This window comes from Capra hircus, chromosome 22 (assembly GCF_001704415.2).
Source record: "Capra hircus breed San Clemente chromosome 22, ASM170441v1, whole genome shotgun sequence".
NCBI lineage: Eukaryota > Metazoa > Chordata > Mammalia > Artiodactyla > Bovidae > Capra > Capra hircus.
In genome coordinates, this window is record NC_030829.1 from 52,629,486 (window position 1) to 52,697,890 (window position 68,405).

Genomic DNA, 68,405 nt, shown 5'->3' on the forward strand with positions numbered 1-68,405 from the left:
CCTGCACCCTCTGTCTTGTGGCCAGAGGGGTGTCAGGTCCAGGGTCAGGGCTGGGGGTCACATTTGGAGGGTTCCCTGCATGCTTCAGCCTCCAAAGGGCATAGTGTGGCCACTAGACTGGCAGAAGGGGGCCCTGAAGCAAGGTCCAAGGCTTGGGGACGTGGCCAGGGACCCAAGGGGTCTTCTGTCGTGCTGCATGACAGAGACTGGGGGCCAGAGCTTCTCTAGGCTTAGACAGTGGCCTCTCCTGGGCCCCTTCTGCCCCCTGCTCCCTGACACACCAGGGACTGACCCAAGGTTCCCAAACCCTGCCCCTGAGATGAGACCAAGAACTCCCCCATGGCTCCCAGCCCCTCCCCTCCTGCAATGAGAACCCAGTTCAGACCTCAGGAAGCCAGACACTGTTTCCTTTTCCCTTTTCTTCTTTTTTCTTTTTTTTTTTTCCTTTTTGTCCTCCCAGCCCCAGCCCTGAGTGGGCAACTGTCCAACAACCCGTCTCTTGGTCCGCCTGTCCACCCTCACGTCCACAGGTCCAACCCTCGGGTCCCTGATCACATAACTGTCTCCCACTCCTCCTGCAGCAGGACAGGTGGCCTCTCTGGCGCACAGGCCTCCTCATCCAGCGCTGAGCAGGAGCCGTTGAGGAATCCATCTTCCTTAGGAGCAGCCACAGCAGGTGGTGTGGCCTGGAGAGCTGGGGACCCTGACTTGGTGTGGCCGGGCAGCGGGGGGTGGCCATTGGTGGTAGCCGCAGGCAGCAGGCGGGGGCTGAGGGGCAGGCCAAGTCCCGTGCGGGGCCCTACGTTGGTCACACTCGTGTGAGACACCATCGGACCGTAGCTGTAGCTGCTGCTCCCGCTGCGTGCCTTGCGCTTGAAGTCCAGTGCCAGTGTCCAGCGGCTCCAGGATTTCTTGATCTCAGCCTGTACCTGGGGTGGCAGTAGGAGGGCAGGCAGTCAGGTGTGCCCCAAGCCCTTCTGCCACATGTCCCCAACCCCAGCAGAGCCCGTATCCCTGCCCCTAACAACGCTCAGCACTATTACTGGAAAATTTCAAGGCCAAGAAAAATCCCGTCATTCTCAGAACATGGTGCCTGGCTGCAGGCAATTGACACACCCAGAATGTAGAAGGCTCAAATGACCCCAAGGGTGGCTGAGTGTTCAAACTGGATGACAGACACTTCAACCGTGGGGTTGAGAAAACGCTTGGCTGTGCCCACACATCCTGAGCCTGAATCATCTGGAAAGACTTTTCTCTGCCTTCAGAACGTCCTCTGGGATGTTCTGGGAGGAACAAAGTGAGAACCAGGCAGGAGAATGAAGGGACAGCACTTGGGTAGCCCCTGGCACTCCTTTTTTTATTCTTTAACTTTTTTTTAGTTTTTAGATTTTTGGGCACACCACACGCCTTAGTTCCCCAACCAGTGATCAAACCCAAGCCCCCTGCAGTGGAAGCGCAGAATCCTAACCCCTGGACCACCAGGGAGTTCCCCCCACCCCACCCCACCCCCGGCCCCTGGAACTCCTGCGGCCTCCCCGTCTTGCCCCAGTCTGGCCCACCGCTTACCTCACCATTGCAGAAACAGTATATGATGGCAACAAAAAATCCCTGTGGAGAGAGAGTCTTGGGTCAGGGCCCAGAGAGGCATCCGGAGAGGGTGGGAGCAGTTTCCCCCGCCCCACCCGTCCCTCCCGCCCTCAGACAGGGCTGCCCACCTGGAAGGAGTTGAAGAGCATCTCGTAATGCATCTGGACTTGCCAGAGCGTCCCTGAGACCTCGGTGTACGGCGTGGCCATGAAGACGATGTAGTGGACGCCAAAGAGCGGCATGAGCACCAGTGTGGATTTGAGCAGCTTCCTGGGCCAGTGGGGCAGGCAGGTCAGGGTGGAGTCACTTCGGCCTCAGCAGGCACTGTGCACCTCGACCTGCCAGACCCAGGCTCCAGAAGCCACTAAAAGGCCCGGAGCTCTGGCAGTTCACCTAAGCCAGTGACACTTTGCTGTCTCAGCAAAGTGTGAATAGGGCCCCTTGATTCTGAGGTGTCCCAGAGTGGACCATAAGTTCTGTTGTCCTGTCCCTGCACCTGCTGGTCCCTCTGCTGGCGCTCCCCTCACTTATCCCATTGACCCTCCTCAGGTTTCAGCCAAACTTCCACCTTCTCAAGCCCACCCATTGCCCATCTGTCTCTCAGACTCCCTGTGACTGGCTCTCTGAGGAGAGGTCTGGGTTTGTCCTGCCTTCACGGACCCCAGCTCTAGTGCAGGGGCCTGGCACCAAGTGGCCCAGGCTGGCTTAGGGGGTGCCCCCAGAAGCCAGGCAAGATCCCACCACGGCCGGGAGGGCCAGCCAGGGAGTCAGGAGCTGAGCCCTTCCTTGAGACAGGCTCATCCCTGGGGCCTCTGCCTGCTTTTGAATGTGGTTCTGGGCTCCAGTGACCCCTGGGGTCTGAGGCATCTAGGCACGGCGGACATGGCTCACCGGTACTGCTGCCGCGTATCACACCGGCCAGCGTTGGTCTCCCGCAGCTTGGTGGCGAGAACCCGCACGATGTTGATGAAGAGGATGAAGTTGAGCTGTGGGAGTGAGGCAGGGCTGCATGCGTCTTGAGGCTGCAGCCCCAGCAGGGAGGGCGGGGACTCTGGGACCCACGGCCCCGCCCAGGCTCTGCTCTGCCTAAGTGTGTCTCCAGTGGCTCCTGAGGTCCCTGGTTCCCCATGTGGACTGGGGTGGGGGTCAGCTGCCTCTCTAGCCCTGTGGCTCTAACCTTGGGATCCAGGGGAGCCTGTGTAGGTTCCCATCAGGGGCTGATCACCAGGACCCAGGGTCCACACTCCTGCCCGGCCCTGTGGCTCTAACCTTGGGGTCCAGGGGAGCCTGTGTAGGTTCCCATCAGGGGCTGATCACCAGGACCCAGGGTCCACACTCCCACCCGGCCCTGAGGCCCCCTGCTCACCACAATGGAGGCCAGGATGGGCACCTGGATGATCCACTTCTTGTTCCCAGAGCTGAGATCCCAGCACCTAAGAAGGCCGAGGCCGTCAGCCCCCACACTCCCCACAAGGAGGCTCCAGGGGGAGTCAGTTCTGACAGATGCACTCCCCCACCCCAGAGCACAGGACGGGGAGTGGGGATGTGGGCGGGCCCGAGGCCACCCACAGAGCCCCTTCTGCAGTGGCCTCTGGTGACCCTGAGTGGGCACCCAGCTTGAAGCTGGGCTAAAAACTCCTGAAACCGGGGCCGCTCAGGGCCAGGGGACAAGAGGTGCCCCCTCATATGTTCTACGGAGAAAGAGGGTACCAGGGGTGCCTCTGGCCTGTGGCCCAGCCTCCTGCTCCCTTCTCCACCTGGACCTACCCGGTGTTGGCCAGGGTAGCTCTCACACCGACCCACACAGCCACGAAGATGGCAGGCAGACCTGTGGGCAGAGCGGGACAGAGTGTGAGGGGCTCTAGCTGCTGCCCACTTCTGTGCCACTCCCCTCACCCCTGGTGACCCTGGCTTAGCCCCCCACTGTCCCTGACCTCCCCCCCTCACCCTGGGCAAATGGGCTGCTTGGTGACACAGCCCTGCTTTTACATGTGCTGCCCTGCGGTCCCCACAGCCTCCCCTCAGGGCTCCAGCCCCCAGGACCCAGTTCAGCCTTCTGCCCTCATCTTGGTTCTGTATCTTGTACCACATACACACACTCCTGTTGGGCACTCGGTGAAATAAGAGATCACTAATTTATCCACACCCAGTCCATTCTGCCCTAAAGGGTGCTGTTCTGGGCTGGGGGCTCCCTATGGAGGGGAGCTTACAATCAGGGGTTTTCTGTTCCAGAATCCCCCCTGCTTTGAAAAGTCCCCATGGATGAGGCTGGATAATGTGAGGGTTGTTGAGCCAGGGGCTACAGAGGAGTCTTAGTGTGCCTAAGCCTGAGCCAGTTCAAATGGTACGTGGTACCTCTGAGTGAGTTTTGCCCTAGGAAAGAGCCTCATTCCCCACTCTCCACCCTCTCCCACTTCATTCTAGGTCTGGCATACCCTTGGGAGGGGCAGGGCATGACCTGGGTTTGTGCAAGGAAAAGGGCTGTGATTCCCTGTGCCACAAAGTTCTGTCTGTTCCCTTATCTGTGTGCGGACACCCTCTACCCCAGAGCCTGCATCAGCCTACAACTCTGGGCTTGCCACGGGTGAGGTCAAGGTCAGAGTGTCCACCAAGGAGCAAGGAGGCTAGGATTATCGATCTGAGGGCCTTGAGGTGCTGAACACGGAGAGGGCTCCACCCACCCAGCCTGCCCCTCTGCAGTCTGGCCAGTTGCCCCGGAGCCCGGCCAAGCTCTGGAGCTGCCAACAATAATGGACAATTATCGGTAACTCAATCCTGGAGCCCGTCAGGGAGGAGGGCAGAGCCCCAGCAACCCATTCTGCAGAGGGGCTGTCCAAGCCTAGAGGATGCTACAGAGCCAGGGCCTCCAGTTCTGGGCCACGGACCGTGTGTACGGGGGTGGCAGAGGCCTGCATAGCTCCACGCGGCATGGGGAGTGGTGGAGAAACAGGACTCGGGGTGGAGGGGGGTGTTCCGGATCCCAGCTCCAGTACAGGTGATACAGTGATAAGCATAGCTGCCTTCCAACTCCAGCCCCACGCTGACCTCTGACCCAAGGTCCACTCTGATCCTGAGTGGAGTCTTGACCTGAGAATTGCCTGCCCTTCCCTCTTCTGGCCTGAGCCTCAACTCCAGGTGAACCTGCCTCCAGGACAGCCCCAACTTCAGGCTGAGCCAACCCCAAGTGAACCTCTGGCCAAGCCCTGTTCCCTGAGCCTGGGGGGTCAGCCTGTGGGGCATCTACTGCCCCACATCCAGCACAGGATGTGCCGTGTGGGTGCCTTCCCCTCAGTGTCCCCTCAGGGTCCTCTCTGACCCTTGCCGTCCATGGTCCCACCCTGCCCGCGTGCCTGCGTACCCCAGCCGAAGACTGTGAAGCCCCAGAGGTACTTCTTCTCTGAGAAGAAGGCCATGAAGATGAGGCTATGCAGATACAGCCCCTCCACCAGAATCCAGTAGTAGTTGGTGGCCAGGAAGTAAAGGAAGAAGGTCACAGCCACCCGGCAGCCCACCTAGGAGACCAGCTGGTGTTAGCCAGAGCGCAGGGCCTGCATCTGGGGAGAGCTGGGAGGGACTGAGGGCAGACAGTGGTAGGGGATGCTGGTAAGATCGGACAAGCTCTACTAAGGGCAGGGGCTGAGGAGTGTGTGCTGCAAAGATAGGAGGACACTCAGGACAGTGGTGGGGACGCGGGGATCATGGAGAAGAGGTGGGGTGGTTGGGGGCCTGGGCTGAGGCAGGAGAGTCGATGAAAGTGCACGCCGGGCGGGGAGGGGATTCGCAAAGCCCTAGGCAACAGGGGTTGGAAGGATGCAAAGGGTGGACGTGAGCGGCCTGGAGCGCGCGCGTGGTCGCAGGAGACAGGTGAGGGTGCGTGGGGCTCCCGCGAAGCGGGCGGTGGCGAGGGGCCCAGGGCGGGCAGGCGCGGGCCGCCGGAGCGGGGCACTCACGTAGCCGGCGGCGGCGGCGGGTGGCGGCGGTGCCTGGGCGATGGCGCGCAGCTCTTCCTCGGTGAGGCGCTCGGCCTCGTCGAGGGCGGTGCCCGAGTAGAGAACCGCGTCCTTGACGAAGATGCTCACGGCGCGAAGCATGAAGGACAGGAACAGGTGCATGTGGATGTAGTTGCGTGTGCAGTGCAGCCTCCTGCAGGGCACGCGACGGCACGGTGGGCGGGGGGCACGCGGCGCGCGCTGGGCGGGCGCGGGGCGCAGGGAGGCCGAGGGAGGCCCCGTTCTTCGGCCCCACCCAGCCATGCCCTTGACCACGCCCACTGCCTCCTCGGCCCCGCCCACGTCCCCCTCCCCACTGGCCCCCGCCCCACTCCTCGCCCCGCCCACCTAAAGTAGGCCAGGATGAGGACCGCCACGGTGAGAGATGCGAGCGAGACGGAGTAGCCCACGGTGTAGATCATCCCCAGGCGGTCAAACACCTCCTGCGCAGGTGGGGAGTTACCGTCAGAGCCCTGGGACTCGGGTGAACACCAGGTTAAGGGTCGGAGAGCGCAGGTACGTTTGCTGGAGGAGTCAGGACTAGGTCAGAGGTCACGGGGGGGGGGGGTAGCCTGATCCGGGTCAGGTGAGGGGGCCGGGGGGGGGGGGCGGGGGGAGCGGGGTGGGGAAGGCTCGCACCCGTTCGCGCGTCTCATTGGTCAGGAACTTGAGGCACTCGCTGTAGTTGGCCCACGTGCGGTTGTGCCCAGGCACCAGCTCCCAGCTGCCATTGCGGTCACAGCGGCGGTAGGCATGGCCTGCAGGTCCGCAGGGGGAGGTCAGGGCAGTGAGGTCTGGAACCCCTGAGCTTCAAGTCCTGACGGTGACCGCGGTCCCCCACCCTACTCCAGACTGCCTTACCTTTGTGATTGAAGTCATAAATGTAGTCGGGACAGGGCATGGCCACCACCTCCCCTGGAGCCCCCAGCGGCCAGCACAGGATGTGGTCCCACTCCGGCAGGCAGGGGCGCCCTGTGCCCACAGAGACAGACAGAAAAAGGTGGAGGACACCTGTCCAGATCCACAGTTAGTGACCCAGAGGAATAAACACACCTGTGCTGGCTCCTACAGGGTGCACCCCAAGACTGGAGAAATCAGGCTTGGAGCATTCTGGAGAGAATGTATTGAGCCCTTACTCCCGACTGCGCCCTGCACCCCCTGGCCTCGTAGATTCACTACAGCCCCTCCTTGTGGGTGTTGGCAATGGCCCCATTTTCTAGATTGGCTAGCAGAGGCCAAGAGAGGCGAGTGATTTGCCAAGGTCATACAGCCCAGGGCCCTGCCCTCCTCAAGTTCTCAGCCCCTGGCCAGGCCTCCCTCTTTTCTCTCTGTTCTTGGTACCACCTTCCAGGTGTCCCTGGAGAAGGGCAAGTTCCCAGAGTAACTCTCCTTCAGCTGAGAATGCTTTCAGCGTGATCCATGCCCAAGGACCATGGACTGGAGGCAGGAACTCTCGTCTCCAGTGCCAGCTGGACTCCTGAAGAACTGCCCACCTCATGCAGGTGTCCGCCTTCTTTGCACTTCAGTTCCTTCACTGGGGAATCAGGATTGATACGCACTTCCGCCACTACCCGAGACCCACCCTGAGCACCTGCTCTCAGACTCTGGTGTCCACTCATGGAGGGACATATTATCCCCCAAATCTATAAGTGCTAATTGTGGGATTCAAGGCAGGGCGACACATCCCACTTTGGGGCTCCAGCCTCACAGCAGAGACGCTAAGTGACCTTGGAAAGACTCCAGCCTCCGAATTTTCCACTTCCCACCCCGAGCTCCCTTCTCTCCCCCTGCAGGGCTCCAACCACAGGACTCTCCAGCCACCCTGGAAGGTTGCCTTGATGGCTAGACCCACCCTGGCTTGGTGAAAGGCTCTCTGTCCTGGGCACCATATTCCCAGCCCCGCCTGGCCAGGCCTACAATTCCCTCTGATCCCTGGGGAGCCACAGGGTGACCACAGCCTCCCAGATGTGGCCCATCTGGAATCTGCTGCCCACCCAGCCGGTTCAAACCGGCCCTGTGGCTGCAGCCTGGGTTCCACGTTTGTCTCTCCTTACCTCCCCCAGGGACAATGCAGCCCGCATATCCCTCCCTCTCTTCTCTTCTGCCCTCCTCCTCCTCCCCCTGTCTGGCCCCACCCCTTCACAGCCACCTTCCTGTCCTGCCCCTCCTCTCCTTACCACCCCACTATGTGTCTTGATGCACCTCCTCTGACATATTGAGTCCCCGTCCCGGTGCCTCTTGGCCCCCTATGTCTCCCTCTGCCTCTCTATTTCTGTCTCCATGTCTCTCCCAGCCTCTCCCTGCTCCTCTCTTTCCCAGATTCTCTGTCATTTCTCTCCATGGGAGGGGCCATAACCCAGGGTCTACCCCTGAGGTGTGTGGGTCAAGTTCTTTGCCCACCTCTGGGGGTCCAAGTCCATCCAGCTTGCCTGCCCCCTCCACTCCATCTCCTCCCAGCACCTCCCTTCCTCCAAGAGCCGAGGAGCGTGACGTCACATGGAAGTGGCAGAGCCATGGGGCAAGTGGGTCCGAGTTGGTCTCAGATGGTTGCATCGAAGCACAGATGTACCTTGGGGCCTGCTGCCAGTAGGCACCTCCTTGTCCTCCTCAGACTCAGGGTCGAGCTTCCCAGATGCCTTCTCTTTTTTGGGCTTCCCTGATGTGGACGCAGATGCCCATCCTTTGTCTGATTCCATTATGTCGGCTGGAGAAATCAGGGCAGTTATGGCTGTCAACAGTGCTATGCAGGAGACCCAGGGTCCCCTCCTGCCCCGGAGACTCCCCCTCCACACAGTGAGGGTTGTCCCCTGCCCTGCTGACACCCAGCCTGACGACAGGTAGAGATGTGCTTTACAAACAGCAAAGTGCTTGCCAGGTACAGAAGAAATCAGGAGGCATGCAGACTGTCAACAAGGGGCTCAAAGAGGAGCGAACGCCATTCAGGTGTGGGATCAACTAGCGGTTTGAGCAGTAAATGCGGGCAGAAGTGTCTGATTCAGCAGTTGTAGCCAAAGCCCACCAGGGGGCGTATGGCAAAAGCAGACCGTGGTGGTTATGTCAGCAGAGAGGTTAGAGAGCAAAAATGAAGTCTGGCCAGAGCACCCCTGTAGGTCTAGAAGTTGGTGGTATGAAAGACAGGAGCAAGAGTGTGCAGTTGTCAGGAGAGGGCCAATGAGCCCACCTACCCCATCCCCTGCCCTGGGATGCCTGAATAAGGGGTTCCCAGCTTCCACAAGGGACCCTGGAGCCTCTCCATCTCAGATGGAACCCGGCCTTTCCCTCTCTTAGAAGTCTGAGGTCTCTCTTCCTCGCTGAAAAGTCTTCCTCATGTGACCTTCACTGCAGCCTCCTGGCCCTCCCATGTTGGGTTTTGTGACAACAATGGGATGCTAATTGCAGACACCCTGGGCTGAAACAGAATGGCTGTGCCCATTTTCCCACCTGAACCTGAGGGCATTAGTAGGGTGGGGGTAGCAAGATGTGATGGAGTGAGAAGGGAAGGCCTCCATGGTTGAACAGAGACAGCAGAGGGAGATGCCTCCAGGCTTCCACAACCAGAAAGAGGGCTGGGTTCAGACCCTCCCAGCCCCTGCTGTGACTGGGGCGGGGGACCAGGGAGCCACTTGTGGGGCCAGTGTGGGCAGGGCTCTGACAGCAGAGACCATGTGAGTCCCTGTGAGTGGGAGCAGGGGCTGTGGGCTCCAGGGGATGTCACTGTGCGCTTGCGTCTGGGGTGTACATCACCACCCTCTCCCAGGGGTCTGAGGGCCAGCGCAGGGAGGCCAGTGCCCACCACTCAGGTGGGGTCTGGATCTCTTCCAGGTCGAGGGGATTAATCAAATAGAAGTCAGAGGCTGCGCTGGTTGCTCATCAAGCCCCATTTCCGCTTCCAGGAAATGGACTCAAGGAAGAGACCAGCTTGAGACTGGGGTGGGAGCTGTGAGGTCAGGTGACTGCCCCTCCCAGCTTGACCGTGGCCAGGGTTCCCTGGAGATGCTGTGTTGGTAGGAGGGAGCGTTCTTATCCCTTCAGGAGCCTTCTACTGGGCAATGACCATGACCGACATGGATACCCATCCGTATTCCTCTATTCTCCTTCCCTTCCAGCCCCATTCTGAGCCTGGACACCCTGCCTTGCCCTGTGCCCAGGGGCCTCTTTCAAAGACGTATTCACGCTTCTGGATGGCACTGGGTACTGCTTCCTCCTCTAGGAGGCAGTCCCGGCCCACTCTGGTGCTCCTGCTCCTGGCGGGCCTCACCACATCTACGCATCAGAGATGACTCGGACTGAAGCTGCCTTCATGCCCTCCTATCCCAGCCCTGGGAGGGGAGGCTCAGGGCATCTCTGAACCTGCTAACTTTCAACTCACCTGACTCACCCCACTTTTGGTCCTCACTGTGGCCTGGCCCCCTTTACCTGGGCCCGCCCTCCCTTGGTGCCACCTGCCTTTGCCTCCTGGGCTCCCACCTTCTTCTGGCCCCTCTGTGTCTCCTGCCCTTGCCCCCCTAGACCCTCCTTCGGCCCCGCCCCCACCTGGCCTCTGCAGGACTTCTTTGAGCCGCTTCTCACATTGGGCCTGGGCGCGGTGCAGCAGGAAGATCTGCTCCTCTTTGGTCATGACGTCATCTGCATCCACCTACCGAGCAGAAGGTCAGATTGCAGGCAATACTTCCCCACCGAGTGCTGGACGCCACAACTATCCCAGCCTCTTTGAGGGATGCCCCCCAACACACACACACACACACACACACACACACACACGAATGTGGGAAATCCACCTGATGTAGCTCCATTTTACAGACAGGCAGCCTTGGCTTCGAGGGGAACGGCCTGACCTGCCTGACCTACCAGAGGGAAAAAAGGGGAAGGAAGGGGGGCTGTCCCTGACTTGGCCGATAGTAACCCCACAGAAAGCAGCTTCTGATAGTCGCTGTCCAGTCTGTTCCCCAAGGGGGCGTGGGAAAGGGATGGAATGTCCTAGGATGGATGCTCACCGGAACCCTGGGTAGGGAGGGGGTGGGTAAGGGTGGCGAACTCTGGGGAAACAAATGGGGGGCCTGGATTCCTGCAAGTCCTAGTGCCCCTGGGAGTCACCGATTTCCATCCTGGCCCTCTCCCCAGTCAGTGCTTTCCCCGTGAATGGGTGAATGGCATGAATGGCGAGTGCCTCGGCCCCTCCCACCCTTGAGGTCCCAGGAGGGAGGGGATGGAGAAACTGCTGGCAAGTGGTCTGGGTTGGGCGGGGCACTCGCGTGCAGGCTGTGGGTGGGAGTCACCCACATCCATCGCTTATCTGGAAGCTTTCCTCCATCCCTGTAGGCCCTGTGTTCTGGTGATGTGGACAGACCTTGGTTCCTGCTCTCCCCTCTGCCCGGGATGTCCTTCCTTCCTTTCCTTCCAACACTGCACACCCTCGGTACTGGCTGCCACCCGCTAGGTTCACTGGCAGTATTTTAAGGACGGAAACAGGAACATCATGGCAGGGGAGAGTGGGGGCGGGACTCACTCTGAGCCTCTGTTTCCCTGACTTAGGGTTGGGAGTCAGAGGTTAAAGGCAGCATCCTGCCCCGGGAACAACTCAGTGTGCCCCAGCCCCGCCACTGCCATGAGGGACCACAAGAGGTTAATACATCCCCTCAGGTCCCACCCACCTTCACCTTCCAAGACAGGGCCGCGTCCCTGCAGAGCCCCAGAACTGGGGGAAGTGTCCCATGAGACTACTCAGACCCAGAGCTGGGCTGTGACCCCTCAGACTCCACAGGGCAGAGCCTGGTTCTCTTAGACCTTCAGCGGGCGGAGCTACATCCATTCAGACATCCCCCGGCAGGGCCGGGTCCCTCCAGTCTGCGCGGAGCTTTGCAGGGCGGGAGAGCCCAGAGGAGGCAGGGGAGGGAGGCGGCGGCCGGGGAAGGGGCGGGTACCCGCGCTAGGGGGCGGGCCGGCCGGCCGGGCGGGTCAGGGAGCCCGCTGCAGGGAGAAGTTAATTGACCGAGTCTCTTGGTGGCAGCAGCAAGGGCTTCTAGAGCCAAGGAGTCTCCAATTGGCTCGGTTGGACGTGGGTTCTGCTGGTTTCAGTTAGCGGAGGCGCGTGCGCGTCTTCGCGCGTGCGCGTGCGTGGCTGCACATCCTCAAGTGGCCGCGCACACGCCGTCTGGCGATGTGTGCACTTGTGTGTGCCCCTGTCTCTCTGAATTCTCACGTGGGGATCTCCAGCGTGCACATTTGGGACGTGAGCCTGAGGTGTCTGTGAAGGTGTTCCTGGGCAAAGGTCCGCGTGTGCGTGTCTGCGAGTGTGTGATAACGGTTGCTCATTAGCCTGCACGCCTGTGGGTATCCGTGCTTTTGCGCGCATATCCCTGGCATCTGAATTGGACCCCGAGATCTCAGCTGGACCCAGTGCCCAGGAAGGGCTGGAGAGATTCTCATGTGTCTGCTGCTGGCCCCTGCAGCTTCTCTCATTTCCCACCTCCAGCTATGACTGAGCAGACTGGGGCAGAACTGAGAACTGGGGTTTGAGGGAGGCAACTCCGGGCTGCCTTAATCCAGGAAGCTCCCAGACTAACCTGAGGCTCTCTCTGTGCCTCTGGCACTGGGGACCCAGGCTGCTAAGGAGTCTGAGCCCATCTCCACGACAGCACCCTTTCACCACCATTTCCGTTATTGCGACTGGCACTCTGTCAGCTAGCACCATCATCACCTTGACCACCAACACCAACTCAGCCACCCCCCACCAGCACCAACACCACCACCAGCAGCAGCACCATCACCACCAGCAGCACTAACCACTATTAACACTGGCATAGCCACCATCAGCACCGTGACAACTGGTGGAACATCATGACCATCCCCACCACCAGTGCCTTCTCCCCCAGCACAGTGACCACCACGACCGTCACCACCACCTCCAGCACCATAGCCACCAAAGGCAACATGAGCACCATCCTTGCCACCAGCCCCATAGCCACTGTCAGCACCATCTTTCCTGTATCTTAGTCTTACTCCCTCAGCCCCCTTCCCCACCACCCCTTCTCCTGTCCACCTTTATCTCTTTCAAGACGAACAGATACTCACCATACTTTTTTTTTTTTTTTCCCAGCTGACAGAAACCTCCCGAGTGGCTGACAGACTTCCACCAGTCCCCAAAGCCTGGCACACCGGCCCTCTCCACAGACAGACTAGCCCACTGATGTGACTGAGTGTCACAGCTGGTGCCCTGGACTAAAGACAGGCAGGCAGTTGTGGGTTGAAAACTGCCCATTTGGCAGACTGACAGACAGACAGGTGTGCAGCTGGGCGAGGACCAGGAGCTCACTCCTTACCCTCTCACAGGCCCAACGCATCTGCTCAGCCTCTAACTACTGCACTCTCTCTGTGGCCAAGAGGAGGCACATTCTCTGCCCAGAACTCTCATTTCCCGGTGGGTCTGGGAATGCCCAGGAATGGGGAGGGAATATGCTTCAGGCATCAGATAGCCCCCAGATTCCTCCACCCACAGGGTCAGGGGCATCATCTCTAGCCTCCCTAAACTGTATGACCCATTTGTCTGTCACCCAATCACAGCAGAACTGCCACTGCAGCAAGAAGAATTCACATCAGTCAAGAAAGCACTTTCAGGACTTCCCAGGGGGTCCAGTGGCTAAGACTGCTCCCAATGCAGAGGATCTGGGTTCGACCCCCGGTTGGGGAACTAGATCCCAAAGGGCACAACTAAAAGATCCTGCATGCCACTACTAAGACCTCATGCAGCCATATATATATATACACATATAAGCGCACACACACATATAAGCACTTTCCCAAGGAACAGAGGGCAGCCCTATACAAAGTGGATCCCCACTCGCTTTAGAGCACAGCACCCCTGCCTGGGATGCCACCACGTCTCCCTGCACCTGCACCCTCTCATCTAAGGAGATTCTGCCACCAGCACTGGAGCGTGAATCCCGCCTCCACCACCAACTGGCTTTGTATCTTTGGTACAGTTGTTTAACCCCTGTGCCTTAGCTTTCCACCTGTAAAATCAGGACAATAAGAGGGCTGTTTGGGGGACTTCCGTGGTGGTCCACTGGTTAAGACTCTGCACTCCTGCTGCAGGGGGCATGGATGCGATCCCTGGTTGGGGGACTAAGGTTCCACATGCTGTGCAGCACTGCCAAGGATAAAAATAAATAACAGGGCTGCTGTGAGAGTTAAACGAGGCACTGCATGAAAAGCGCTCCACCTTCATGGAACTTCATGGAGGTGGAGCCCATGGAAAGCTGTAGGCTACCACTGCTACCAGGTCAGGTGCACCACCAAGTCGTGGCTTTCCGAGTGCGCTTATGGACCCCTGTGCTGCAGGACACCATGGGTACCCCCAGGCTGGGGACCCAGAGAGACACGGGAGATTGAGTAGATGACCGAGTCCAGGGGGCCACAGTGAGGGGCACGGGCCGGGGATGGATGGGGTTCCAGGGAGGATTGGGAAGGGGGGAGTACAGGACAGCCTGCAGGGTGAGGTGTGCCTGGCAAGCTTTGGGGGTGAAAGGCATTCCAACAACTCCAGATGTGGATTTCTTGATCCACCCTGGACTCACTGCCAGACCCCCCCCACTTGGGCTTAAGGGGCAGGAGGGCTGCCTCCTCTGCTTCTGCCCTGAGTGAGGAGGTCGTATCTCCTGGGACAGATGCAGAAAATGCTGATAGCTCTGATTCTCCTCCTGGCCTGGCCACGCCCTCCGCTGCGCCGTCCTCAACCAGCCCCTTTCCCCCTGCAGAGTTCAGGTCTCCTCGGCCTGGCTCCTGTTAAGGAGGACTCAGACTTACATCATTTTAGATCCAGAGAGTCTGTGCATCTTGGGTCTCACTGGTGAGGACTGAGCGGCCGGGGACTGCATCATGGCCAAGGGTCAGTTAATCCATACGCACCACTGACAGGGTCACTGAGCCCTGGTGACAGGTGTCCCGAATCCGGCTTCCTCCCACCCCCCTCCTAGGGTCTTAGGTTAGGGCTGACTTCCCCTGACCTGACCACTGTAGAGCTTGGCTGCAGCACTCTCCTCATGTTCAACGCTCCCACATGGACCCTTCCTGGGTGCACACATGTGCATGATCTGCAGTTTGTGAATAGGCAGGGAGAGAGGTGGCCTGGGAGCCCAGAGTTGGTATCTATGGGGCTCCAGGCAGGGTGCAGAGCGGGGCTGAAAGCCAGTATGTTATTTACAAACATAGAAGCTGCTGTCTCAGGGAGAGAGTAATGTGTGGTCAAGAAGCCCGGATGTGTTTCTCATTTCCTGAGTTCAGAAGCTCACAGGGAGAGAAAAGCCATCTGCTCAGTACCCCTCCCGCCGAGGGGTGGGGGCAAACAGCTCCTTCTAACTCGGCTCCCAGGGTGACCTCACGGAGGATGGTACTGGAGCTGGGGAAGCAGGGATGGTGGCAATAGGGCTGGACAGACAGACGGTGGCAGACAGTGAGTGGGGCGATGTGGAGGCCGGTGATGGCAATGGTGTGATGGTGCAGAGTGGTGGAGAGCCAGCTCCATGCCCCTGACCAAATGAGGGCTGCTCCTCTCGGTCCGTCTCTTAACTGCCAAATTCCACACATTTGCTGTCTGTGATCCCAGACATGCCTACAATCCTCCTCCTCCGGGCAAAATGAAGGAGGAAATACAAGGGATCCTTCTTCAGCTGCTGACACCCCTGTCTCTGGGAGAGAGGCTCCTGATACTGATGGTATCTGCCTCAGGATGACCTTTTGGGTTATCTCATCCATCTCTCTGCCTAGGGTCAGCCTGGTCCCCTGGGGGGTCAGGCAGCTGCTGGCTTCTTGATCACCTCCAGAGAAAGCAGAGCTACCTGCCATTCATCACTGGGTGTGGCCAGTGTCTCCCACGCCATGACAGCCCCTCTGCAGGCTGGCACCCACCACTGCCCCTGGACCTTTAACCACCTCTCCTCCACCTTCCATCACATCTCCTTCTTACAAACGCCACCACTGAGGCTGAGAGCACAGTTAGAAAGAAGAGGGCCAGGAACGGAGCCAAGGTCTGCTTGAACCAAAGCAGCAGCAACTCCAGAGGATGGGAAAGAAAGGAGGGGATGCCCCACCACATGGATCCGCTAGAGTCAGCCTCAATACCAGTTTTCCTCAGAGCCTTTCTGGATTGTATCTTTCACTGTGTCAAGCAAGAGCCTCTTTGCAGAGCATCTAGAGCAGCTTCCACAGAGGTAATTTGGGGATGCAGATAGATGTGGAGGTGGTCAGATAGTGATAGTGTTTATTGGTGATGGCAGCTTCCGCTCAACTCTGCCTGGGCAGAGGACAGCTGCTCACTCACACATTAGGAGGAAGGGGAGTTCGCACCTCCAGAAAAGCCACAAGGAGAAAACCTTGGCTAACAGGAGACCCCCTGGTGACCTCCTGGCCTTCCTGCACCTCTTCTCCAGGTTCCACTCCTGGGACCTGTGCTGGCACCCCTCGATGTCTCCCATGCCAGCTGGCTGGGGATTGCTCCCTGCCCCTTGCTGCCCTCCGTCTGTCTGGCTGGCCGGAGCAGGCTGGGACGGGTTCCCTGCCGGGGACACTCCTGCCCCGCCACGCCACCGCTGACAAGTGCTGACTTTTCCTCCCCCTCGCCTGGCCTTCCTGAACAGGCTGCCTGTGTTCGGGGCTGGGAGGGGCTGGGGGGAGGCACTGTGACGCCTCTCATCCTGGCCAACGTGGACGCCTTCAGGGCAGGCAGCGGGATGGAGCCTGGGGTGGCAGAGTTGGCTGCTAGGACCCGGTGGATCTTCACAAGCAGCCTCTACCTGGCCTGGGGGAGCGAGGCCCAAAAGGATGGTATGAACTAGCCTAACCATAAGGTGGTCAGCAAGACAGAATCCTTCCAAGTCTTACCTCTGCACAAGGCAGGTTCCAGAGCTGGGGGTTCCGAAAGGTTTGAGGGTTTCTGATGTCTCTGAGAATCCGAGCAAAACTGCACCCTCTCCCAGCTGCACTGTATTTTGCAGACAATTTCTGGCGTCTGCAAACCCCCCACCCCACCCTTTCTTTTTCCTGGGGACTTTCTGAAAGAGCTGCCTTCCTGATGTGGTGGCCGGACAAGGGAGTGTCCCCAGAAGGCCCACAACAGGAATCTGGGGGAGGCCTCTTGACGCCTCATTAAAACATTCCGAAGAAAACCCAAATTCCCGGGAAGGTTCAGCCCCCTCCTCCTTCTCTGTCCACAGGCGCTCCCAGAGCTGCGGGTGGAGGGGTGGCGGTGTTTAAGGGCAGGTGATATAAAAAGCTTCAACAAATCAATACCAAAAAAAAAGACAAATAACCCATAGAAAGAGGGGTAATGGCTCTGAGCAAACTCTTAGAAGATGGGCCATAAACCAACGTACAAGTCCAGAGGCTCACTGGTCATTAGCAAATTAACGTGACAAGAGACACTATTTCTAGTGTCATTCTCATTAAAATGACAAGAGACACCAGGCAAACGTGAGGAAAAGAATCTTCAGACCATCCCTTGAAACGGAGAGTATGGAGAGCATGCGTTAGGGCCTGCTGGTCACTCCTAGGGCCGGAGTATAAACCCGCAGGGGCGTTTTAGAGGGCCGTTTGGTCATGTCTCTTGAAGTAAAAAAAAAAAATACGCATGTTCTCAGACCCAGCAATGACAGGATCTAGAAATATCCTACAGGGAAATGGTTACACAAGGACACAGGAGGGCATTTCAAGGGGCTTCCCTGCCGCCATCTGAAATCCTCTCTCTCTCTCACACACACACACTTGAAAATTATGCAGAAACGATCTAAATGTACATTTCAAGGGACTGCTAATGAATCTCAGGCTTTGGAAATACTACACGGCATTAAAAGAGACAGGTTTATATTTACTGACATGAAGGTCTCCAAGATACACCTTTAAGTAGAAAATGCATATGGCAGAGCCCTTATCTACAAACTGCCATCATTTATTAAAAAACAAACAGAAAATGACAGACTAAAACTATCTACTTTGTATGGACACCAAAGGGACCTTTTTGGAGAAAAAGCTCTAGGAGAACATCTCCCACCCAGACTGCTTTTTCAAAAAAGCTTTTTCTCTAGAACGGAGAATGGGGTTTGGGAGGAATCAAGGTTAACGTCTCTTTAATCTCTATTACTTGAATCTTCTATAAGAAAGAACATATTCAAGTATAGTTCTGAAATTAAAATAAGAAAATAAAAGTAAAATAGCCAAAGGATTCTACTAGAAAGAAAGAAGAAAGAAAAGGAGGAAAAAGGAAACCAGAGGGAGATATAGGGGTCTCCTGCCAGCAGAAGCCCTCACCCTACTTTGGAGGAAGAAGCTCAGTGCAGGTGTCTGAAGACCTGAGTTGAAATCCAACCTTGGGAACAGACTCACCGTGTGACCCTCAGGGCCCTTTCCCATAAAATGGGTGGATGAACAGATGGAATGAGAAAAGACTTGTGATGGTTTCTAGCTCAGAATCCGGGGACAGCCACTGTTCAATACACAGTCAGTTCCTCCCCGTCTGTAAAAGTGAGCCCCTTTGGCTAGCTGACCTTGGAGCATGCTGGGAGTGCTTCCATGGAGTCCCACCCACTGTGGCCTCTCCTGAGTCTGACCCTGAGGTCATATCTCTACACTCTAAGCCTGCCCCTCCCAACCCCACAATGCCGACCTTCGGCCACTCCCACTGCAGTTTCTCCTTCACAATGTGCATGCCCAGGGTGTCCTCAGGATGAGGCATCCCCGAGGACAAGACCACCCCTTTCCCTGCTCCCCCACTCAAAATCTGCTGGCCCATCTCTTCCTCCAAACGTCACCCCACCTGACCCTCAACCTTACAGCTACTCTTCTCTGGCACAGAAAAGATGGAAGACACAAGAGGGACCAGCTGAGTCTGGCCACAGCCAGTGTCCTTCCACTTGGAGACCTCTTGGTCCTGCAACTGTGAGGTCCCTGGACTGGGGCCAATTGGGTGGTCAGTATGTCGGTTTGGTGATGGGACGCTATCTGCTGAGGATGAAGCGATATCCACTGGGTGTAGGAGAGGATGTAGGCAGACTGAGTTTCTTGCTGGCTCCAGCTGAGCCCAGGGGGCCCACAGGCTGTTGGGGGAACCCTCAGGCCATATCCTCTATCCCCAGAGCCAGGGGAGGTTCAATGTACTCATGTCCTGTGTGTCAGCCACAGATGTTCCAATAAGGTCCCAGGGCAGACCCAGCCCTGGCATCCTTTCTCTTTCCCTACCCTCAGCCATGGGCCAGGGCTAAGCCAGGCAAATTCTTTGCATGTGCCTCAGCTTCCCTGGAAAACAGTGTGGGTCCCCATGGGTCCCTGATAGAGGCACAGGGCTTGACCATGGTGGACACGCAACAGATAATGGTCGTTATTGGTTGTGTGAAGGTCAGCTAAAGGAGACAAAAACAGAACCCTTTCTCAGAGGGTTGTTGCAAAGATTGAACTAGCTAATATTGTAAACTGCTTAGAACAGTGTTTGGTAAGTAGACAGCAGTACAGAAGCATTTATTAAATAAAAACAAGAAAAAAAAACAGACTTGGGTGCAAGTGTGATCACAAATATACAACACATACGTATGCACAACCATGCTCCTGCAAGTCACGTGCAGACCCACAGCCTCAGACACACGTGAACTCACACAAGGAATCGGACACTCACACTCACACAGACCCAGAGAATACCAAACTCCGAGTCCCACTGTGCCCCTCTTGGAGACACAGATATACTCTTAGGTCATCCACGCCCATGACTCCGTCTATTCCTCAACAGTCGCTTGCACACATGCACGTCCACAGACCACGCTGGCTGGCTCTGCACGGTGGCTATGCTCACCACCTTGGAAGGGGCCCTGGGAAAGGTGACCCTGGCCCGAGGGGAGGCTGGGAAATAGCTCTGGACCCTGGCGTTCACCAGGGTTTTGCAGCACGCCTGCACAGGGTGCTGATCACCTCTGAACCTCAAGTTTCCTCATCGACAAATCCTTGTATGCAGCGATGTCTTTGGCTGTGGGGTGCCAGGCATTGTGGGCATGGACAACAGTGAATGGGATGTGCCAGAGCCAACAGAGAAGAGGAGAGCTGCGGATCAGGGAATTCATAGGCAAATGTTTCTTTCTTGGTGTCTTTTTACAGATAGGGAAACTGAGGTGGGGACAAGGACAGCACAAGGTTACACAGGCTCTGGCAGAACTGGAGAAATCTAAGAGCTCCTGCCTTCCCACCTGGGGCTCCCTCTGGACAGGGAGCTGGGCAGGAGGGGGCCGCCTGCCTGTCTCTCTAGAAGGCAAATACCTGCACCTGGGAGGTGAGGGGGAGCAACTGGGGCCTTGAAGTCAGACGCACAGGCGGACAGTCTCCTCAGCAATGGCTGGTCCCCTGAGACAGGGCTGCTGCGGGATCCGACTGACGCCCTAGGAAATGATCCCAGACCTAGCCCAGAATGAGGAGGGTACTCACGCTTCGTGCCTCCAGCCCTCAGCCCCTGCCAGTCTTTTCCTATTTTTATTTGCTATTCTTGGTCTGTCTACTCCTCCTGCCCTGGGGAGCTCTCACTCCCATCCTCTTTGTCTCTGTCTCTTTCTTCTCTCTGTCTAACCTCATCTCCTATTCTGTCGCTTCTTCTCCCCCTGGTCCCCTGTTGGCCTCTGCTCTCAGGAGGGTATAACGTGGGTCCCCTCACACACCGGATCAAGTTTCTCTTGTGGGAGTGTTTTGGAAGGTCAGTCTCCTTCAGGGGACCTCCATCCCTCCTCCATATACCACACCATACCCGCCTCCCTGGGCAGACATCTTCCAATCTGGGTGAAGCTGGACATGAGTGCAAGCATGGGTGTGTGTGTGTGCAATGGTGCAAACTGGAGGGGGTCCCTGAACCCTACCCCCTGACCTCAGACCAACAGCCCTGTGTCCCAGATTGCAAACAAAACTTGCAGAAAACACAGGCCCCCAGAGCAAAGTCTGTGGGATCCTACCTCAGGGCCAAAGCCCAGTCTTCTGCTAGATCACACTGTCATTTTCAAGGGAGACACAGAGCAGAGATGCTCTCAGAAGCAGAAGACAGGAGAATCCCAAACACAGATTTCCAGAACTGGGACCCCAACCCCAGGCTTCAGAAATAAGGAAACCTTATAGGCATCTGCACCCCAGAGTCCACACATCCCAGAGACAGCAGGCACCAAGGATCCCGGGCTGGAGGGGACCCCCACCCAAAGTTCAGATTACTGGGGAGAACTCAAGCCTCTGAGCCCTGGACACATCCCTCCTCCAGGGAACCCATAGCAAGCCCGAAACCTGTCCGGGAGTGTGAGCGGGTGACTTACCAGCGCGTATGCGGAGCTGAGCACCGGGCAGCAGAGCAAGAGCGCCAGGCCGGGCGCGATCCGGGCGGCCCCCATCGCCACCGCCTAGGGCCCCGTCCCTCGGGGCAGCCGCCGCCGCCGGCCCTAGTGGTGGTGGTGGTGGTGGGGTACAGAGCTGCGTCAGGCTGGGCTGCCCCGCCCACGCCACGGCCTAGGGGACCCCGGAGGCCCGGCGGCCCGAGGCCCCGGGGCCCGGCGCGGGGCCCATGCGCGGAGGGCTAGCGAGCGAGCGCAAAGGAGAGAGAGAGGGAGGGAGGGAGGGAGGCAGCCGGGGGCCGGGAGGGCGGCGGGCGGGCGCCGAGAGCTGCGGAGCTGCCCGTCTGCCTCCGAGCGGAGAAATCACATCCATATGGCCGGGCCCCCCGCCCCCGGCCCGCCCCCCGCCCCCCCACCCCCACCGCGCGCCGCCTTTTCTTTTTTTTTTTTCTTTTGGGGAACTGGGAGCTGTGGCTTTGCCCCCACGCCCAGTGGGGGAGGGGTCGGGGGAGGGGTTGGGGTCGCGGTCTGCGGGGGGCGAAGGGACTGTTATTTTTAGCTCCGCCGCTAGCGCAAGTCGGGGGGCGGGGCGGGGCGAGGGGCGCGTTTTGCGCAGCTCCGGGCGTGCAGCTTGGGTACTCAAGCCCAACTTTGCAACGACGCTGAGCCCTTCGAGGATCAGGCCGCCAGCTCCTCGCCCCTCGGCCCCCTCAACCTCATCCCCTCGGCGGCGGGCTCCGGCAACTCCCTCTCCATCCTCGGCCGGAGCCCCGCCTGCTCCCGCGCCGCTAGAGCGCGCCTGCGGCCGGGACGCTCGGTCTGTCTGCCTGTCTGTCAGTCCGTCTCTAGCTCCCCCGGCCTTGGCCTCCGTTCCTCCAGCAGCCCCGAGCTCCGTTTCGGTCACTCCCTCGCTCCTTCCTTCCCCTCCCCCTTTTCTCTCTACGAAAACATTTGCAAGTTTCCAAAAAAGCCACGGAGCCGAGCGGCGCGGGGCTGACGGCTCCACGGGGCTCGGAAGAGGCGCCGCTGACCCCGAGACAAACCAGCCCGCCCGCCCGCCCTGGTCGGGCCGGGAGTCACCCTCCCCACCTCCACCCCCCTCCCCTCGCTGCTGGCCCCCAACCCCGACTTACTCCGAGCGCGCCGCCGCGGCCCCCGCCTAGCCATGGGTGTCGGGGATCCCCCGACAGCCTCCCCAGGACAGCGCCCCGTCCGCGGCCCCGGGGGGACTTCATGGAGCTCTTGGGATCCCCCCCTGGCCGGCCTGGCCTCCAGCGCCCCCCGCCCGGCCGCCGCTCCGAGCCGCCGCCCGCCGCGCGAGTCCCTCGCCTCGGCGTCTGCCGCTCCCCCTCCCCCCGCGGCCCGGGCGCCTCTTCCCTCCCCCGCGCCCTCCCTGGGCCTCTCCGCCCCCCGCTCCCCTCCGCTGTCTCCGACGCGGGTGTGCGGAGCGGCGGAGCGGAGCCCGCGGCCCCTGCTTCGGGACGATTCTCTAGAGGCCGCGGCCAGGGGTCGCACAGCGGCGGGATGTGAGTGTGCAGGGGACGGGGCCGGGAGCTCTGACATCGGGGCCCGAGAACGTGGCGCGAGCCGCTGCCGCCGCTTCATTTCCCTCTCCGGGAAGGCAGGCACAGACGTTATTTATTTTTTTTTCTGATCGTCCGGCCCGGGACGGTGAATAGCGGCCCTCAGCCGCGCAAACAGGCCCTCTTCACGGGCGGTACCCCGCGGGCCCCCGGCTGCAGCGCAGTCTGTCCGCCCGCGGGACTCCCGCTCAGGCTGGACCGGGATCCCCGGGGAGGCTGCTCGGCCGCCAGCCCCTGAGCCTGGCTCCGCTGCCGCCGCCGCCCTCCCGCCCGCCCCGCCCTCGCCTGGACCCCCAGCCTCAGGCAGCTCCCGAGTGGGTCGGTGTGCTGTACCCTAGGCCCGCCCCCGTCCCTGCCCGCGTCTCTGGCCTCACACCCCTCTCCCTCCCTCCCCAGTCTCTCTCCCGGGTCCGGGTCTCTCCGAATCTCTACCCATCCAGACGCCGGCCGGGCCTCTGTAGCTCCGCCCCTGACTCCACCCCGGGGCGGCTAGAGGCTGCAAGACCCTAGACTCAGCCGAGCCCCCCACCGTGAGGTTCCACCTCTCCCTTCCACCCTTTCACACCCCCCAAAACTCTTGGCCGGCTCTGACGCACTGGGGACCCTGACTTGGGAAAAGGGCGGGAGGAGGCTTTGGGGGCGGGGGCCAGGTGGGGGCCGGGCTTATGAGCACCCTCCCCGCCCCGGAGAGGAGTGCTCAGAGGAGGGAGCTTTGGACCCCAAACCTAGGACCTCGAAGTATATGGTGGGGAAGCTGAGGTTCAGGGAAGGCCGGGGATGCCTGAAGCTTTAGGTATCTTCAGGAGGAAGCTAATGTGACTGCCGTGACCCTAAGTGGCAACCCCAGCTCATCCACTTACCAGTTGTGTAATCCTGGACACGACGACGCTCCTGCTGTCTGAGCCTCAGTTTCCTCATCTGTAAAATGGGAAGCTGACCAGCTGATTCAAAGGGCACTTTTGACTTTACTGTTTTAGTGCCTTGGAGGGTGGGTATCTCTTGGGTTTCCCAGAGACCCGTGGACTCTGAGGGCTCCCCAGGCTCAGCCTGTGGAAATTGAGCTCCTCAGAGCCCTCAAACAGCCCCCATGTCTCCGGGTTGGCCCCTTTCTTCAAGATGAATGAGTGCACAAGCCCTAAGTCCACTGGAATCCAGTTGCAGCCAACTTTCCTGGCAACCCATCCCTATGCCTGCTCAAATCCACCCATCTCCCAGACTGTACCCACAGCAGTCTCCTTCACATTTCTATGGCCATACTCTCTTCCATGCCCACTACCCTGAAGTTTCTCATCCTGGTGTTTAAGGACTGTTCTGTTGGAGGCAGTTTCCTCCAAAGGCGACTCTCTAGTTCACTAGACTCCTGGCCCTCTTTCTGTGTTCACTCCCCTGCGTTTGCCTTTGTAGTTTCCTCTTCCAGGATCATACTTCTTTGCCTGACATAAAGGACATCTCTGTCTCCTTGCATCTCCATCTCTTCTGCTATTGGGGAGGGTGAAGCCGCTCAGATTTGGGGGCTGCTCGCTGTGATGAATGGGCTCTTCTGGAACAGGAACAGAGAGGCTCAGGTGCCCAGAGCAGGCACCTCAGGAACACTCCAGAGAAGCTTTATGTCTCTGTTTCTAAGCAATTCAATTCCAAGTTTTATGATTGGATGACCCACAGCCCTTGATGATAGGAAAAGAACATTCATGGAGGGATTGAAGGCACTGAGGGGTAGAGCTAGCGGCTGATGCAGGGAGTCCTTCTCAGATCTGACACCATCAACCTTCAGATTGAGAAACAAACAGTATTTTTGCTTGAGAGGACCAGGATGGGCTATGGATAGGGCTGCAGAGAAGGATCTAATGGGCTGTGGGCCCCATAAGGGTGTTTCCTTAGCTATAACTCATGTGCCTCAGTCCAGACTTCTGCTGGACATTCCATCACTGTGGGTGGGGCCTCTGACCCCCTAAATCAGCCCCAGGCCTCTAGTTAAAGTGCCACCATGGGGTTGGGGGGTGTCACACATTAACTGGTAGCACCCCAGTGCCTGGCAGAGCACAGCCCACCCTTTTTGACAGGCAAGCCCCAGGGCCCCAGGGTCAGTTTCTGGTCAGTTTCAGGTCAGTTTCAATGGTGTCTGGAAAGGCCCGCTTGGGGGTGGTGAGTGGGAATAAGTCCCCATAGGGACTCCCCTCTTTGACCCCCAGGCTGGGGCCTAGGAGGAGGGGCTAAGGCCTGCTGGAGCTCAGAACTGGAGCAGGGGCCGGACTCTGGTTCAGCAGCCCTGGGCTGACAGGCCTCTGCTGCCGTCACTGCCACCATGAGTAGGGCTCTGGCCAAGGTACACAGACCCTGGGGCCAGAGTGGGCACCAGACGCAAACAGGAAAAACAAAGGCTCTCTGAGACCTCTGCAGCCTGGCCTCACTCCCTCAGAAAACCCCTTGCCCTAGCCTGGAGGATATCTGGGAGAATTAGCCCACAGACAGCAAACCCCCACCCCCATCTTTCCTCAACCCTGGCCCCAAAGTCAGCCTGAATCCCAACCTCAGCCCTGACCCTAGAGTTAGCTTAACCCCCATGCCTTACCTCTGCATCCTTATCCCAGTCTGATCTCTAACCCCTGATTGAACCCTGACCCCAAGCTGAGCCTCCACCAGGCCTCAATCCCAGACCTCTTTCCAGGTTCCTAGGCCCCTCTGGAAGCTGTTCAACGCAAGGGGCTGGCTGAGGAGGGGATGGCCAGGCCATAAGTGAGCCGAGGTGCCACTTTTACAGCCATTTCGGCTGCTCATAAACACCCCCCACCCGGATGAGTCACTGGAGGCTCCCAGGCAGCTGGTTGGGCAGCCCCCTCCCCTTGCAGCAGAAGGCCTGGCTTTCTCACTTCTCAGGGAGGTGAATGGCAGGAAGCTGGGACACAGGGGGCTGGGCTGCCCCGTCCCAAGCAGAGAACGCTCCTGGAGCAGGGGCAGGCTGCCGTAGTTGTGGGAGTTCTGTCCCTTCTGGTCACATGATCACAGCCCCCTGCTGCAGTAACACCAGATCCTTCAGTATCTCCTAGTAGGCATACCTTTTCTGCCCCGCGGGCACAGGGACACACACACTAACCAAACGAGGTGCCCTGAGCCTCTCCTCTTCCAGCTACACTCAAGTCCCAGGGCTCCCCTGGACCCCACTCACCTGGAACCCACAAGACCGTCCAAGTAGGGCCTGGAGCCACAGAGCAGACTCAAATTGGCCATGGGAAGGCCATGGATAGCCCTGAGCAGCTTCTGCGGTTCAGGCCTAAGCAAGGATGTTGCTGTCCGGGACAGGAAAAGGCCTGAGTCAGAGCTTTCACTTGAAAAAAAAAAAATTAATTATTTTTTTACCAAACTCTGCACTAGCCCAGGACTTTGTCCCAGACCCCTGGTCAAGGAGCAGAGGCAGGTCCAAGCAAATCAGTGTTCAGGTGTCCTGGGCTGGGCCTCTCTGCTACTGTCCCTCTCTGCTACTGTCCCCGGGTTTGCCGGCCAGGTGCCCAGGCCAGTTCAGCCCTTCAGGTGTGTCTGTGCCTCAGTGGTCTTCTCCTTGCCCTGCCAAGCCTTCCTCTGACTAGTTGTCCTTCTGTCTGCTCCTGTGTACCCCCTGCCTGCCCCTTCCAGCATTTTCTGCATCTCAGAAATTTCAGGCCTCCATGAAATATGAGCACAACCCCTGTGAGTGACTTCATTCAAGTTTTGGACACCTGGAGAAATCAGATGATGGCCCAGAGTAGTTCAAACCCAGGCCACAAGCAGGAAAACTGAGGCTGGGAAGGTCTGCCCTCCAAGCACTGGGCATCCAGTGTCCCCCAGCTAAGAGAGATGAGGACCCTCATTCTATCCAGCCCTTGTCTTGATCCCTGCAGACCCACGCCTCCCTCTCTCTATCTGACTCTTTACTCACTGGAACATGTGCTCCTGATGTGAAATCAGCCAGGAAGCCCTGACAGGCTGCTCACTTCCACTCTGACCGCCCCCCCCCACCGGTCCCCAAGCCGCCCCCTGCCAAGGCTTGTTGCAGGCTACAGGGGGGTGGTGGACAGATAACAGGTGACCTCCCTCTGTGGTTCTGCACAATGAACTGTAGCAGAACCAGTGCTGGACCTGGATGCCAAGGGTGAAGATGGTGAGGAGGAGACCGTGCAAGATCCTGGGACTTCACCTCGGGGCTCAGAGGCTGCCCTTCTGCCGGAGCCCAGTCTGAGCTGGTTTGAGTCTGGAAGTCTCAGGCTCAGCCTGACAAGGTGTAATGATTCACGTGGTAGCTGCTGCTCCACGCATTCCAGCCACAACCCCCAGTGCTTAGCACGTGAGACGACTGGCCCGGAACCACCCCTAGTGTCTGGGGCATGTTCCTAGGGCCCCCCACCTCAGGGGCGACCTCTCCCCAGGTCTTCCAGGCTCCTGGGGAGGAGGGTAGTTTCGAAAGTAACTCTCTAGTTCACAGGCTGGAAAGAGGGGTGGGGAGCTTGTCAATACCTGGTCTCCAGGTAGGGAAAAATGAGGCTTGGCGGGGCTTTCCTGGTGGTCCAGTGGGTAAGACTCTGCACTGCCTCTGCAGGGGGCGTGAGTTCAGTCCCTGGGTGGGGAACTAAGATCCGGCACGCCAAAAAAAAGAAGAAAAGATGAAACTTAGAGAGTAGCCTTGGACTGGCCAGGGGCACGTAGCCAGACTATGACAAACAGGGTTCTTACGGGAGCTTGCAGGGTTCCTGCTCCTGGCCTGGGCAAATCCCAGTGTTTGACTCCAAGGAGTATCCCGAGCAAGGAGACCATTCTGTGACTAAGGCCATTGGAGGGGCAGGGGGCTGACTTCAGCTTTACAGGTCAGCGGGCAGCTGTGTTCAAGGGAGAAGGCTTCCTGTGCCCTCTGTGTCAAACTTCCCAGCGCCCTGAGCTTTTCCCCATGGAGTCTGTCCCTCCTCTGAGCCCACACACACCCCCTGCTCCCATCCTTCCTGGCCAGGGAAGCAAGAGGCTGGGGCTCAGCGCCTGTTCTGGTCTGACCTGTGGATCCTGTTCGTGGCCTCTGTTTCTCAATGTGTCGTTAGCAGATGGGCAGTTCAAGGCCTGAATGGGCCACATAAAGTGCCCAAGCCCTCGGGTCCTGGACACAGACCTGGGAATCTGAAAACCTGAGGTCCCTTCTCCCCATCAGCCTTGGGGGCTTGCCTGCGCAGGTCAGGCCGTGTCCCTCCAGTGGGCCCCAGCCCAGGGCTCTGAGGCGCGAGTCTAGCGCTCAGCTCCGGGGACAGGAAGTCGTATTTTGGTCCCGGGTCCTGAGGAAGGAGGCAGGGGGAGAATGGCAGCTCAGACCCAGTCATGTTTACTCGGGCCCGGCCCCCTCTGAGCTCAACAGGCCCATTCATTGGGAGCCCCATAAACCCTTCGGGGCTCCCTGAGGTGCACAGCGCCTGGACGCCAGGCCTGGCTGCCGCCCCCAGACCTGCTGGAGGCTGTGGGCAGCAGGTGGGGCATGAGGGAGGCAAAGGCGGGGATGGCCATGGGGGACCCAGACATGCCTTGGCTTCCAGAGCTTTGCCTTGGGATAACGGTTTCTGCCCACGTACACTGTGGAGCAGTTGGGGAAATCGGAGGGGTCTTCATGGCTGTGTTCCCTCGGACCAGGCTCCCGAGGACATGTCCTCCAAGCATGTGGCCTTCAAGGCAAGCCTGACGCTGTGGTGGTCCAAACCAGAGCTGACTTCCTGGTGAGGACCCTACGCCTGCCCTTGGGTTGTCCACAAGCCATGCCCTGGCAAGGTGGGCATGGGTGTGCAGCCCTCCGGGGTGGAGAGAGGCCCTGGTCGTCTCCAGTGCTCTCTTCCTCATCTATTCAAAGGCAGATCTTCATGAGAAGTGGAAACGAGGGGACTGGATGGGTCACTGAGCGATGAGGTCCTAAGGTCTGCTTACTCGCAGATCAGGAGGGGTGGTTCATACCAAGAGCCCCACCACGCGATCCTCCCACTCTGCTTAATCAGATGTGGTGGAATATTGTCCTGTGGTCCCTTGAGATGGAAGGGGTGCAACAGCATTTAGTGAAAACAACTGTGGGTTGGGGGCCTGATCCACCCCCACCCCCAACTCCTGTGTGACCTTGGAAAAATCCGTTCTTTGCCCTGGGCTTGCTCTGACCGGACTCAGAGGGGATGCAATCCAAAACTCCGCTCAGCAGCCGGGGTTCCATGCTGGCCAGGGAGGGTGAGGGTGGGAGCAAGACTTCCCACCCCAGACTCTCTTCAGTAGCTCCCCTACATGCATGGGGGCATCCTGGCCATCCCCTCAGGGACCCTGGCTGGGGCAAGAGCGGAGTCTCCTTTCCCTGACGCCTTCCAGGTGGAGTGTGACTTCCCGCTCCAGCGGTTGTAAAATCCCCTGAAGCCTGGTGGGTCCCTAGTGGTGGTGGGGGTGGGGGAAGGGAGGGGGAGGGGGAGGGGGACGGGGGTCTGTGCCTCGGAATACCCCCCTCCCAGGCGTGTTTGACACGTGTTTCCGCCTCTCCCGGCATGGGCTCCTGCTGCTGCTATTTATAACCTTTAAGAGCTCCTGCCGACTGCAAAGTTTTCTTAAACTCAAAATATCACTGAGGTCCTGGGCACGCGTTCCAGAGGCCGGCTGAGCACTGCGGTTTGAAGGGACGAGGGGGCCAGGGAGGAGGAGGGAGGAGTGGGAAGGGGGTTAGCTCAGACCCTGGGTCTCGCCTGGGGTCAGTGGTGGGGAGGCCTGGGGTGGGGGAACCCCTAGTTCTTGCAAGTGAGGGTTCTCTTTGGCCTGGAGGGACCCTCTATGTGGGTGGTCCTTGTTCAGACCGGGCCATTTGAGGACTGCTGGGCCATCTCTCTCTGGGCCTCAGTTTCCCCTCGTCCTGAAAGCCTCAGGGCTCGCTAGCCGGGCGAAGCAGTGAACTGGCAGTGACACAGGGGACATCTCGGGCTGCGACCAGGGCTGTGTCTGCCTGGCTGTCCAACACCCGGCAGGCACAGAGCCTGGCCCAGAGGTGCCGTGGACGTTGGCTGAACTGGCCAGAAGGGGAAGTACTTTGGGGAAGTTTATAAAACTGTGTGGGAGAGCGATGTTCAGAGAGGGACAATGGCAGGCCAGAGGTCACCCAGACCAAGTCCCCAAGCCTTCCCAATACCCAGGGCCCTCTATGGCTGTGGAAGAGGCTGAGGGTCCCAGCTGGGGACACGTGAGTCACCACCTTGGAGGAGGATCTGGGGGTGACTGAAGAACGGCTATGCCTGGCTCAGCGACCTCCCTGGAGCCTGGAGGGGGCACTGCTCACCAGCTGGATCCAGGGAGCACTGGATGCAGTTCAGAGCCACACACCCAGCTCCTCCGTCCTGGGCCACTGCTCCATCTCTGGGGCCCCTCTGCCTCCTCAGGAGTGAATGAAAAGCTCAAGCCCTGTTTCCCAGGGGGAAAGCAGAGGCCCTAGGGACCATGGACTCAGTCATGCTCTCCACCGGGAGGCTGGTGGTTTAGCTTCCCCTGCCCCTGCAGCACCCGTTTCCTTTCCTGCCTTCCTGAGCTGGTGTTGAGGGTGCAGAGGCAGGGAACAGGAGCACTGACCTCTGGGCCACCTAACATATCCCGCCCCTCCTGCAATGCCCTTTGCCCCACAGCCAGCTCCAGAAGCCATTCCTGGCCGAGGGGGCAGAGCTGGGTCGCAGATGGAAGGGTGGCCACCCCCGCCCCTCCCACTCGGAGCTCCACATACATTTTCCAATTTAAGCATGACCACAAAGGGCTATTTGGGGGTGGACGGGGGCAAAGAAGTGATGACCTAGCAGAGAGAGGAGCGGGATGGGAGAAAAAGGAAAGTATTTTGGAGGGTCAGACCTCATGAAGCCACTCCTTTGATCAGATGCCTTTCTGTGGCGCTCCTGAATCAAATCACTTACTCCTCAAATGCTTGAGTCCTTATTGTGTGTTGGGCTGGCTTCAGAGGCTTGGACACCCTGCCTTTGGGAGCCACTTCCCTACAGGCCCCACTGCCCCGGGGTTCCCATTGACTGAACCCCGAGGAGTCTCTGCCCCTTACTGCCGGACTTGCCCTCCTCTTCATTGCTTAGTGGGGGGGGGGTTTCATATGCTCTTCAATGTCCCCTTTTCTTCTAGGTCTTCCTGCATCTGCTTCTGTGAGGCCTCAGATTCTTGATTCTTGCCCCTCTCTTGAGATACTACAAGCCCTGAGAGCAGGGACTGGGTCATCTCTGTGGGTCATCTCCAAGCCCTGTCTCATCCTGTATCTCTGGGGGAGAGGAGAATTACTTGCTGGAGCTTTGGACTGCCTCTTGCCCCTCTTATCGCTCAGTTGCTATGGAGACGGCCTTCCTCTTCTGAGCCTCAGTTTCCCCATGAGGAGGGAGGGAATCCCAGGATCTCAGAAGGAGCCTCCTCCAGCCTTTGGACACATCTCTTGTCCTGTGGTGTTAGAAAGTTCTTTTCCAGGGAGTCTCATGAGATTAAACCTGATGGATTGTGGGGGGAACAGTGTTAGTTGCTTAGCCATGTCCGAATCTTTGTGACCCTGTGGACTGTAGCCTGCCAGGATCCTCTATCCATGGAGTTCTTCTGGCAAGAATACTGGAGGGGGCTGCCATTCCTTTCTCCAGGGGATCTTCCCAACCCAGGGATCAAACCCGGATCTCCGGCATTGCAGGCAGCTTCTTTACAATCCGAGCCATCAGGGAAGCTAGGGAACAGCCAGAGGGGCTGGAGTCCAACTCCTAGATAGGAGACTGAAGCTTGGGTGGCCTGGGTCTGCAGGGAGTGTCCACTCCAGTGCTCCAGGCTAGACCAGCCCAGCTGAACCTGTGGCCTCTGTCCTCAGTACCTCAGTAGGAAGATGGGTTTGGGGAGACCCCAAGGCCAGCAGGGGGCTGTGGAAGGGGAAAGGGCTCCTGGCTGGAGCAATTGATGGTTCCTCTTGGTTCCTGACCCCAAACTGCATCTACATTGATTATGGGGATTTTGAGCACTCTAGGTGGGAAGTGGGCTGGGGAGGGGCCTGCTATGCCTACCAGAGACCAAGACTTCAGAGGAGTGGGGCTTACAGGCAGGCAAAAGTCCCAAGGGGCACAGGAGTCCCCCAGACCCTCCTCCGTTATCTGCAGCCTTGGATGAGCCCTGTATTCATGCAGAATTCCAGCCGATTGTTCCCTTGTTGACTTGGCGCTAAGCTCTAAACTCCCTCAAAGAAGCTCCAGCCTTCTCCAAGGCACTGTGACCTGGGCAAGGGGCAAAGGTTGGTGCGAGTAGGGGAAGGAGACCCACGTCAAAAAATGCCCCAAACCGACTGCCGGAGGGGTCTGTGTTACCCCCAAAACAGCTTCTCCAGCCAGCCAGGCTGCAGACTTCTCAGTCTCTGACCATCAACCCTGGCTCCAGAATATAAGAGGCTTTCTGGAGCCAAGGGTCTCAAATCTAGATTTTGCAGAGAGCTGGGGGTTGGGTGTCCTCTCTGTGTCTCTGCTCCAGGCCCCCACGCTTGGAGGTCCCTGGGCTGGTTTGAGGGGGTCACTGCGCATTCCTGGGCATTTGTGAGTCTGAATCTGCCGTGGTCTCCCTGCAGCTCTGCAGCCCAGTGCAATGGCCCCTGCCTGTTCCCCATCATCCCCTTTGCCCTCCCACTGCCTGCTCTGGGGTCCAACATCTGGGAAAGGAATGGATCGGGAGCCTTCCGGAGAGTCCTTTCCCACGAGAGCCGAGCTCTGACCCTGGTCCTTATCTGGCCTGGGCGTTCCAAGAACAACACAGATGCTAAGGCTCGCAGGCCCCGAACCTGGGGATGCTGACCTCCCCAGGCCCAGCTGCTCTGCTCTGGCCTCTGTTTCCCTCTGTGAATGGGGTGGGGATAGGGATGGCTTTCCAGGGGGTTTGGAGGGGAGGCCATGGAAAGGTTCCAAGATTGTGGACACACACGCTCAAACTCACATGCATGTGCACTCACACTGCCCCCCAGACCTCATCATCAGGCAGGCCTGCTATGGGGCCCTCATTGCTCTCACCCTCTGCCTTTCTCCTACTTCCCAGAGCTTCTAATTCCCACCCAGAGCTCTTTCTACACCACAAGTTTGAAGCTGTGAGGTGTTAGGGGTGTGTGTATGCAAAGGCACGTGAATGAGTGTACACTCGCGTGCAAAGGGCATGTGTGGGCAAAGGGTATGTGCACCTGGGTATGAGGGTGTGTGCAAAGGCATCTACAGAGTGTGAGGGTTTGTGTTTAAAGGTGTGTGTTTAGGAGTGTGCCGGCTCATGGTCCGAGCACCTGCGGGCAGGCTTCCTGAGTGACCGTGAGCCTGTGAGTACGTATATGTGCATCAGTGCACGCACGCACTTTGTTCTGATGCCGGTCAGCCCCAGAGTTGATAGAAAGGGATCAGGTGGCTTGGGGGGAGCGTCCAGGGACCAGTGGGTGTCTTCAGACAGACACAGACACACAGTGAGGGTGGGTTAGCCTGACCAGGGGACCCTGTGAATGTGTGTGTGTGGGTATGTGTGGTGTGTGAATGCACATGTGTGTGTTGTACTTCAGACATAAATACAGTGGGTAGGCGGGCCGCAGATATATAAATACCCACACCAGCAGGTACGGGAATTGACCCTGACTATTCCTGGCCGGGGGCTTGGGCCATTTTTAATGCAGCTCCACACCCTGAGCCACAGAGGGTGTTTGTGTGGCCACTGGAGGCAAGGACACAGCTGGTGCTAGGTAGGGTAGGGTGGGGACAGCCGGGGTCTGGTGGGGCCACCACCGCTAGGTGCGGCCTGCAAGAGGACGGGGAGCGGCCCTCCCGGCCACCACTGCCTCGGCTTCTCTCACGCCGACCTCACCTCCTCCTCGCCGCCTTGCTTTCACCCGCCCCCCACCATCCCTGTTCCCTGCCCTACAGTCCTGTCACTGCCTCCTTGTAGCGCCCATCCCACCCTCTCTTCCTGCATCCCATTTTGATGAGCCCTTCTTGTCCACTTGGTGCTGCCTTAGGGGGAGTGGAAGGGAAGAATGAGTCTGCCTTATACTGGGCGCAGGGCTGAGGTTGGGGCCGGAGGGCTCTGTGCACTCGCACTGTCTGCAGGCTCTGGGCAGCTCCATCCTGCCCTGGACGCTCCCTTTGTCTCTGGCGGACCTCAAGGACCCTCCTGCCCCTGTCTCCACCTCAGGGTTGTTGGGCCCGTCCCCACCTCTCTGTCAGCCTCTGTGGCTGGTCTCTGCCGCAGTCAGGGTCCCCGTCTCCAGTTTCTCCATGACGGCCCAGGGGAGCTGGTTCCTCCCCGCAGCCAGCGTGAACTGTTTGCCTGAGACAGTTGGTCCATCCAGTCAAACAACCACCCAATTCAGACTTCTCGTCTGACTGACAGGGTTTTTTTTTTCCCCCTGCTAAATTTACTTGCATTTTTGACTGAATTGGCCATTCAACAGAGGTTGTGTCCACATGCCCCTACCCCGCCCCATGCCAACAGATGAACGGGCTCCCAGATGGACACGCACACAGATCCAGGCGCGCCCAGGCATGCTTCTTACACACGTGGGGTCACAGCCTCATGTAATACACGTGAGCACACGAGATAACATACGCCCGCAAGATCTCACCCCATGTGTGTTCCCATCTTCGTGCACACAGGGATGCGTTTTGTCACACACACAGACTGCACCCATCTACCCACTCATACACGCGTTCATACCTCATGCCGTGGGGTCGGCGACTATACCCTCTTGGACCCCTTCTGGGGCAGTCTTGGGGAGATGGAAACCTGGGCAGAGCCTCCTCCCAGTAGCACCCTGGGGCACTTGGCCCCTCTCCCCTGAGGCCAGCTCACCCTCCTTCCTCTGCCCTCAGCCTCTAGGTGGTCATCTCGGGCCGCTGCGGAGCCCCTGCAAGCCTCAGTAGCAGCTCCCAGACCCTGATCCTAAAAGGGGACTCTTTTTTTTTCTTCCAAGGACAATAAATATTTGCTCTTTGGGAAGCTGCTGGTGGGAGGGTACAGGGTTTGGCCCAGCGGCGGGGAATGTCCAGGGCAGTTCAGGGAGGCCACAGGCCATGCTGGGGGAGGGGCCGAGCCCCTCTAGAAGCTCCACCAGCAGGGAGAACAGGGGAACCAGAGCTAGGCTGCACCTCACTCCCTTCCTTGGGACCCCAGGATCAAGGCTCTGTTTTCTCCATCCCTTTGCGTAGCATGTTGGCACCCTCTTCTCCTATCCCTCCCACCTCAGACTCCTCTCCCCCAAACCTTACCCTGTGAAAGCTGTTTTCCCATTCTCATTCATCTTGTCACCCCTGCCCCCCTGCCGACCCCTTTCTCACGCACTCAGATTTCCAATCTACCTCCTTAGACCAGCCGTTGAGGGCAAGGCTGATGTCCCCCCAGGCTGGGCTCCTGACAGCAGAGTACGCCCCCCCAAAGTGGGTCCCTGTAGCCAAGGCTGAGCCCTCCTGCAAGGAGAGGGGGACAACAGTGTCCCCCACCCTGTCCCCCATGAGGCGCTGGTCCCTGGAGGCTGCCTCCCGCCCAGCCCTCCCTCATCCTCAATTGGGCTCCCAAATATAGCGGCCGTGGCCACAGCCGGCCAGGACACCACAGCCCCAAGCGTCAGTCCTGGGCCGGGATCAGAGGGGCAGGAGCTGATTATAGGTCCCTGGGCCAAACCCAGGGCTTGCCTGCCAGCCCGCTGGGCCCTGCCACCCCCACCCCCAGAACCACAAGTTTGGAGCATCTGGTCCCCGTCAGCACAGTGGGCAGAGGGAGGGGCCTGAGGGGTGTGTTTGGCCTGCAGAGGACAGAGTTGTCTGTGTGTGGTGTGGGGGTGGTGGGGATGGGCTCATCACTGCTCAGGGCCAGTGACTGTCCTCGGGATCACTGGGCCCCACCCACGGCCATTGTACAGATGGGGAAACTGAGGCCCAGAGGAACCAGGCCCAGCCAGGGTGGGTTGCAAGAGCAGCAGAAGTCTCCGGCCTCCCCCTTGGCCGCTGCTTCCCATCTTTCAAGGCCTGAGGCTGTGCCTCCGGGAAGCAGGCCACATCCTGTTGGTGGCAGAGCAACCCTGCTGGGAAGTCCTCCCTGGAGTCAGACTTTCACCCAAGGCTCCAGGAGCGTGGGATGGCGCACAAATTCCTCTCCTTCTCTGGGTCCTCGTGGCTGCCTCGTGCCGCCTGTAGCCAGAGAGGCTGGGCAGCTCCTCCCGCCCCTCCTGGGGCCTCGGTCCCCTCATCTAAGCAGTTGGGCAGGGACTAGGGGCTCTGCGTAGGGTTCATGTTTATGCGCGCCCAGCATGTTGCGATGAGCGCACATCTGTGTGGGTACACGCGTGTGCCCTGGTGGGTGACTGCCGCCCACGGGCCTGCCCCCGCCCAAATGGGGTCCCCGAGACCTGCTGCACAGCAACATTTGACCTACTTCTAAGGCTCTGGGTCTGGCCCAGGCCGCGTTCTTGACTCCTCCGGGAAGTTTGGGCCCACGTCCCAGCCCAGGGGCCATGGGCCAGGAGAGGCGGTCCTGGGCGGGCCAGGGCGGCCTGCGGAGCCTGCGGCCTGGGGGACAGGGCACGTGGGGAGCCCGACCCCCCTTCCCTGCCTCTGGTTCCTGGGCCCCAGGGACAGCCAGGCCTTACCCATCCCTCCCTCTCTGCACTCTCCACTGCTCCCTGCATGTGGCCACCATATTCTGAGCTCACTAATTGGCTGTGACAGGATGAGGGACATTCCTTAAGCCCCTCTGAACATTGGTGGGAAGGTCTGCCAAGCTCTCCCCCTCTGTTGTTTGCCAGGAGCCCATCCCTCCCCAGCCCCGCCCTTGTCTGAACCGGGCAGCAGGCAGTGTCCATCTGGAAAACCAGTGGCCGCTTTCGTGGGTCTGGGTTCTGGGGTCTAGGTTTGGGTTTATGGGTCTGGAGTCTGGGTTTCGAGTAATTGGGTCCTGGGTATTGAGTCCTGGATCTGGACTCTGTTTTCAGAATCTTGAATCCTTGGTCTGGGGTCTGGGGTCTGGGTGGCAGGTCTGGATTGGACGCCCTGGGTTTTGGGGTCTGGGTCTTCAGAGTAAGGTCTGGTCGTGGGTTTGGGGTTTCAGGATCTAAGTTTGGTCAGATCCTGAGGCCTGAGTCTGGGATCTGGGCTTGGCATTCCAGGCTCCAGATTTGGAGTCTTGGGTCTGAGTTGGGATCCTGGGTTCCAGGGTTTGGGTTCAGGATCCAAAGACCAGTTCCTGTCCCTTCTACGCCCCCTGCTGGCTGGTCATTATGGTCAGGTCGCTGCCTGTACCTTCTGACCTTCCCCACAGCTTCAGGTCTTGAGAGGAGTCTCAGAATGGATGGGAGTGTCGTGAAGAGCAGGCCTAAGCTGAGGGGGTGGCAGGTGGGTTGAGGGGCAGCTGCTGGCTGCACTGCTGTCCAGGGTGCCCCTGGCAGACACCAGAACTGCTGCTCCATCAGCAAATCTCCCCTGGCCCTACTCCAGGGATGGGGTGTGGCCAAGGGTTCCAGTCTTCCTGTGAGAGGTCGGTAAATTGAGATGTTTGGGATGTCAGCTCATCCAACATTTATGGAGTGCCTACTGGGTACTACAGGCTCTGTTCGAGACCCTGTGGATATGCAGCCCTGGAAGACCAAAAATTCTTCCTATGCCAACTGACATTCAAGGAAAAGGGCGCACATAAGAAGCAAGGGAACAGCCTCATGTCACGGTGCAAGCATGGGGGCTCAGGGTGAGACGCAAGGCGGGTGGAGCTGGTCCAGAGCAGTCTGAGGAGGCTGCTAAGTGGAGGTGATATCTCACTGAGACCTGGAGGTGACAAGGAGCAAGCCATGGCCAGGGTCCTAAACAAGGACACCAGGAGGAGGAAATAGCAAAGGCATCGGGTCTGGAAAGAACTAAGAAGGAAGCCAGTGTGGCCAGGGGTCTCCTGCCTCTCTCCGTGGGCCCCTCAGAAGTCGGGACCCACGTGTTCCTCAGCTGCGGGGCAGGGGAGGGGGGAAGTAAGGTGGCTGCCCCCAGAGAGGGCTCTGGAATGTGCCATCTGCATTGGCTGGGCCACGGCTCAGACACTGGAGCTGGGGGAGTCAAAGGAGAAGGATCCAGACTCCCTCTCCTCCCGCAGGCTCTGCCAGGATCTTGTCTGCTGGGCTGTCATTCCTAAAGGGCATGGAGCCCAGGCTGGGGCTTGGGAGAGAGGCGTGAGCACCAAGCCTTGTGTGGCTTGTCTTTACTCTCCATGCCTGTCTCTCCCTGTCATAAAGCCCCCGCCCCTGTTCACCTACCTGCCCGCCCCGCTTTCCTCCTGTCCTCCACAGTCCATCTTGCTGGAAGTCAAGGGGGCTGATTCCTGCAGAGTCCCTGCTAGGGGCTGGGCATTAGTAATGGGTTGAGAGTGGCCCTGTGGGGAGAGTCTGGGCACCGCTGCTCCCAGGAATCAGAGCTCCGACAGTCAAAGGCCCAGGTCTGGACTTCCATCTGAGTCCTGGGGAAAGGGTGGAGGATGGCTCTGTACATGATCTCCTGACTGCAGATCCGTATCTGCTCTGGGCTTGAGGGAAGGGGACCAAGAGCCCCCTTGCCTGACCCCCTCACCAGGCAGAGGAAGGCGGTGCTGTGTGGCTCTAGTAGGCCTGCTGAGTCTGCGCACCCCGTCACAGACCTGGGACCCAAGCCTCGAGGAGGCCGTGTCACTCATCTCCTCCCGTGCTCGCTGGTGTGAGTGGTTTCTGGGGGATGGCAGTTGTATACGGATGGATCAATGCGCGTGGGGGTCTGGGCGCCCCTGTGTATGTCCGCCATGTTCCCCCCACGATGAATGAAAGGGGGTTGGGTAGTGTCTTGTTAGCTGTGCCTGTGCGTGGCTGGACTCTCCGTAAGACGTCCAGAGTCAGTTGTCCTGAGGTCAGCAGAGAGCTCTCTCTCTGTGTGTCCCCCTCTGTCTGTCTTCTCCTCTTGTGGTATTTCTGACTGGTCTCTGAGGACCCTCCCCCACCCCTTTCTTTCTCAATACTCTTGCCAAACATCTGGAAGAAAAGTGAAAGACTTGCCTCTCCCCCAGCGCCGGATGTTGTCAGATTTCCAGATGTGGGTGTTCTGTCCTCCAGATGAGGGGAGGACCGTCCTGTGTTCCAGCAAGGAGGGGACCCAGCCCCACCCCTGGACCACTGTTCCCCCCCCTCACCAGGAGCCCAAATGACAGGATGAGAGGGGACCTGGGCTCCGCAGGAAGACCTGGGGCACCCAGGTGGAGTGAAGCCTCCCCTCCAGCTCTACCCCCAGCGCCTCGCTACACTCGGGAAATCCCCAGGGGCCTGTGGGGGGGGCAATGCCTCTGAAGTTTCTATCAAAGGCTCCAGGCATTTAAAAATAACAGGGAACACCTCCTTCCCCCGCCTCCCCCCGCCCCAGCACAGACTCCTGGCAAGGAACGGAGCCCAATGTGTTTGCAAGATGTCCCAGTGCTCTTAAGTTCTGTGCCTGGAAGGGCTTCCTGCCACCTCTGCCCTCCCATCTCCCCCAAGGGTCACCCAGCTAGGCTGCCCAATGTCACTGCCATCCGCCGAAGGCTAGCACTTCAGGGTAGCACTAGGGGGTAGGACAAGGTGGGGTGCCCTGGGCTGAACACCCCCGGGGCACCCCTCCCAGCCCCCTGGGGTCCTTCAGAGACACAGACCCTCTCAGGGCCCCAGCTAAAAGGTTGGCAGAGGGCAGCCTGGGGCGGTGGGACCGGGAGGGTGCAGTGAGGCCACGCCTTGAATGCGCCAACCAGAGGAGGCGAGAAGGCGGAGGGTATATGGTATGTGAAGAGGGTCTGGTGGGGAGCAGACCCTGATGTGTGTGGGAAAAGGGGTCGTAGAAGAGGGGCCGTAGGAAGCGAGGGAGAAACCAAGATGCTGACCTCGGGGCCAGGCAGGTGCTGGGGCAGGAGACGGTGGATGCTACTGGGCTGCTGAACCGGGCTGGGTGACGGCCCTCGAGGGAGCAGACCCTCTTTTACCGCCATTTAGGGTATTCCCAGAGCTGGGGGCTGCAGCTGCCAGCGAGCCAGACGCTCACACAGACACAATAAACACCCAACCCAAACACACAGAGGCAACACTATGGACCAGAATGGGCCCCACAGAGACACGGATCCTCCTACCAGAGATACGCAGAGACCCTCCCCACTGCATGCAAACACCCAGACAGACAACGCATGTGGACAGACACAGCCCTCCCTCTCCGCCTTCGTGTAGACACAGGGAATTCGAGGTGCAGATGGGAAGTGTAACCCAAGGGGTGCCCTTAGGTAATCCCCGTCCTTCGGCATCCAGCACAACACCCAACATGCCCTGGGTCCATCCTGCCGCACCTGTTCAGTTTATTGGCCTCCCGAGGGACAGCAGGCCCTTATGTGCGTGTGTGTGCTTTTCGGGGTATACATGCGGGCTGAGCAGTGGCCTCTGTCTACCCTTCCCCCTTCTCTCCTCAACAGGTGACTGGGAGGCCTGGAGAGCCCTCCCTCTCCCCCACCCATTCCTGAGCTTGAACAATGCCCTCCCCAGGCCCCAAAATAGCCCCTGAGTCTAACCAATGTCCTTTTATGGTCCTGTCCCCATTGTGCCCTGCAGGGGTGGGGCTGGGGTCATGAGGTATCCAGGCGGGATAAAGGCCAGTTGCAGGAGGCTCACCTACCCTGCTCTCGGCTTCCTTCTCTCCACCCCTGTCTCTGTGCTCACAGCCTCCATGGCTCCCAAAAAGCCAGATCCCAAGAAGGATGAGGCCAAGGCAGGCGCCAAAGCAGCTGCAGCTCCGGCTCCCGCACCTGCACCCGCACCTGCACCCGAGCCCTCCAAGGAAGCTGAGTTTGATCCCTCCAAGATCAAGGTGAGTGCGGAGGCCGTGTTTTAGGTAGGAAGGGAAGGGTAGGTAAGTGAATCCCAGAGTGGACCTACCCAGTGGAAGAGTGGGCTCCAGAAAGTGAGTACTGAGCTCTAGCTGGAAGCTTCAGCATCAGGAGGGCTGCAGCAGGAGAGATGGTGGTCAGACAGCAGGCAGGACTGCCCCAATGTTGCTGAAGGGGCTGTCTTTTTGGTGGCTGGAAACTGACTTTCCCCTGTCCTTCTCCTTGGACCTCACATCCTTGGGGAATCCTGGGCCCGCCAGTGTCCCCCACCCCCTCAGCCAGGCAGGGGCTTTTTTTGTCACACTGTGGGGTTTTAAGTCCATGCCAAGTTCCCTGGGGGGAGACAGGGTGGGAAGCAAAGAGAAGCAAGGCTCCTGCTCAGGCTGGGTCACGGTCACCCCCGCCAAGGTCCCTGAGCCCCAGAGCTGGTGGGGCCTCAGCTTTGAGGTGGCGACGCTGAGCCAGTCTGGGTAGGTCATGGAGAAAGTTGGTCATGGAGCTGTGACCAGTGGCCCCAAGAGCCCTTCCCCAGCTTGGCTCAGAAATCTTTCTCAGAGTCTAAACTTGGAGAATGCACCGTGACTGCCACCTGTGGCATCCACATAGTGGCACGCACCCGGCATCCCGCCTGCGTCTGTTCTTGGCTGGCTACTGGCCACCGCTGCCCTGGCTGCTGGCAAAGGTGCCCCGTGGAGCCGTCCCAGCCCTTCAAGGTCCCCAGCAAGACTGCAGCTGGTCCTCACAGATCCATCTCCACTTCCCAGATGGCGCCAGTGGTAAAGAACCTGCCTGCCAATGCAGGAGACACAAGAGACTCAGGTTCGATCCCTGGGTCAGGAAGATCCCCTGGAGGAGGGCATGGTGACCCACTTCAGTATTTTTGTCTGGAGAATCCCATGGACAGAGGAGCTTGGTGGGCTACAGTCCATGAGGTTGCACAGAGTTGAACACGACTCAAGCGACTTAGCACAGCACACAGGTTCAGATCCCAAATCTGCTCCATTGCCGTCGCTGCTCTAAGGCTTGGTTTCCTCAGCTGTGAAATGGGACAATGAGCCCTCCTCACAGGCTGTCGGGAACCACTCGCAGCAAGTGATCCCTGGAGTCGGCCCCCACCCCGACCACCCTCAGACCCCAGGCGTGTATCCCACAGGCAGAGGGTTGGACAACCCCAGGGCCCATGGTGGCTTTGTGTGGTCTCCCTGGATCTGAGGTTGCAGATTCGCCCTTGAGCAGAGGAACTCATGAGGTCTCTCCTGGGAACCCTGCAAAAAGCCAGGCCAGGACCCCAGGGCACCTAATCTCGGCGGGCTTCCTGGTGGAGGGAGCTTTCAGGTGGCCAGAAACAACTTGGTCGGGTCTTCCCAACACAAGGTTGAACTGGAGGGCTGGGAGGGGCAACGCGGCAGGGTGGCTGGGGCAGGATTCTGCTCTGTGCTAGGGTGCCCTGGGGCGGGGACTCCACGGGAGCCGCAGTGGGCGAGGTGCCAGTCAAGTCCCCCTCCCCCAAGCTCCTTTCCCTGGTGCGCCCTTGACCTTGGGCTGAGTGACTGCAGTGATAAAAATAGACCTGGTATCGAGTGAGGAGGGGGAAACAGGGGGAAACCGGGTCCCAGGAGGCCTCCTGACCTCAGGTACCCCCGCCATGGTCTTGCAAATGCTCAACAGCCCCCTGCTGTGCCACGCTGGGGGCTGCCCTGGGCTTGCAAATGGGGGTGTGTGAGACTTAGGTGTAGGCGAGCCCAGGTGGGTGACAGTGCTCAGCCTTGAGGGCTGGGGGGGTGGGCAGACACACGCAAACAGGTGCACACACAGGTGTGTGAATGCACATGTTCATCACACACGCCCCTCCTGTAGATGAGCTCTTATGTTGCAGGGCTCTCTGGCCTGTACCTTCAGCCCAGCCCCTCCTGCCACCTGCCACCCCCTCCCAGGGAGATGAGGTACCCCCATCTCACATAGACAGACTTGCCCACTGGGCCCCAGGCCCAGCAGAGCTGGCAAAGCCAGTGTGGTTAGATCCTGTGGCCTCAGGCATGTCTGTCTAGGACTAGGGGGTCTCAGGTAAGGCCCACCCTGGGATGGAGATTCAGGGCACAAGGCTTCCCTCCGCATCACTTCCCCGGATGAGGCCTAACTGGTGTCAGATCTGGGTATGCACAAACTCAAGGCCGTCAGGTAGGACAGGTGAGGAGGGGTAAGGAGGTGGGGGGTGGGAGTCAAGGTGGACCTCAAGAGGTCTTGGGCGGTGGAAGCTGGGATCCTGAAATGTAGACAGGTTGGGGCAACCAAGGGGTTGAGGCCCTGGCTGGCCAGGGAGTGGAGTGACCAGGAGGAGGCCTGGCCCCATCCTCTGAAGCCGGCACTCAGAATTTGGGGGGGTCTCCTTTCAGATCGAGTTTACTCCGGAGCAGATTGAAGGTGAGTGTGTGTTGGGGGGTCTTGAGCCCTGGGGCTGCAGGGCTGGGTCCTGGGTCCCCAGGCTGAGAGTCCTGCCAGCAGTGTGGGACGAGTCGGGTGGGCTGCCTCTGGAAGTGTCCACAGCTCATGTCCCCTCCCGGCAGAGTTCAAGGAAGCCTTCATGCTGTTTGACCGCACGCCCAAGTGCGAGATGAAGATCACGTACGGGCAGTGTGGGGACGTGCTGCGGGCGCTGGGCCAGAATCCGACACAGGCCGAGGTGCTCCGTGTCCTGGGGAAGCCAAAGCAGGAAGGTGGGTGTGCTCAGCCTGAGATGTCCCCATTAACGCCAGTCCCCGGGGGAGACTGCCATCGCTGGCGGGGGGTGGGCAACATGGGAATCTCCCTGCTGTGCATTCCTCTGACACCCTCCCGTTGTCTGGAGGAGGACCTGGAGCCCAGCCTCGGGGGCTGCTCACAAGCAGCGATGGCCCCTGTATCATCTGGCCTCACGCCCATTAGCCAGGCTTCCTGGTCATCGGGGACTGACAACAGCGCAAACCAGCTCCAGTGGAGGTGTGAGACCTGGCCTGGGTCTCCCACCTGCTCGCCCTGTCCCTCCTGGCCCCCTGGGCATCCCTCTGGGGAGGGGGCAGGGCCAGCTGCCCTCACCGCCTTGGCCAGAGATGGTTGCCCACTTTGCCCCAAGGAAGACTGAGACCCAAGGCCCCGCCGCAGGTACAGAAGCCCCAGACAAGGTCTCTGACTTGCCCAGCTGCTCTTGTCCCACCCCAGGTGGCGGGGAGAGTGGAGTCTGTAAGAAAAATAACGAGGTGCTAGGAAGAACTGCTCCCCCAAAGGAGAACAGAGGGGCTAGACAGCCCACGGTGGTGCTGCTGTTCTTATGAACAGCAGAGCACCACGGCAGTCATGCGTTTCTCAGCTGACTGTAAAGTGCCTGGTGGACCGCTTGGTAAATGGCAAACTGGTGTGGAGTGCACTGGGGAGCTGGGTGAGGGGAATAGGTCCTCATTGTCAAACATGGCGAGGAGGCTGCCCGCCCACCCCTCAGAGCCGGGTGCTCGGCCATCTCTCCACAGACCTCAACTCCAAGATGATGGACTTTGACACTTTCCTGCCCATGCTCCAGCACATCTCCAAGAACAAGGACACCGGCACCTACGAGGACTTCGTGGAGGGGCTGCGGGTCTTTGACAAAGAGGGCAATGGCACAGTCATGGGCGCCGAGCTCCGCCACGTGCTGGCCACGCTGGGTGAGGGCAGCCTCCTCTCCACTCCCAGCCCACCTTCTGGGGACATCTGGGAGAAAGCACGCTGTCCCCCGCCTGCTTCTCCCTCATGAAATGGAGGGTGATGCCATCAAGGTGCCTCCACAGCAGGAGATCTACAAAATCTATGCAGGGAATTTAGAAATTTAGGTGGGGGATAAAGAAAGCCAGTGGGTGCAGCTCACAGAGCTGAAAGGACTCTGGGGATGGGGCGAGACGGGATGGTGCACCCAACGAGGGTCAGTCAATCCAGTCCTGGTGTTTGTTGCCTCAAGGTCAAATTCTGGAGCTGAGAAGGTACTGTGCCTACCTCTTGGGCATCCTGACTCCCACCATCAGGGGCCTGGCTGGCAGGAATGTCCTCTTTGCAAAGAGAATTTTTCCTACAGCAAATATTCATTGAGCTCAGATCGTGTCTGCTCAAAGTGACCCTTTCTGCATCAGATATTTATTGAGTGCAAATGGCAACCCACTCCAGTGTTCTTGCCTGGAGAATCCCAGGGACGGGGGAGGCTGGTGGGCTGCCGTCTATGGGGACGCACAGAGTCGGACACGACTGAAGTGGCTTAGCAGCAGCAGCAGCAGCACTGTGTGATCAGCCCTGTGCTGGTCGCTGAGGTTATGTATGTGTGTGTGAGTGTGTGTGGCTGGGGGAGGTAGGAGTTGTGAGGATACTGCAGTGGGCGTTCCACTGGGGGGACCAGCACGGCACACAAAAGCACAGAGTCAGGAAAGGGAAGGGCCAGCCTTATCTGCGCAGCAGTGGTGGTGTCTCTAGGGCTCCTCGCGATCATCCCCAAGGTCCCCAGGTCTATCCTGCACATCCTCCCTGGTCTCCTCTTGATGGAGGGAGACCCACCAGCCTATTGAGGACAGGGGACAGTCTGTGCCGGGGACCTGAACACCAAGATGGTGCTGTTATGGACGGAGTCGAGGCTCAGAGCGGGCACCAGGCTTGCACCCCAGGCCTTGTTCTTTTTGACTTGTCACTGATTCTCCTGGTTTCAGAACTGACAGGTGACAGCTCAGGCTTCGGGGTGTACCAATCTGAGGCATGGGGAATACTGGAGAGGCACACCCACCTGTCCAGAGGCAGTCAGGGGTCCCCCCACCCTTCACACCTCGACAGTGCTGACTCAGCTTCCCACTCCTGCTAGGTGAGAGGCTGACAGAAGACGAGGTGGAGAAGCTGATGGCGGGGCAGGAAGACTCCAATGGCTGCATCAACTATGAAGGTAAATTCAGCAGGCAGGGAGTCTGCTGCGGGGAGGCACTGGGGTCCTAGGGTCCCACCCTTGGCTACCCAGGGCCAGACCCTGCAGCTCACTCTTTCCTTCTTTCCAGCGTTTGTCAAGCACATCATGGCCGGCTGAACCTCTCACCCCAGGTGAGGCTGCCCTACTCCCTTCCGAACCTGGGACCACCTTTGCCACCTCTGCTGATGTCGGTCCTGTGGTCCCTCTCCCGCCTCTTTCATCCAGCTTCCCTGCTGCCCTTCCCCAGCCCCAGCAACTCTGGGGGTCAGTCCTCAGCTGACATCCCGCTGCCTGGCTGCCCCCTCTGCAGTAACCTGTGACCACCTTTGTTCTCAGGGAGCCCTGGGAGAGACGGCGCTGGGCCAGTTCGTCTTCTATTCGTGATGCGGACACCAGAGGCTTGGAGTTGTGAAGGGCCGGAGGGGAGCACATGGAAACGCCTACACAGGCTCTCTCTGCACAACCCCGCAGACCGCCCTGCAGGCCGTCATCGCTGCCATCAGGCTACGTTGGCCAGTGACTGCATCGCTGTCTCCGCCCCTTGGGCCTCATGAATAAATGGCTTCTTTACTTTCTCCTCCTAACGTCCTTGCTTCCTTCTTCCTCTCTTTCTCTCCTTCCTTCCTTCTTTTTTTCTCTGGCTGTGCTGGGACTTCATTGCAGCACATGGGCTTAGTTGCCCCACGGCATGTGGGGTCTTAGTTCCCTGACCAGGGATTGAACCCATGTCCCCTGCATTGGAAGGCAGACTGTTAAATCACTGAACCACCAGGGAAGTCCCCGCCCTCCCCCTCCTGCCTTCTTTCTTCTCTGTAGCCCTTTGGTTGACTTTTGTAAAATATCTACGCGCCGCCACCACAGGGTGAGCTCTGGACAAAATGGGAGGGGGAATCATTTTGAAATCTCGCCTCCCAGCTTATCCCATAGAAACTGTGCCATCTGGTGTGCCAAACCCTCAGCGCCTGCCCTCCAGGACGCCGGGCTGAGCTGGATGACTGCTTCCCCTCCCCACCCCCAACTTCTGGAGATAGCAGTCATGCTCTGGCCTCTAACACAAGGATGCCCCAACAGCCTGAGAGCCCTGTGCGGGCTATCTAACCCCGCGACCAGCCATCAGGGAACTGGGGGGCGCTGGCCCAGAGCCACCCATGTCACAGGTGGGGAAACCAAGACCCAGAGCGGAGAACGGCTCTGCCTGAGTTACAGTGGGAATGGGCGGTGGGGGAGGAGCCAGTATTGTCCCCAGGCTGTCAGGGCCGAGGAGGCCTTAGACCCCCCGCCTGACACGGATGGGAAGTTGAGGTTCTCTGCTTGTGGTGTGATTCTCGGCCAGAGGGGCAGCACCCTAGGGCCACCAGTGGTTCCTCAGCCCTGAGCTTCTCAGCAGAAGACAAGTGCGGAATGACAACCGGGGGTGCATACACTGCCCCCACCGGTGCCAGCCTGACTGCCGCTCCCTGTCCTGGGGTGAGGCCCTCCCCCACTTTCAGAGCCCAGTGGGATGGGTGAGGCGAGGCTTCCTGGAGGAGGTGATCTACTCTGATTTGATGGGGAAGAAGAGCAGTGCTCTGCAGGGAGGGCTGGGGACCCTAGAGATAAGAGGTGTGGGGGACATCAAGGGCCCAGAGTGGGGAGGGTGGGTCACCAGGGCAGGAAACAGCCTGCAGGCCAGGAGGACTCGGGAGGTCAGGGCAGCCCCCCCAGGGTGCAGCTGGACACGAGCTCACCTGCCTGTGAGGTGAGTGTGCAGGCATGTGAGAACGGGTGAGAAGGCTTGCATGGATCAAGCTGCCTGGGGGAATTGGTATGCTGTGGGGAGAATGGCAGGATTCTGCATGTGAGGGTGTGTGTATGCAGGCATGTGTGGAGAGTGTTGGCAGTATGTGTGAGAGTCTGTGAGGGCCTGTGAGTGTGTGTGTAGGAGTCTGTTTCGCCTTCCCTTCATCCTTTCAGCATTTATTGAGCACCTACTGTATGCCTTTAGGCCCTGGGAATACTGCGGTTGGAGGAAACAGTCAAACCCTCCACCTTCTTGGCACTCATACAAACCTGACAAATCACCAAGCCATAAAGTGTATCAGCCAGTGACCAAGGCTGGGCAGGGGCCCAATGCAGGGGAGGGGCTGTGCAGTGTGTGTGTGTTTAGGGTGTGCATGTGAGTGTCTGTGTTGGGAAGGAGGTTGGCCTGTTAAATAATCAGATCAGGGATTATCTGAGAAGGCAGTGGTTGGGCAAAGACTGAGAAGAGAAGAGCAAATATCCTGAATATATAAAGGATTCCTACAATTCAATAACAACAACAAAATGAACAAGCCAATTCAAACATGGGCAAAGGGCTTGAACAGACATTTCTTTAAATGAGATTGGATGCGTTTAGGGTGGTATAGCCATAGACCTGAACAGACATTTCTTTGAAGAAGATATACAAATGGACAATAAGCATGTGAAAAGATGCTCAACATCACTGATTCAGTTCAGTTCAGTTCAGTCGCTCAGTCGTGTCTGACTCTGTGATCCCATGAATTGCAGCACGCTAGGCCTCCCTGTCCATCACCAACTCCTGGAGTTCACTCAAACCCATGTCCATCGAGTCGGTGATGCCATCCAGCCTTCTCATCCTCTGTCGTTCCCTTTTCCTCCTGCCTCCAATCCCTCAGCATCAGTCTTTTCCAATGAGTCAACTCTTCACATGAGGTGGCCAAAGTAGTGGAGTTTCAGCTTTAGCATCCAATGAACACCCAGGGCTGATCTCCTTTAGAATGGACTGGTTGGATCTCCTTGCAGTCCAAGGGACTCTCAAGAGTCTTCTCCAACACCACAGTTCAAAAGCATCAATTCTTCGGCGCTCAGCTTTCTTCACAGTCCAACTCTCACATCCACACATGACTACTGGAAAAACCATAGCCTTGACTAGACGGACCTTAGTCGGCAAAGTAATGTCTCTGCTTTTTAATATGCTACTAGGTTGGTCATAACTTTAGGATATGCAAATCATAGCTTTAGGATATGCAAATCAAAACCACGATGAGACACTGCCTCACACCCATTAGGATGCTTATTATCCAGAAAACAGAAAGTAACAAGTGTTGGCAAGAAGGGAGAGAAATTGGAATCCTTGGGCACTCTGGGTGGGAATATAAACTGGTGCAGCTGCTGTGGAAAAAGTATGCAGTCTTCAAAAAATTAAAAACATAATTATCATACGACCCAGAAATTCCACTTCTGGGTATATAGCCAAAAGAATTGAAAGCAGGGACTTGAAGAGGTATTTGTAAACTCATATTCACAGCAGCACTATTCACAATAGCTGAGAAGTGGAAACAACCCAAGCGGCCATCAACAGATGAATGCATAAACAAAGTGTGGTTGGTCAATACATACAATGGAATATTATTCTCACTTAAAAATGAAGGAAATTCTGACACACGCCACAATGTGGATGAACTTTGAGTATAGTATGCGAAGTAAAAGAAGCCAGACACAGAAGGACAATTACAGCACGATCCCACTCCAAGGAGGTTTCTAGAATTCATACAGACAGAGGTTGCCAGGGGTTGCAGGGAGGGAGGGATGGGGAAGAGTTGTGGAAGATAAGAAAAACAAGACCCATGGCTGTTTCATATCAATGTATGGCAAAACCCACTACAATATTGTAAAGTAATTAGCCTCCAACTAAAATAAATAAATTTTTAAAAATAATAATAAAATTTAAAAAAAAAGAAAAGAAAAACAAGAGAGGCGAGATGGTGTTGTCTTAGGCTGGGCTTTCCTAGCAGCAGGGGTGAGACAAGGACTTGAATGCAAGTAGTGTTCCTGGGAGGTAGCCTCAGGGAGCAGGAGAAAGCATCTGGGCAGGGAAGGAATTCCCCTGGGCATATGAGAGCAGATCATCCTGGGGGTTCAGCCCTGGTGGGGACCTCCAGGAGATGGTGGTGTTGTCCCACTGAGGGGATGAGGGAACCAGACCACTTATTCACCAGCTCCCACCTTTGCTGCTTGGGGTGGTGCCCCAGAGGTAGGCTGGCACATCCATGTGGGGCACTATTTCAGCGTCTGCTCCAGGGACCCATGAGGGCATCAGAGGGAAGAGACATTCCAGTGGAGACAGGAGCAGAGAGTGCGGTGGGGCGGCGACAGGATGCGAAGGAGGGTCCTTGGGCCATGGGAAGGGCTTTGGTGTGCGCTCTGGGGAGATGTTCTATCAGCTGCCGTGTGGAGAACAGACTGGCAGACAGGAGCTGAAGCAGAGACCCCAGGTAGGAGGGTCCAGGGGAGATAAGAGGCACGCTTGGTCCAGTGGATATGGAGCAAAGCGATCAGATTCCAGGTTATTTTTGAAAACACTCTCAGCCACACCTTGGGCAGATTTTGAGGCTTTCTTCTTCCTTTCCTTATCTAAACACAGTCCAGTCCAGCCCCGGATCTGGTGTGGGGTGGGGAGCATGGTCTGCCCTTCCATCGCGCACAGTGCGGCTGGCTGGTGGGGCAGGAAACAGAGGCTCTAGTAGGGGTGTCCATATGCGCGTGTGACTCTGCTGGACTCTGGCTAGCCTCCCTGGCCAATGGATGGTTGAGGACCTCCACAGACGACAGCAGTGTCTCCCTTTGGCCCCAGTCAGGGAAGAGAGCCCCCTGATTGGCTGATATCCTTCTGGGCAGGCCCCAGCTCCTGTCTGTCCTAGCCACCTTGCTCTCGGACATCAAGTCCAGGAACAGCTAAGATTCCCTTCAAAGGTCTCCAGGGGCCGCCTGGGTGAGTGGTTCAGTTTCTTCTTTCCAGGGATGCCCGCCCTGGGCTGAGTCCCATCGGCAGGGATCACACCTGCTGTCACCATCCCCAGGCAGGAAGCCATCCTGCCTCCAAGTTTCCAGGGGTGCGGGATCTCAGGGGATGTGTGCTCTGCTCTCCCAAGAAAGCCCACCTCTCCTCTGGTTTCCAGGATGCTCCTGCAGGGCCCCAAGTCTTCTCCCAAACACACCCTCTGTCCTGTAGGCTCCCCTAATTCCTGGGAGTTACTACCCTACTTGGCTGGTCCTGGAGGTGGAAGGGAATACCCCACACATTCTACAGGACGCTTTGCAGCTCCCACCCACCAGTCTTCCAGGGTGGACAGAGAGTGGACAGGCTGCAGGGGCTGGCAGAGGCTGAGTTGGGGCTATGGTGTCTGCTGAGCCCTGCTTGGGACTGTTCGGTGCCCTCTTGTTGGGGCTCTACTCCACTAGGAATGTCTCCGTCCCACTCATGCCCGTGGTGCCACTCTGGGGGCATTCTGCCTGTTGTATGTGGCTGTGCTGACCCTGTGTGGGTTTGGGTCACTGACTGTGGGTCTGAGTGTCACAGTGGAGGAGGCCTGGAGGGTGGAACTCAGCTGTGGGGGTGAGGCTTCTCGCTCAGCAGCCTCCCACCTGCCATGGCCGGGCGACACGCGTGTGCGTTTCTGTGTGTCCCTGTGTCCATGTGTGTGTGCATCCACAAGTGTGCCTGCCTACTTGTGTCTGCGACTGTGTCTGTGAGTGTGGCGCATACCTATGAATGCAGGTGCCCATGCGTCTGCACATATGCACGTGTGTGTTTACCTCTGTGTATGTGTGTGTGTCTGTTTGTGTGCATGTCTGAGTGTGTACGTGCTGGGGGGCTCTGCTGAGTCAGTGCTTGTGTTGGGCAGGCAGCACTCCCTGCCAGGCTGTGGCCTCCCCACAGTTGCATAAACACTGGTCCCAGCTCCCTCTTCAAGCAGGGTGGTCCAGCCGGTGTCCCTGCGGCCGGTGGGAAGGGATGGGTGGGTGGCAAAGGGCTTGCCTTTGGGTCAGCCTGGTCTCCTCCATATCTCAGGTGCCAGGTCATGTGCCCCATTTGGCTGGAATGTGGTCTAGGGTCTCTCTATGCCTTTCTTCCCCCATCTGGTCCGAGGCCTTATCTCTGAGGTCTCTGTGCAGTGGCAGGAGTATTCATCACTCCAGTCCTGGTCCAGGCAGAACCAGAGGGTCAGTGGGGCAATCAGGGGGCTGCGGAGCTAGGGGCAGAATTCAGCCTCAGGACCCCAGAGCTAAGCAGCCCTCTCTGCTCTGAGGTCTCAGCTCAGCTCTCTGGGGCGCTTGGCAGCCTGCCATGGCTTGCATCTTCTTGCCAGACACCATCTGTAAGGATGTGCGGGCCACCACCGGGATGTGGGGCAGATAGCACTGAATGGGGGGCCAAGAAGATCAGAAATTCAGGCTGGGGCGGAATGAAGTCAGGCAGGGTCTTGAGGAAATCAGGTATCGGAGGAGGCTCTTATCAGGTCACAAGGAGGAAGGAAGTCAAACTGTGGGCATGAGACATTGGACTCTGGGGATCAAAGCACTGCAGCAGAGAGGCTGACAGAAAGCTGATAGAGATCTTAAGAGAAATTGGGTCATGGGGGGTGGGTAGGGTAAAAGGATCTAAGCGAAGGCGTGCTCAAAGTCAGATGTGGGGTGTAGAGAGGAGGTGGCAGAGAAGGGCGGGCAGCAAACGGAAATTGGGCAGCCCTCACCCTGTGCAAGGAGGGGGTTGGGGGTGCCAGGTTGGGAGTGCTCTGCTATTGTTTCTGAGGTTTTGGGCGGTGAGGAGGGCTTAGGGGAGGGGGCAAGGATGAGCCTGCTTCGGTACCGGGTCAGCCACACCCCAGGGAGCCCAGGCACCTCAGGGAACAGCAGGCAAACCCCAGACCTTGAACCCCAGTGACCCAGCACAGAAGAGCCCCCTGGGGTTCTCTCAAGCCCCTTCCAGCCAGCCCTAGGCCCGCCCTTGCCCAAGTTTAGGGGTTATTTTTTGCCGCCCTCCCAAAGCCACACAATCCTGGTTTGCCCAAACGCTGACAGAGCACAGCTGGAATGTGGAGTGTGTGTGAGTGTGTACACGAGGCTCCCCAGGGTCGCCCGCCCAACAGGCCCCTCCACTCTCAGTGGCCAGGGCCCATGTTCCCCATGATGGGGAAGGGCCCACTGCCCGCTGCTCCTCCCCAGCCGGGCCATGGACACCTGAGACTTCACCATTTTCTTCCAACCTCCAGTCTCTTCTTGGGTCTGTGGATCTGGATACCTGGCGTCTCCTGAGGCCTTGGTGAGCATGAGAGCCTTTCTGGAGGGCTGGGAATGGAGAAAGGCAGTGGAAGGCTCTACAGCTCCTGAGGTGGGGTAGACAGTGCTTCCTGGGAAGTCTCACATCTTGGCCAACTTCTTAATTTTTATACTTTGGTCCAGCTGAACATGAGCACCCCTTTTCCCTACCACCCGTCTGCCCCAGGTCTGGAGGCCTGTCTTCTCTCAGTACCTCATCCATCACTCCCCTCCTCATCTCTTTCCTTCTCTCCCATAGTAGGCTTGCTTGGAAGCCACTTAAAGTTGCTCTAGAATGCCATCCTCAGCTCCCAGGCTAACTGGGAGGAGTACTGAGCACCCTGTCCCAAGGGGTGTGCAAGCAGAGGGGAACCAATTCCAATCAGAAAGGCTGCAGAAGGGATTCTTGCTCTGCTGGAGATTGGAAGCACTTGGGTGTTTCCAAGTCCCAGGGTGCAACACACGACGTATGCAAGACTGCTTTCACTGGAGAAAAATAAGGCCCATGTTGCATGTTATCCATGAAACTCAATTCATGCATCTTCAGGGCCTGGGTGTTTTTCGTCAAAGATTACATTCTGCCTTTTTTTTTTTTTTTTTTGCCTTAAGAATATTATTTCATTTATAAACAATGGGGATGGTAGCTGGTGGCAGTTGTTTTCCATGTCTTAACTTGGCAGAATAAGACCTTACAAGTCCATTTCTGAGTTTTGAGGAAATCTCAGTTTGTTGCAGTGAAAAAAATCTCCCCAGATACCCAGAGAGAGGCCCTTGAATGGGACAGGTCCTTTTCAGGTTCAAGGCTCGTTTGAATCGGGTGCTGACTGTGCTGAACTGTGACTAACTAATGGAGACCTGGCCAGTTGGGATGGAGTGGGGAGTGGAGGCTTGGCAGGGGCACTGCATGAGCCCTTGGGACAAGCAGGCAGTGGTGAGGTTGGGGCTGGGGAGGGTGGAGCACACAAGTAAAGATGCCTCAGCTCCCTGCATTGGAATATCTGGGATCCTGAGATTTCAGGTATTCCCAAACTGCTGGATGCCCATAACTATGCGTGCTTCTGGTGGGAAATCAGTGTGGTAGTGACCTCGCCTCCCTTGCTGCAGCTCAGGGCTGGGATGGTGGCAGCTGGGGCAGAAAGGCAAACACTGACGGCCTTCTAGCTGGCGCAGAGCAGCAGTGCTCAGGGCTGAGGGGTGAGAAGGGAAGTTGGGCACATCCGGGAGCCTCAGGGGGTTCCTCTGCAAGGCCTGGGCCGGGAGCCCTCGAGAGGGTACACACCCAGCCCCCACGGCTCTAGGTGGAGACGGCTTGGGCTGCTAGTAGCCAGCTTCTCCCTCTCTCAGGAGCTCAGGTTCTGTGCATTCCCTTGCCAAAAGGGTGCTTTGGTCTGGAGGGTAGAGCTGGAGGTGAGGGACACCCCCAGGCTTGCTGTGGCTCCAGGGTCACACGGCAGAGTGACTCCGACCGTCCTGGGCACCTGAGGATCCAGCCGTCAAGTCCTGGACTCAGGGTGGACAGGCCTCGCTCTACGGTCAGCAGGGGCACAATGGTGAGAGCAGCAAGAGTGACCTTGAAATTCAGTCCCCAGCACCCCTGGGTTGCCTGCCCTGCCTGGGCTCCTGCCTGGGTCTCCCGTGTGGTCAGAGTCCCCTCCTAGGAGGAGGCCCTGACCCCTGCAGTTGCCTTCCTCCCCTGACTCTCGCAGGGCCCATTTAACCCATCACTGCACAGTGATAACGCATCCACTGTGCTCCCTGCGCTTCACTAGTTCACCTTGTAGTGAGCTAAGACAATTTCCTGCTGCTGCTGCTGCTGCTAAGTCGCTTCAGTCATGTCCAACTCTGTGCGACCCCATAGACGGCAGCCCACCAGGCTCCCCCGTCCCTGGGATTCTCCAGGCAAGAACACTGGAGTGGGTTGCCATTTCCTTCTCCAACGCATGAAAGTGAAAAGTGAAAGTGAAGTCACTCAGTCGTGTCTGACTGCTAGTGACCCGATGGACTGCAGCCTACCAGGCTCCTCCATCCATGGGATCTGCTAGGCAAGAGTACTGGAGTGGGGTACCATTGCCTTCTCCGAGACAATTCCCTGGCTGGGTCCAACTCAGGCTCTGGCCCAGCTGCTGTTGCCTATGATTTCAGACCTGAGTGAGCAGGGAGGGACCCTGATTCCATTTATCAGTGCGTGCCTGCCAGCCCGACTCCGACCATAAAGTTGGGCAGGAAGGGGCCTCAGCCATCAGAGCCAACATCTGTTCCAGGACAAGTCTGATGAGCTGCTGCTTGCTTGAAAACCCCCAGCAACAGGGAGCTCACTCTCAGCTGAGACCGCTCAGCCAGGCAGGCAGCTCTCTGACATAGGGTGAAAACCTATCCAGGCCTTTCTAGTTCTCAGAAACTGGGTCCTTAGACGTGTCCCCCATCCCACCTGACCCTTCTGTGATCCACTAGGCTGACCCCAGTCTTGCTATTCTCTAGGCTGACCCCTTGCTCCAGGATGGGCCTTGCCCTCTGTAAAGCTGCTGAGCCAGGGGGGGCTCAGTTGTCTTGGGCCCGGAGAACTGTCCGAGCACCTGCTCCAGGTGCCATAAGGCAAGGGCTGTTTCTGCACCACAAAGGACTCTGAGGTCACCTCTGCGGAAGGAGGCCTGGAGGGGTGAATCCAGGCAAGGAAGGCAGTGTTGTGGGAGAGGGGGGTCCCCTGCAGGTTGCTCTGGGGCTTCTTCTTTGGGCCTCAGTTTCCCTCCTATGTGGGGCTGGAGGTGTGGGAAACTCTACTGTTCTGAGCCCTGAAGAGTCTACTTCTGGAGTCTGAGCTTCTGGCTGGGGGGGTTTGGGGGCAGACAGGAGCAGGGGTGGGAGGGTGCGGATGGGGGTAGGGGAGGCGACAGTTGCTTTGAAATGTGGAGAATAATAAAGCAAGGAATGTCTGAGCTCAGGGTAAAAAATAACCCCCACCCACTGGGCCTCCCACCCTGCACATAATGAATTAAGTACAGGGAGGCGTGTTTCATGTGGGGGTGCTGGTTGGGGAAGGCTAGAAGGCGCCTAATGAGAAACAGGGTCCTGAATGGGCCACTGGGAGCTGGGGGTTCAAGGTCACCTAACCCGACCCCTGGGGGTACTCTCACTCCCCAAAAGCTTCCTCTCAACCTCCCTTTTTCTGCATGGGTGAGGGGCTGGGGGTCCTGTCCCATCTCCACACTGACCCCTGATACAGGCCTGCACCCCAGTGCTGGCCCAGAATGATCAGTGGGGGAGCTGGTATTGCTGACTTGGATGGATCTTCTCATCCTCGCCCTTCTGTAAGCATTTACTGAGTACTTGCCGCGTACATGTCTCCTGCCTGCAGGATGGTGGGGTCAACACTGCCTCCCTGCTGGACCGATCAAATCCACAGAGCCCACCAGCATCCGACCAGCAAGTCCCCAAATCCCAGGCCACTTCCTGTCTCCAGCCTCCACAGCCTTTCCCCTTGCTCTGCCGATTCCTGTTTCCTGTGGCCTCACCTCCCTCCACTCCTATGTTCCTGACCCCAGCTCAGTACTACCCCTGGCGCCTTCACCAGGGCTTGGACCTCAGTGGCCCTGGGACCAGCTCTGCCTTTCCAGCCCACCAGTCTGGGGCATTTGACTTTTTTATGGGTCACCTCCCCCTACCTCCTCTCCCTCCTTCCCCAGTAAACTTAATGTTCCCCCAACAAGGTCTACACTCTCCATCTTCATTCACACTGTTCCTTCTGTCTGATGGACCCCTACTCACCTACTCCCCAAGACTGCTTTCTTAAAAAAACACCCCTTTCCAGAGGGGCCCAGGGAACAGTGGGTAAGTGAGTAAACTGTCAGCAAAAGGGTAAACGCCCAGAAAGGAAGGTGTAGAGGGTGAAGTCAGGTAGGCGTTTCTAAGGCTCCCCAAGGATCCTGGCCTCTCAGCCTCTGCCAGCTTGGAGCAAAGACCCCATTTTATTTTTAAGAAGTCTGATCAGAGCCTTGGAACTTGCAGTCTTCTCCCCCAGCATCCCTTTTCTCCCCCACCCACTGTAATTAAAACCATTGTTTTTCAAGCGCATGTTAATTAAAAAGCAAACATGTTTTGCTAAGTAATTTGGAAGCTCTGGTTGTGCAAACCAGAGTCATTCCAGTTTAAAAAAAAAAAAAAAATCTCTCACCCAGCTGGCCCCAGTGTCTTGGGAGCTGAGGACCCTTGGGGACACAGTAGCTGCACAGCCCTTTACAGTTTACATTCCCTTGGAGGCCTAGCCAGGGCAGGATGGCCTCAGTGTTTCACAGGTGGCAACACAGTGCAGTCACAGAGGCCCAGAGCTCCTAGCAAGCCCAGCATCCCCAGCCCCCTGCAGATGTGTGCTTTGGGCCCAGGGAGCAATAGTGAGGAGGCTGATGGAGACCTGTGCCCTGTCCTGCAGGCAGGGTCTTTGTTTCTGAGCCTCTGCCCAGCTGTGGGGCGAGGAGAGGAGGATGCCAGCACGACAGAGCTTCGAGCCCAGCCAGGAAGGCTGGCGGGCGCTGGGCCACGTCCCTCAAGTTTCCAGCACAGCTGGTGCGATGACCACCCAAAACTGGGACAGTAGGTCCCCGAGGTGAGGGCCCAAGGGAAGGAGCAGCCTGATGGGTTAGGGAGCCCTGGACCCTCAGAGCTACCTGCTCCAGCCCCAGCTTCCCCCTCAGTCTGCTGCTGCCCACAAGCGCCCCCATCCTGTAGGGAGCTGCAGCCCCCAGGATGCAGGGTTCAGTGACCTCCAGCCCCTCCTGCTCCCTTTCCCTGGCAGAGATGGGGGCATCTCACCAAGAGGCCCCTCCAAAGCTTGTCACCACTTTGCAACCTGCCTGTTGGCCCTCCCAGTTCGGTGGAGCCCTGACAACTGAAAGTTTTCTCTTATGTAGTGTGAGCTCCACGTGCGAGTCTGGACCTACGTGTGTGTCACTGTTCACCAGGGTTCTGTGTGAGTCTCTCCCTGCTTCCTGAAGGAAATGAATGTCAAGGTTCTGCGCGGATCCGGGTGGGCAGGGGATGGGGCAGGGACCAGGAAGAATGTCTTATGGGGGAAGGAACCCCGCCCCCTGGCCACCTTCGGCACTGACCCCAGCATTGTGGGACATGATGGGCCGGCTCGTCGCTGGTGCGCGCGCGCGCGCGCGTGAACACACACACACACACACACACACACACACACACACACACACACGGACACAGGCTGAGGGGCGGGGCACCTGGAGTCATAGCCATGCGTCACCCAGCCGGCCCTCTCCTCTCTCCCCTGCACTCAGGCTTCTTTTCTGTAAAATGAGGAGTATGTGCTGTGATGTGTGCAACTTAGCACAGGCAATCTCTTCTGCGGGGACACACACACACACACACACACACACACACACACACACACACTGCCGCCGCGTCGGCTCACACCCACATCCCGGAGGAGCTCGGCTCCCGCCGCGCTCCCCCGGGGGGCCAGCGGCGCGGAGCTTCTGTATTCTGCTCCCTCCGCCGCGCCTGGAAACCGCAGCGGGGCCGGCCGGGATGAGCTCACGCCGCCGCCGGCCGCCCAGGTCTAACGCGCTCCAGATGCCCGGCGGCCGGCGCCGGGAGCGTGGAGCACGGCCCTCTGGCGCCCCCTGCAGGGCCCGGCGGCTCGCAGCCGAGCGGGCGCCCGCGGGACGGGGGGGCGGGGCTGCGCCCGGAAGGGGCGGGGCTTAGCCCACCCGCCAGAGTCTCAGGCGCTGCGGGCTCCCGGAGTTTGGAGCCGAGGTCCAGCTGCCGGGAATCCTGTCACGTCTGCCTCGCGCGCGGTGTCGGGTCCCGGCCCCTGACCTAGCGGCCATGTGCTGGGTGGCAGTCCCCTTACCGGCTGCCTTCGCCAAGACGTGGGAAGCCAACCCCCACCTCACCCCCCCGTTCCTCAGGCCCGCCTGGACCCTCCGCCAGGTACCGCGGCTCTGGCCCCCGCGCGGCCCTGCCCACTCTTGTTCCTCTTGGAACAAACAGCCTAGTTTCTACTGGGAAAGCAGCAGGGGCCTGACCACCGCCTGTTTTTAATAAGGAGCTGGTATTTCCCCGAAATCGCGGCCCCGTGGCTGACCTCACGGGGATGACGGCTGGCGGTGGGCCAGCGGGCGGGGGAGCCGCCTCAGGGTGAGCCCCTGACGCCTGGCCTTGCAGAGAGGAGGCGTTCTGGTTTCCAGCCCCAGCCCAGCGGCTGGCTCATCCGAAAATCTGTCCCTCAGTCTGTCTGCCGTGTCGTGCACCCCAGGCCAGTGCTGCCAGTGCCCCTTCTCCTCAGCCCTGCCCAGGGTCCCGCTTCCCTCCTGCCTCCTGTGTGGTCCTGGCAAACCGCTTAACCTCTGACCTCTCCTTTCCTCCCCTGTAGGATGGGGCTGTTGTGGGGTTAGAGAGGGGACCAGCAAGGGGGAGCAAATGGACTTCAGGAACAAGTAATTTCCAGGGGGCTGGAGGCGGGGACTCAAGAGCTAAGGGGCCAAGGGTCCAGTCTAGGTCTTCCTGGAGCGGAGTTTGGGAGGTAAAGGAAGGGCCTGCGGGGAGATAAATAGGGCAGCACAGATGTCCTGGTGGAATGAGAGTGTTCAGTGAAGGGCCAGCATAGAGGGCTGAGGACACCCCGTGAGGGAAGGGTGTCAGGAAAGGCTTTGCAGAGGAGAAAGCAAAGAGTGAGGTGCAGTTAGTCAGGCTGAGAGATGGGGGGGCCAGAATACTTAGGCAATGAAGAGGTGGGGTGGGGGCCAGAATGGAGAGTGGAATCAGACAGTTGGGTCCCAGGCGTCCCTGGGAGTGAGTAGGGACTCTGTTAGAGGCCCTGGAGGGGGCGAGGGCCCCTGGGAACTGGTCCTGAAGCCCTGTCTGTAGCTGAGAGACAAAGAGAGCCAGAGGAGGACACAGATTTCAGTGGAGCAACAGGAACCCTCTGGGGGACAGGGAGAGGGGTTGTAGCAGGTGGATAGGTGAGCGATGGACGCATCTGGTGGCTGGAAGATTTGTTTGCTTTGGGGCTTATACTTTCTGGATGCTTGGGCCCCCGCTGAAAGGAACAACAGTAACCCTAATACCAAGCAAAGCATGTGCCAGGCAGTGCTTACAGGTGCCTGATCTCAACTCTGCTCAATTCTCTTCCCCAGAGTTTTATTCATTCATTCATTCATTTAACAGATGCTTATTGAGTGCCTGCTCTGTGCCAGCCCTGTTTGGGTGCTGGGACTCCAGCAGTGACAAGACAGATAAAAACCCCGTCCCCAGAAAGTTTACGTATGGAAGGGGAAGACAGCCCACATATACTGAGTAAAACGTATAGTATTTCAAATTGTGAGAAGTGCCACAGAGAAAATTAGAGGATAAGGGTGATCAAGAGGGCAGAGTAGAGGGGCACACTTCTTGAGAGGGTGTCCTGGGAAAGCCTCAGTGAGGAGGAGACATTTGAGTACACCCCAAATCTGGTTCACCGCCTCTTAGCCAAGAATAGTTTTTCCAGAAGAGCATTTGCAATCATTTCCATGATAGGGAACACTAATTTTGACGTTATCCCCCTAAAGAATTCCATTCTTCTTAGTAGACCTGTATTACCCCAGAACAAAACAAAACAAAAAACAAAACAAACCCAGTACTCAGTTCTGGTTGTGTATTGAATTTCATCCATATACATTTTGTGGAAACTCTCTTTCTTGTTATCTAAGTACCTGCATACACTAGATTTTTGTCTCTCAACCCGCAAAGCCTAAGATATTCAGTATCTGGCCTTTACAGGAAACATTTAGTGATCCTGGTATAGATCCAGGAGGTGAGGAAATAAGCTGTGTGGTTATCTGGGGGCAGAGGCCAGTAGGGTTGGAGCCCTGTAAATGAGGATGAGAGTGGTAAGAAAGGGTCAGAGATGCGAATGAACCTAGAAAACAGACAGACTCACAGACTGAGAGAATGCGCTTAGAGTTGCCGGGGAGAAGGGTAGGGGGAAGGATAGGGAGTGTGGGATTGACATGTGCACACTGCTGTATTTAAAATGGGTAACCAACAAGGACCACCGTATAGCGTGTGCAAGTCTGCTCACTGTTATGTGGCATCCTGGATGGGAGAGGAGTTCGTGGGGAGAATGGATAAATGTATATGTATGGCTGGCTCCCTTTGCTAGTCACCTGAAATTATCATAACTTTGTCAATTGGCTCTACCCAATACAAAATAAAAAGTTAAAAAAATGAAAGATCAGAGGAACACAGGCAGATGGTAGAAAGCCTTGTGCCAATTCCTAGATATTTTTTAAAAAATGTGTGCGGCTATCTTTAATGCAATATCTTTTTTTTCTATTACATTTTCTAATTTATTATTGCTACAGATAGAAAGTTATTGATTTTGTATATTGATCTTTTCCCCCAGCCCTCTTAGTTTGTTTTTGTATAGTTTTATTAATTTTTCAGGTGGTTTGTTTGATTTGTTTTAGAAAGCAATTATATTTTCCACAAATGATGCATTTTGATTTTCCTGTGCATAAATAGCTCAGTTTCTTCCATTCTTTCCCTCCCTGCCCTCCCCTCTGCTTGCCTCCCTACTCTCTCCCCTTCCTTCCTTCCTCTCCCTTCTCCACGATGCACAGGGTTCCATTTCTTCACATCATTACCAACACTTGTTATTTTCTGTGTTGTTGATTTTAGATTGTTTATTTTTAGCCATCGTAATGGGTATGAAGTAATATCTTGTGGTTTTGATTTATATTTTCCTAATGATTAGTGATGTTGCGTAAAAAACATGATGTCTTTTCATGTGCTTACTGGCCATTTCTGTATCTTCCTTGGAAAAATGTCTACTCAATTTCTATGTTCATTTAAATTTATTTATTTTTAATTTTAATTGGAGGATAATTGCTTTACAAAGTTGTGTTGGTTTCTGCCATGCAATAATGTGAATCAGCCATAAGTATGTGTGTATATATATATATATATATATATATATATACACTCCCACTTGAGCCTCCCTCCCACCCTCTCCATCCCACCATCTATGTTGATTTTTGGATTGGGTTGTTGGGGTTTTTGTCACTGAGTTGTAGGAGTTCTTTATGTGCTTTGGATACTAATCCCATATCAGATATATAATTTACAAATATTTTCTCTCTTTCTGTGGACTGTCTTTCAACCCTGCTAATAGTGTTCTTTGTAAACCAAAAGTTATTTTGATGAAATCCAGTTTATCTGTTTTTTCTTTTGTATCTGTGCTTTCGGAGTCATACCCAAGAAATCACCATCAAATCCAATCTCATGAAGATGTTTTCCTATATTTTCTTTTAAGAGTTTTATAGTTTTAGCTCTTACACTGAGGTCTTTGATCCATTTTGAGTTAATTTTTGTATATTTTGTAAGGTAAGGGTCCAACTTCATCCTTTTGCATGAGGATATACAGTATTACCAGCGCAGTTTGTTGAAAATTCCATCCTCTTTTCATTGAATGTTCTTGACACCCTTGTTGAAAATCATTTAACTATATATGTGAGGTGTTGTTTTTTTTTTTTTTTTCTGAGCTCTCTGTTCTATCTTCCTATTCTTCAATATAGGATGCCTTTCTGTTTAAGTGTTTAATTTCCTTAAAGGAAGTTTTTGTATCTTTCAGTATACTTTCACTTTCTTGGTTAAATGTGTTTCTAAGTATTTTATTCTTTTTGATGTAAATTGCAAATGGACTTGTTTTCTTAATTTCCTTTTTTTAATCCTAATTTTATTTTAAAAAATGAATTTTAGCGAGGTGTATTTTTAAGTGCAGTAAATTGCACATATTTGACTAGCTTTGAGAGATATATATATATATATATATATTTGTAAAGCCACAATAACCAAGATGCAGAACAGTTCCATCCCCTGTAAAAGTGCCCTTGTGTGCCTTCACGGTTCATTCTTCCCTCTGCCCCTGGCCCAAGGCAACCACTGCTCTGCTTCCTGCCACTAGTATTTGGCTTTTGTTGTTTTTACTGGGCCATTTGTCTTCTTACAGAGTTGTAAGAATTCTTCATGTGTTCTGGATACAAATATTTTGTCCTATAGATGTATTGCAAATATTTTCTTTCAATCTCTGCCTTGAATTTTTCATTCTTTCAACAGTAGTTTTCAAAGAACAGAACTTCTTAATGTTGATAAAGTCCCCTTTATCGATTTTTCTTCGATCAACTGTTTTTGTGTCTGCTTCACAAAGGGGCTTCCCCAGTGGCTGAGTAGGTCAAGAATCCGCCTGCAATGCAGGAAACACAGGAGACACAAGTTCAATCTCTGGGTGGGAAAGATCCCCTGGGGGAGGGAATGGTCACACTCTCCAGCATTCTTGCCTGGAGAACCCCATGGACAGAGGAGCCTGGCGGACTACGGTCCATGGGGTCGCAAAGAGTCAGACACGAATGAGTGACTAAGCACGCATTACTTCACAAAAGTATTTGCCTACTTCAAGGTTACACAGCTTTTGCCCTTATAATTTTTTCTAGGAGTGTTAACATTTTTATTTATTTATTTTTGGCTGTGCTGGATTTCTGTTGCTGTTCGGGCTTTCTCTAGTTGTGGTTTGAGGGCTTCTCATTACGGTGGCTTCTCTTGTTGCTGAGCACAGGCTCTAGGGTGCACGGGCCTCAGGAGTTGCAGCTCCCGGGCTCTAGAGCACAGGCCCAGTAGTTGGGGCACACGGGCTTAGTTGCTCCGCAGCATGTGGGATCTTCCCAGGTTAGGGATCCAACCTACATTGGCAGGTAGATTCTTTACCATTGAGCGACCAGGGAAGCCCTAGGAGTTTTACAGTTTTCGGTTTGATATTTGAGCTGTCATTGATTTCTGGTTAATATTTGGTTTAAGTTCCTTTTTGATTGTTCACTGTTAGTGTATAGAATGCGACAAATCTTTGCGTGTTGGTTTTATATCCTGCAACGTTTCTGAATTCATTTGTTATCTCTATTAGGCTTTTTCTTTGTGTGGAATCTTCAGGGAACTTCTATATATAAGATCATGTGAACAGAGATGGTTTTACTTTTGCCTGTCCAGTTTGGGTGCCTTCATTTTGCCTAATTGCCTGGCTAGAACTTTCAATACTGTGTTGAATAGAAGCGGTGGAAGTGGGACTCCTTGTCTAGTTCCTGATCTTGGGGGAAAAGCCTTACGTCCTTTGTCATTAAGTATGGTGTTCATAGTGGGTGTTTCTCTTTTTCTATATGACTTTATGTATCTAGTTTATTTCTGGCTGGGCGGGTCTCCACTGCTGCGCGGGCTCTCTCTGGTTGCGGTGAGTGGGGGGCCCCTCTCCAGCTGCAGTGCCCGGGCTTCTCACTAAGCTGGCCTCGCCTGTTGTGGGGCACAGGCTCTAGGCATGTGGGCTTCAGTAGCTGCGGCACCCGGGCTCAGTCGCTGTGACTCCTGGGCCTAGAGCACAGGCTCAGCAGCTGTGTTGCACAGGCTTAGTTGCTCCACGGCGTGTGGGATCTTCCTGGACCAGGGATTGAACCTGTGTCTCGAACATTGGTAGGCGAATTCTTTACCACTGAGCCGTCAGGAAAGCCCCTCATTGTGGCTTTTTCGTATATGGCCCTCATCATATTGAGGAGGTTTCTTTCTATTCTTAGTTTACTGTCTTTTTTTTTTCTTTTTAATTATGAAAGAGTGTTGAAAAGTGAAAGTGAAGTCGCTCAGTCGTGTCCAACTCTTTGCAACCCCATGGACTGTAGCCCACCAGGGTCCTCCATCCATGGAATTTTCTAGGCAAGAGTACTGGAGTGGGTTGCCATTTCCTTCTCCAGGGGATCTTCCTGACCCAGGGATTGAACCTGGGTCTCCCACATTGCAGGCAGACACTTTACTGTCTGAGCCACCAGGGAATCCCAAAGAAAGGAATGTTCTTGCCTCAGCTGAGATGATGTGTGTTTGTATGTGTGTGCATGCTTATTTTATTTTTCTTCTCTGAACATATTTAAAATAACTATTTTGAAGCCTTTGTCTACTATGTTCAACACATGGGGTCCCTAAAAGATAGTTTCTGTTATCTGTTTGTTTTCCTACGTATTGGTTAAACTTTCGTGTATCTTTTATTGATAAAAAAAAATTAGTCAGTCAGTCTAAGAAAGAAATGGAAACTTTTGTTTGAGCCAACCTGAGGATTATAATCCAGGAGACAGTCTTTTAGAAAGTTCTCCGAATTGTATTGTTCTGCCTCTTAGAGGTCATTGCACAGTTGTATAAGATTTGAGACCAAAGTTTATGCATCAGAGTCACATATTGACAATTTACGTAGTCCAGTAAGGTTAGAGGGTTACTGTGACCTCTTATAGGATTGAGAAAGGAATGTTATCTCCTAAGGAGTTACCTTCTGGTGTCAGGAGGAAATTGCTTTTCTTTTGGTGAGTAGGCATTCCCGTGTCTTCTAAATGGATTTAGTTATATGATGCAGATACACAATGCACACTAAAGATGAGGGGGTAGTGGCTCAAACAGGCAGAGAAAGAAGTTTATGTTTAAAATTTTATTTCATCCCTTTGTATGTTTTGTAATTTTTTTCATTGAATAGCAGACATCACAGATAATGTAGTATAACAAACCTGGATACTGATTCCTGCTTACCCTGGATTGTGATCATTTGTCTATTTGTTTAGTATTTGTGTGAGATAATTTTGTGAAGTCTCTTTCTCCCTCAATTTGCAGCCTCTGATATCCCTGCTCAGTTTTTTTTTTTTTTTTTTCCCTTGTTTCTATTTTGCAGCCTGGCTTCCTAGTGTTAACTCGTGGATCAGCATAAGCCTCTTCTTGGTCACTGGTTGTGTGTAAGCCCCTTTGGTTAGTTTTATTTTCACCGTTTACCTTTGGAAATGTGTGCATGTCTTGGAGACTGTTTTCACCGTTTAGGGAATTTACTTTTCCCCCACATGTTCATCTGATGACTAGAAACTTGGAAATTCCCTGTCCATTCATTCCTAAAAGATACAGCCTTTGGTATGTGCACTGCCTCTCAGCCAACTATGGATGAGTGCGATTTTATTTTTAAGCTGGGCTTTGTAGGAGTTGCCCCTGGGTCAGAAAAGCTCATTGTGCAGGCAGTATTTGGTCAGAGGTTGTGCTTTGATCCGCTGAACTAGCAAGGGTTCTGCCCTCTGCTGATAGATCTGTGTTTGGTTTGGGAAGCGCATTTATATTTGCTCTACTTCGTGCTCTTTTTTTTTTTTAATCATTTTATTTATTATTTTGGCTGTTAGTAGCGCCCCCTTGCGGCAACTAGGGAAAACGTCGTGCAGCAACAGGACTTGCCAGGACTTCCCCAGGACTTCCCTGGTGGCTCAGACGGTAAAGCGTCTGTCTACAATGCAGGAGACCTGGGTTCGATCCCTGGGTTGGGAAGGTCCTCTGGAGAAGGAAATGGCAATCCACTCCAGTACTATTGCCTGGAAAATCCCATGGACAGAGGAGCCTGGTAGGCTACAGTCCATGGGGTCGCAAAGAGTCCATGGGGTCGCAAAGAGTCCACGGGGTCGCAAAGAGTCCATGGGGTCGCAAAGAGTCCATGGGGTCGCAAAGAGTCCATGGGGTCGCAAAGAGTCCATGGGGTCGCAAAGAGTCGGACATGACTGAGCAGCTTCTCTTAGTTGCTGCATGACGTTTTCCCTAGTTGCCGCAAGGGGGCGCTACTCTTTAGTTGTGGTGCTTGGGTTTCTCATTGCGGTGGTTTCTCTTGTTGAGGAGTATGGGCTCTAGGGTGCATGAGCTCAGGCGTTGCGGCTTCCCAGCTCTAGAGCGCAAACTCAGTAGTTGTGGCGCAGGGGCTTAGTTGCTTCGCAGGCTGTGGGATCTTCCCAGATCAGGGATCGAACCTGTGTCTCGGCAGGCAGATTCTTTACCACTGAGCCACCAGGGAAACCCCTGCTTCCTGTTCTTATTGTTCCTGGGCCTAGCCCATGCACAGTGGTTTAGACCCCCCGGGGATGAGTGTGCTTCCAGGAGCACTCTTCTTGGCCACCTCTTTCACTGGTTTTCTCTTTTAAACTTCTGGTTAATCTGCTGTTAATCTGTCGCTAGCTTCATGAAGCTACTGACGCTCTCTTAACTGCTCACCAGGAAGATCTCTTTTGTTCTTAACACCTCCATTAGGCATGAGTTTCTCCACCCTCTGTTCCAGATGATAAATTCAGTTATTTCAACCAGAGTCACAGAGCACTTCTTTCAGCCTGCCTGTTCTCCCGGGCAGGATGTTTGAGCTATTATTGCAGCAGAGCTAGGGAAGGGGATGGCAGCCTGCTTCTCCTGGAGTGAAACTCCTGTTCCAGGAGTGGGCACTGGAGAGTGAGACAGTATCTCCCTTGCTCCGGTGTGGAATCTCTGCTCTGGGAGGGAGCTGGGAGGAGGCCATTGAAGACCTGGGGTTCTTAGCCTGCTCTGCCTGGACCAGAGCCTCTGCTCTGAGCAGGAATTAAGTGAGGGAAGGAAGCTCTGGTTCTCTTAGTCGCGCCTGCTAGAATAGAGCTTCTGCAGTTGCTCTTGGGAGAGTGAAAGACACAGCTATCTACTTCTGAGTGAAACCGTAGTTGGGAAAGAGGGAGACCCGTTGACTTGGCCACTTGCCCAGAGCAGAGTTCCATAATATGAAGCTAAGGAGTGGGGATAGGAGCTGGTCGTGGCTCACATACCACAGACTCTTGCCAAGAACTCTTCGTTCTCACCAAGATTTTTTAGATTTTCTTGCATAAATATTTCTCAGTTTTCTGTGTCCTCTCAGGCCAATTTCCAGAGAACTTAAATAGTTATTTTTCTAATAATTTTCACCAGCTATAAATAGCTTGCTCTCTAAAGAGAGAATCAGTCAAATTCCTCATGCAGCCATTCTGGAAGTACAAAATCAAAGTTTTAATATCTGTCTAAACATTGTGCTGTTTTCTAGATATTTTTATATTATTGGTTTCTAGCTTAATACTCTTATAATCTGAAGACATATTTTGTACAATTTTAATTCTTTTGAATTTGCTGCCATTTGTTTAATGGTCCATAATATGCTGTATTTTGGTGTGTGCTGCATGTGCATTCAAAAAACGTATATTCTGTCGTCGTTAGGATAGAGTATTCTATAAACGTCAGTTAGGTCTAATTCACTGATAGTGTTTTGCAGGTCTTGTATATACTTACTAATTCTCTGTATACTTTTTCTGTCAATTATGAAAGATATGTTAAATTTCCAAATTCTAATTGTGGTCATAATGTCTTTTTTTTGCCCTTGCTCTGTTAATTTTGAAGATTTGTTGCTAGCTCCATTTAGGATCCTAACATATTTAGTTGAAAATCCCATCGACGGAGGAGCCTGGGAAGCTGCGGTCCCCGGGGTAGCTGAGGGTCGGACACGACTGAGCGACTTCACTTTCACTTTTCACTTTCATGCATCGGAGAAGGAAATGGCAACCCACTCCAGTGTTCTTGCCTGGAGAATCCCAGGGGCGGGGGAGCCTGGTGGGCTGCCGTCTATGGGGTCGCACAGAGTCGGACACAACCGAAGCGACTTAGCAGCAGCAGCAGCAGCACTATGCTATTAATGTCTTTACCCCTGACAATATTCTTTGTTCTGATGTTGACTTTACCTGATAGTAATCTAGCCATTTCTTCTTTCGATTAGTACTTGCATTATGTACTATATTCTATACTTTCCCCTATAACCTGTCTATATTTAATGTGGATAAATAGTTGTGCTTTTAAAAAATATCTCGACACTATGTCTTAATTTATATAATACAACATGAACATGAATTAATAAAACTAATTTAATCTAATAGATTCATTTACCTTTGTAAGTACTGTTATTGTTGGATTAAAATCTACCATCTTGCTTGTTTTTTTTTCTATTTCTCCTGTCTCTTCTTTCTCTTTTCCTCTCTTTCTCCTTCTCTTTACATTAATGGAGTCTTTTTTATGATTCTGTTTTTCCCTCACTATTGTCTTCATGCTCTGCTCAATCACTCAGTGATGTCCACCTCTTTCTAACCCCCTGGAATGTAGCCAGTCAGGCTCCTCTGTCCAT

General features: G+C 56.2%; 2 protein-coding genes and 1 long non-coding RNA gene across 8 annotated transcripts in view; 2 read left to right on the top strand and 1 right to left on the bottom strand.

The window, feature by feature from the left end:
* On the bottom strand, window positions 405-25,789 carry PTH1R (parathyroid hormone 1 receptor). Of its 6 annotated transcripts, XM_018066733.1 has the most exons (16): window positions 25,652-25,789; window positions 23,349-23,406; window positions 20,891-21,013; window positions 10,110-10,212; window positions 8,146-8,280; window positions 6,438-6,548; window positions 6,216-6,334; window positions 5,925-6,019; window positions 5,538-5,730; window positions 4,946-5,099; window positions 3,355-3,415; window positions 2,954-3,020; window positions 2,479-2,573; window positions 1,716-1,857; window positions 1,567-1,608; window positions 405-929 (listed from the first exon to the last, which is right to left on the bottom strand). In XM_018066733.1, exons 3-16 carry the CDS (start codon window positions 20,963-20,965, stop codon window positions 552-554), a joined length of 1,770 nt encoding a protein of 589 aa, XP_017922222.1. In that variant the 5' UTR covers window positions 20,966-21,013; window positions 23,349-23,406; window positions 25,652-25,789; the 3' UTR covers window positions 405-551. The 6 variants fall into 6 exon arrangements, with proteins under 6 accessions (XP_017922222.1, XP_017922223.1, XP_017922219.1 ...); XM_018066734.1 differs by lacking the exons at window positions 23,349-23,406; window positions 25,652-25,789 and adding an exon at window positions 22,039-22,228; XM_018066730.1 differs by lacking the exons at window positions 23,349-23,406; window positions 25,652-25,789 and adding an exon at window positions 22,039-22,105 and having other exon boundaries at window positions 410-929; window positions 6,438-6,587.
* Window positions 40,057-45,888, top strand: MYL3 (myosin light chain 3). The gene is made up of 7 exons (XM_005696023.3): window positions 40,057-40,340; window positions 42,753-42,780; window positions 42,924-43,073; window positions 43,860-44,033; window positions 45,206-45,283; window positions 45,393-45,435; window positions 45,641-45,888. Exons 1-6 carry the CDS (start codon window positions 40,101-40,103, stop codon window positions 45,419-45,421), a joined length of 699 nt encoding a protein of 232 aa, XP_005696080.2. The 5' UTR covers window positions 40,057-40,100; the 3' UTR covers window positions 45,422-45,435; window positions 45,641-45,888.
* Window positions 58,101-68,405, top strand: part of LOC108633380 — a 12,921-nt gene continuing 2,616 nt past the window's right edge. The window contains exon 1 of the long non-coding RNA XR_001917046.1: window positions 58,101-58,324. This is a non-coding gene — a long non-coding RNA (uncharacterized LOC108633380). The remainder of the gene's footprint in view (window positions 58,325-68,405) is intronic.

Bases quoted from the DNA above. Each gene is read 5' to 3' on its own strand.
- PTH1R (XM_018066730.1), bottom strand. From the start codon at position 20,965: ATGGGGGCCGCCCGGATCGCGCCCGGCCTGGCGCTCTTGCTCTGCTGC. The intron at 2,574-2,953 runs GTGAGCAGGGGG...TCACTCCCACAG, and splicing joins CCATCCTGGCCTCCATTGTG to CTCAACTTCATCCTCTTCAT. The intron at 1,858-2,478 runs GTGAGCCATGTC...CCACTGGCCCAG, and splicing joins GATACGCGGCAGCAGTACCG to GAAGCTGCTCAAATCCACAC.
- MYL3 (XM_005696023.3), top strand. From the start codon at position 40,101: ATGAGGTATCCAGGCGGGATAAAGGCCAGTTGCAGGAGGCTCACCTAC. The intron at 42,781-42,923 runs GTGAGTGTGTGT...CCCTCCCGGCAG, and splicing joins TACTCCGGAGCAGATTGAAG to AGTTCAAGGAAGCCTTCATG. The intron at 44,034-45,205 runs GTGAGGGCAGCC...CACTCCTGCTAG, and splicing joins CCACGTGCTGGCCACGCTGG to GTGAGAGGCTGACAGAAGAC.